The 72,089-nt window shown below is 34.5% G+C and overlaps 1 long non-coding RNA gene across 1 annotated transcript; it reads right to left on the bottom strand.

Moving 5' to 3' along the window:
• Nucleotides 1-32,795: 32,795 nt before the first annotated feature.
• Nucleotides 32,796-38,610, bottom strand: LOC147584671 (uncharacterized). The gene is made up of 3 exons (XR_015252322.1): nt 38,430-38,610; nt 38,009-38,123; nt 32,796-35,181 (listed from the first exon to the last, which is right to left on the bottom strand). It is a non-coding gene; the product is annotated as an uncharacterized LOC147584671 (long non-coding RNA).
• Between the last annotated feature and the right edge of the window lie 33,479 nt (nt 38,611-72,089).

Genomic DNA, 72,089 nt, shown 5'->3' with positions numbered 1-72,089 from the left:
ATGTTTCATTAACATTTGAAGGTAATTTTAATTAAAAAATATAAAAGAATAGTTTGCCAGAGTACATAATCATATACACCATAACTAAAGTGAAAACTGGCAAAATAATAACTCATTTACTTGAGACAATATTTCTAATTTTATTCAACCTAAGATAATGTATATTATATACTTGAAAACAAGGTCTAGTACTCATTTTCATATTTTTAACATTGAGATTTGCTTTTTTCGTTTTACTTTAAATATTGCATTGGTATCCATTTTGTTTCCTATTTTTACATATATGAATGTATTGCATTTTTATGTTTCGGGATTTATTTCCTTCAATACCTTTTAAACAAAATTCAACTATAAACAAATTACAGCTCACAAATAATCAGTACATATCAGGGTTTTGTTTTATTATTTTTAACATTTTTTTGGTCATGATTTTAACATGTTTTTGAAGGTCAAGTTTTTATTTTTGCCATTGGTTTCTGATTCATCTTTTTATATTATTTTGTTTTCAGGTACATTAAAATATTCTGCAGTAAATCAATATATTTTCACTTTTCCCTATCAACTGGTACTCTAAGGAGTGATTACAAAATAGTTTCTTAGATTCTTGAGACCTAATCTGTTCTTACATTTAACTCACCATATAAACATCTGAATGATGGTCTAGAACAGAAAACTGTTACATGCATTGACTAGGCCCTAAAAAGAGCGGTTTCTTCCTTTTTCTGTTTTTTTTTTTTTTTCAAAATGCTGGAAAATATTGGTGAGTTAATTATACACTGTTCTATCACATCATACTAAATACTCTGATGTCCATATAATACAAAGAGCTAACTACATGCATGCTCATGTATCTCTTTTCTTGGAAGAAAATATCTTATATTTACTGAACAGATTCACAAGTCACATGATAGTTTCAACAATAGAAACTTCCTCAGTAGTGCTAATTAATTAGTGACATGATAGCCCATGACATGGGGTACTCAGTTCAGAAAAGTAATAAGACTTGTACACTGTCTACATCGCATGCAATCTCAGTGAATTTTATTCTCTCCTTCTGATTTAAGTGCTTATAAGGAGTTCAAAGGCAGTGTAGTGCCATGGTTGGGAGATTGAGCACTAGAGTCTGGTTTTGTCCAGCTCTACTTTTTACAAGCTATTTCATTGTAGGGAAGTAAATTAATCATAACTGGACCTTATTTTTCTCATCTATGTAACAAAAGAAATTATCAACACCGTGGAGTTTGGTAGTGGGGGGTAAAATTAAAAAAAACAGCGCCTTTCAGGATGTGATCTTGCCTTTGTGACATGGGTGGACCTAGAGGGTATAAGTGAAATAAGTCAGACTAAGAAAGACAAATGCCATATAATTTTACTTATATATGGAATCTATAAAACAAAACAAATGAATAAACCAGAAAATAATAACCAGAAAAAGACCTATAAATACAGAGGACAAACTGATGGTTGCCAGAGGGGAGGATGATGTGGCAAGGTGGGCAAAATGGGTGAAGGGGAGTGGGAGATACAACCTTCAAGTTAGGGAAAGAGTAAGTCATGGGGATAAAAATACAACATTAGGAATACAGTCAATGATATCGTAATAGTGTATGGTGGCAAAGGGAAGCTGCACTTGTGGTGAGCATAGCATAGCATGTTGAGTTGTTGAATCACTATGTTGTACGCTTGAAACTAATGTAACATTGTGTGTCAGCTGCACTCAAACTTAAAAAAAGAAATAAGAAACCCTGTAAGAAATTCTTGGATTGTCTGAACTCCGGTTCCAAAGAGTTCAGAAGTCTTTACATACATTCTTACAAGAAAAAGCTGAATAAGCTGAAAATCAATGAATTTCTTAGACTTGTGATAGAATTGCGGTAACGAGGAAAACTACTGTCCCCAAATTTGTAGAAACAGCCATTTAGAAAGTCACAGATTAAAATTGTCTCACTGGAGAAGAATCCTTTGGAAGCACAGACTGGGAAGAAATGCACATGGTGATTTTGACAAAATGCTGTAAGGTAATTGTGGAATTAGTGGAGAGTGAAAATTTTGGAGGCTTTAGTCTTACAGGACCACTCCTAGACTTTTGTGGGTTTTACCTTCTGGTACCTTACCACATTCTCACAGTCAGTGAAAAGCCAATACAAATTTCGTCATGGCCCTAGTAGGGAAAGAGAAAGAGGAATCACTAGGAAACACTACCAGAGTATTCTCCATAAAATGACACACTCTCCAGGGAAAAGGACTTTACCAGGGTATTATATGATTTGAAAGGTGGATATTCTCCCACCCTAGTGCCCTCAGGCTTTTTATGTATCATGTGAGAAGGAAAAAAAAATATTAAAAAACACCGAAGGTCACAGAAGCTCAGTAAATATAGAAATTTTATCACAAGGGTATAGAATATTTTCCTTCCTTTCCCTCTTACAAACCTCACCAATAGAATTCTAGTATCAATGAATTACAGAGGTGAAAGAGCTGCCAAATGCAGATATAAGAATACTTAAGGAAATCCTAAGTCAATAGAGGAGACAAAATCAGAATGGAGAGGAGTTCAAGGCCCCTGGCATCTATATCCACAGCAAACATTAAACATAGGCCAACTGCTAGCCAAATAAACATAAAACCTTTGACTAAAAGTCTATTTATCTCAGTTCCTATGATCTAATAATATCATGTCTAGCTTGCAACAACAACAAAAAAATAAAGGAAATGTAAAAGAGAAGATAAAAATAAGTTGAAGAAACAAAGCAAATGTGAGACATGTTCTGATATGACATAGATGTTGAAACTGTGACGGAAAATTTTAAATAATTTAAAATGTAAAATGATTACTATGTTAAGAAACGTATTGGAAAACATATACAGCAAGTGCGTAATGGGAGCTAAAAGAGAAACCTGTGAGAAAGAATCAAAGGGAAATGCAAGAAACCAAAACCCATCATGACAGAAATACATAAAAACTACAATAAAATCCTCATGAGAAACCATGCAAACAAGAGGAGAGGGGAGTGAAATATATGAGCTGTATTATATATCCAGTGAAATGATCCTAAAGATTTAAGGAGAGGTGTGCCTGGGTGACTCAATTGGTTAACCATTACCCTTGATTTCAGCTCAGGTCATGATCTCAGGGTCATGTGATTGAGCCCCACACTGGGCACCATGCTGTGCATGGAGCCTGCTTAAGAGTCTGTCTCTCTTCCTATGTCTCCCTCTCTCTCTCTCTCTCTCTCTCTCTCTCAAAAAAAAAAAAAAAAAAAAAAAAAGTGAAGGAGGAACAAAAGTCCAGTGAAGAATTCATTATCGTCTAACCTGCCATGGTAGGAACAAAATGGTGGTACAGCCACCTTAGAAGACAGTTTGGCAGTTTCTTTTACTGATATATATATACTCTATATATTCTCTCATTATATGATGTATCTACTCTACTCCTGAATATTTAACCAAGTGATTTGAGAAGTTATGTTTACACAAAAACCTATCCACAAACCTAAGTGGTTTGTAGCCACTTTAGTCATAAGTGCCCAAAACTGGAAATAAACAAGATGTGCTTCAATAGGTAAATGGACTAACAAATTGTACATAAATACTATGGACTATTGTTCAACGATAAAGTTAATAATACATCAAACCACAAAAAGACATGGAGAAATCTTAAAAGCGCATTGTTAACTGAAAGAAGCAAGTCAGAAAAGAATTCAAGACTACATTCTGGAAAGGCAAAACTATAAAGATGTTAAGATCAAAGGTTGCCAGAGTTATGGGAGGAGTACAGAAGTTTGAACAGGTGAAGCACAGCAGAAGTGTTAATCCTGCCAGTAGTACTATTCTGTTATATATTCTGTAATGGTGGATAAATGACACTATGCATTTGTCAAAACCCATTGGACTTTTCAGCACAGAAAAATCTTAGTTTAAGGAAAATTAAAAAGCATAAAGAAGGTTGGGAGATCGCAGGGATGAATGAAACTAGGAGAAAAGAATTTATATTATAAATTCAAGAAAGCATCACTGCCGGGGTTGGGTAATGATTTGGTGACATTTAGAACTATGTTTGATTCAGTTGATTGAACATAAGGCTGGTATTCCTAAACATTTTAGATAGAAAATCCATTTAGATGTAAAATATATGTACTCTTAGTTTTTTTTAATTTTTAAAATTTTTATTTATTTATTTTGAAACAGAGCACGCAAGCAGAGGAGAGGCGGGGGGGTGGGCAGGGAGAGAGAGAGAGAGAGAGAGAGAATCCTAAACAGGTTCTGTGCTAATATAAGCACAGAGCCTGATGGAGGGCTTGATCTCACGAGCCATGAGATCATGACCTGGGCTGAAATCAAGAGTTGTACACTTAACCACCTGAGTTACCCAGGTGTCCCTACTCTTAGTTTTTTAAAAGCAAAATATGGAAAGTATGCTCATTCACATTTATCATCACTTACGTATATTTTAATATGCATTGAGTTTAAAAAATGTTTCATGAGTATTAATATATAGACATAAGTCAAAGATATCAGAACTACCAAGAGTACAGTTTTCTAAAGTTTAAAATTATATAGTTTAGAAGACTACTTCAACACTTATTCTCCATCAAGTTTAGTGACAAATTAAATGAAGAAAGTAGACTATGGCCATCTTATTATTCTGTAATTATGGATGTCTGTGCATAAATTTACTCTGTATTCAGGTAAGCATTCAGTCACTAACTCAACAAATTCTGTTTGAAAATTTTTCTGGTAATCACTGCATATAAAGTGGTATAAGAAAAGTTCAGGGAGCATAGCAGCCAAACAAGAAAAAAAGAGGAATATTAATAAAAAATTTTTTAGAGGATTTTAGTATCTTATTAGGCTGATTTGTTTTGTTTTCAAATTACCTGAAAATGAACTTGATTGAAAGTTGCTATTATTTTTTTTTTCTTTTCCACATTTACTGCTACAGTCTTCTACTCAGTTATTTCTTAGGTATCTACATTTTACCATTCTGTACAACAGACAATGCAGTGTGGAAGAGGAATAAAAGGACACACCTTATGAATTCATCACCTATTAAGGAGATAAAATCAATAATTTGGTTGGGAATTAACTGTGTGCAAGGATAGAGTTGTGAGAAAAAGGAGCATGAAGGTTGATTACTAAAACTTTTTGGTTTTTTTATTTGTTAAAATGGACAGGGATGCCAATTATCATCGGAGGACATTGGTGATGAGTGGGCCTCCGTAGGAAGAACAGAACTCATAGGAATGGCATAGATTAAAGGAAATAACTGGTGTTAGAAACTGCAGCACTGTACCCAAAAGTCTTTTCGAGCGCATTTCAGACATCAAAATCAGCTTGTGTTTTCCAATTACTGTTTGAGCTCCCACAGAGATAAACTGTGAACTTCTCTTACCAGGGATTCAAATACAAGGGGAGTGGGTGCACTTTTAAAAGTGGAGCAGGTGTTTGTCAACCAAAGTAACTTGCTGGACACCAGTGGAAGAGAGATGAGTTCAGCGCTTCAGAAAATGGGAGTGCTGATGGCTGGAGGGCCATAGTTACCCACAAAACAGAGTATTCTAAGGGTTTTGTGAGAATCAAAGAACACACAAAATGAAACCAATGAGTAAGTGTTGTTTCTTTCACTGTTCTTATTTTGCAGTGTTTGCATTTCTTTCTCATTTAACATACCTGAATTTTATTCTGTTGTTCTTTTCAACCATTGTCTACACCATCCTAGATTAATGAATTTTTATTTCTCTATTTCCCAAATTTTATCGTATTTGTTGAAGGACCACTGCCTTTCGCATTGTTTTCCTCCTAGTTGAACAGATATAGTTAAATTGGCATTTCTATATGGAAATTCTCATATTGTACAGGAAGTATGCCTCCCAAATCAAAACATTTCAAAATATCAGTACAATATTATAATCTACACCCTGCTCATAATTAAGATGATGTATGTTTTCTCCTGATGAACCCAATTCCCATCTACTTGCTTATCCCAGGGACAGGTAGAAACAATTTAAAATACTATTATGATTTCCCTTATGAGAACTGTTATGCTTGAGAAGTTTTTTTTTTTATAGCAGTTATATTACAGTGCACACTCTTATTGTCTTAATTTTTGTTTGTTTTTAGATTTAGGCCATAGTATTAGAAATACTAATCTTCTTTATGTATTTTGTCTTCAATTAACTTCTTTTTCTGATTTGATCTTCATTTGATTATAGTATATCAAATAATTATGTAGCTATCTCATATTTGCATGTATGGAAGTTTCTTACCTCTGTTCTGGCAGGTGAAAAATACTTTGGCTGGGTATATTTCTTGATAATGTATCAGTTTTTACATTTCATCCTTACCACTCTCCCTTTGTCTCTCCCTCCTTCCCTCCATCCCTTCCATTCATGCTGACTTCCTTGCTTCTCTTTTTCTATAAAGATTAGTGAGACAGTTACCAAAACTGGAATGGGGTGTGTAGATAAGAATATATACATGGATCAAATCCAATTTCATAATTTTTATTTATTCTGATTATGTAAAATTCTCTTTATTTGTTGAAAATGCATACTAAAGAGTTATGAAATGGCAGGGCTTAATGTCAGTGACTTATTTTTATATTGCTCAAGCAAAAAAGGTTCTCTGTACAAGTATTGTACTATAGGAATTCCTTTTTATACATGGAATTCAGAAATGCCATCCACATAGCTCTAGAACTTTGTCATTTTTAAGTAATTTTGCCTGGGTGTCTGTGCAGCATTGTTGAAAAGGAAAAGTAAAGCCTTTATTAAGTTTTTTGGTATTTTCTATTTTCTTATCTCCCATGGATATCACAATATGTGCCTATTAGAATCTGGTTATCTGTTTTCTCCATCTCTACTAATACTAACGTTGATGATTTTTCTTCAGTCTGTCACTCTACACATACTACTCCTCTATAATTTAAGCACTAAAACAATTCATTATATACAGCATCAAATGCACAGTAAAGCAGTATTTTTAAAAGAATGATGCATTCTGTTTGAGAGGATACTATTTTGCAGACATTTAGCTCTTTCTTGCTGTCATGTGTATGTATGTATTATAAAGGCCTCTGGTTAGGACATGAAACATGAATAAAATGAAAACTATAATTTTTCAGCACAAAAGATTTAAGAAATATAGCTGAAATTTTATTTTAATTATTACTCTCTTTTTTACATTTACAGAGCTTTGAAATATTCTCTCTTATTAACCTTCAATGATGACAGGAACCATGTACTGATTTATCTTTCAGAGGTTTGCACAGATTGTCAACAACACAATAATTCAAAATGCTATTATAATGAACTATGTATCATGAAAAGATTATGTAAACTATCAAAATATAATAACTATCTTATCTTCCACATAATCAGTTTAGTAATTTGACCTTTTATTGTATATATGTGGCTTTTATTCAGTGTAAAAATTTGATACAAATGCTTAAAAAATAAATTATTTAATCAGAGTTTTTAATGCAATTGCTCTTTTTCTTTAGTTTTTTCCCCCTTTTTTATGATTTTCTTTCTAAAACCTACTCCAAACAATTCTTGGTTTACTGTTATATATTAAAGGCAGTTGTAGAAATAAAACTGTTATTAAATGAGGAACAGATAACAGTGTTAATGCTAATAGTAAAGGTCCAGGAAACAACATAATGATTTTATATGCTTTCATTCATTTAACTGTCTAATAGTTATTTGTTACAGGCACTGTTGTAAATTATGATGATGTTGCAGACACATAACAAAACACACCTCTACTTTTCTTACCTTACATAATAATAATGAACAAAGCGTAACGTTAAAAATAAAGGCAGCTTTAACTTGATGCTGTTGATTCAGTAATAATAAGAAAAATATTGAAATAAAGTATGGAAGTTTTACATATAATTTAAATGCCAAACAAGACAATAATAAATTTCTTACATTTTCTGAATTAACTTAAAATATTATTTATAAAATTTCATGCACTATGTATTTAATTTTATATAAATAGTATTTCATATAACATAGTTATAATATTCCTTTTTTTTTAATATAACATCAAGGACTTATTTAGGTCAATACATGACCAAAAACACACTTACACTTTCCTTCATCCCAATTCTTTTCCTTTTTCCCTTTCCTTCAATCTCTTGCTTCTGAGAAGGCCCATAGACCTTCATGAAGTCAGGGAAGACCTTTGAAAATGTTTTTGTTGCATTATAAAATACATGGGCTAGAGAAGAAAATGTGTTCTTGCCGTAATCACCTTCTTCTTCCTGTCTTTAATAAGAATGAGATATTTAGAATACGGGAAGGTATCTTAAGACCAAAAGTTTTGTGAAAAAATGCAGTCAATATTCAAAGGATGAGAAAAAGGAAAAGGTCCCCAATGTTTTTTAATAAACAATAAATGTTCTTTAAAAAATCACTATAGAAACTCACTATCAGATTTTTCTAATATGTATTAGAAAATTGTATATAATTAAGATATAAATAATATAGCATATAATTAATTATATATAATTGATATATAATAGTTATATGACTAAATAATCATATATAAATGATACATTTATATCATATATATATAAAACTCATTTGCACCAAAGTTTAAATATACATGATCAAATGTATTCCCTGGAAAGAACAAATAAGAAATTAGATCAGATTTGTTATTTAAGGGGCACCTGGGTGCCTCAGTGGGTTAAGTACTGACTCTTAATTTCAGTACAGGTCATGATCTCTTGGTTCATGGGTGGAGCCCCACATCCGGCTCTGCACTGGCAGTGTGGAACCTGCTTGGGATTCTTTCTCTCTCTGACCCTCCCCTGCTTGTTTTTTCTCTCTTTCAAAATAAATACACATTAAAAAATTGTTTTGTGAGGTGAATTATGTTAATTTTAGAAACATTACGATTACTTACATATTGATGTTTTTGCAATAGTAAAACAAATCCCCAAAATATTTGAAATAAACATTGGAATATATCTAATTTATGTCTTTCTTCAGAGTTGTGTATCAACATATCTTCATTTCTCTGTTCAGTTATTTGATCACTAAATTTATTTTATCTCATAAAAATAGCATTATTTTAATTTTCAACTAATCAAAATGAAGAAACATGCAACAATAACATAAAATGGAAGTTACTAAATACTTGAGTAAAGTGATAAAGTTTGGCTACAAATCCTCTTATGAGAGTCCAGAAAAATATCAAAAAGGAGATATTTCTTCCACCAAAATTTGTAATATATAATCATGCTTTTTTTCTAGTTTCCATTATATAAATATAATTGTGGTTATTTTCCACTATGCAAATTAACACACACTATTTAAGGACTGGATATAATTCTGTTGTATCATATTTAATTAACTGTATTTTATTTTTAGATACAGAATTTGTGTTAAATTTTGATCTTACAAAAATTAAAACAATCATTGAATGATAGTTTCCCCAAAACTTCTACAATTATTATTAATTGAATATGATAATTCCTATGCATCTATGATAGCATAGAAATTTCTTCTATCTTTATTTAAATAATGTGTTTTCTCATCATTGCTTCCTTGTAGTTGAATTTTTTTATTTTTTTTTGGTTTTGCAATGTGGAGACTTTTAGAGCATACTAAGCAGATATCTCATGGCATGACATTTATGAATATTAATCTTTATGTGGGACAGTGAATATTAGCAGAAGAAAGTGTGTGTGTATTTGTGTAGGGGTGTGTTTATGAATACTTAACACAGTAGAATATGAATGATGTCATATATCTTCTAATTACACATTAGGCTTGAGAGTTCTAATGTCTCTTATGGAGGTGAGATAAAATGGGGTCTGTATGTAATAAAAATCAAGCAACTGATAGAAGAGGACAGAGGAACACAAAGACAAAAGAAACTTGCTGATGATGTTCATTAATTGGGGAAACTCTGTGACCTGGAAAATGAATCAATAGAAATGTTCAAGAAATGTTTTGCAACATATAGACTCTGTATCCGACTCTGATGGCCAGTGTCTCCCATCCACTTTCCATCATGTAGAAAGACCATCTGGGAAGGATATGGCTAGCTTTTTACTTGGCTGTAACCACCGAGGTTGTTAATACGAAATTCTTAACATGTAACTACTAGCCAGTTATCAATGAAATTGTATCACCTATCTCAGGAACAATATTCAGAGTTGCATTAGTAGTAGATAAGATATCCAAGATATGAGTAAAAGTAACAAATCAAAAATCACAGCAATAGTAGCACAACAGGCATTTCTGTTATACATGTGAGCTTTCTCCAAAGGTATATTAGTTTTTTCAAGAATGGCATAAAAAATCACAAATTAATGGGGTAACATATATGGTCTCATAGCGTTTAATAAGTTGATGTAATAGTTTTCCTCAGAAACATCTTTTCCAGGTTTTGAAAGTAGTTATAGGACATTCCAGGGCCAACTAAGTTCTTATAGGGATCCAAGATATCTGTGGATACTCAGGAAGAAAAAGTGACACAAACTCATTGCTCATTGCTCATTGATCTATTTCAAAATGATTCAGTGTAGCAAAACCTGGAATTAGTATACTTAATATGTTTTCAAAAGAAAGCAGAATGGACAAAATTCTACTAATACAAGTTATTTCATTTATTTCACCCAGGTAAGAGCCAGCTGATCAGAGAGTATCAAATATAGCATGGCTCATCAGAAAAGCTCATTTGTCATGTCTCTCATGCTAAGTTCCATTATAAAGAATAGAAAGATTTTGAAGGTCTTTTTTAAAGCAAAAATGTTTTAAGTTTCAGGAAGCAGAGTGTCTACAGATAACCCCTTCATTCCCAAAGGGATTTCCACCCTGAGAAAGATAAAAGAACTCCATTAAACATGCTGGTAACCTTCTGCTTGGAACAGAAAGACTGTGACACTCTATGTGACTTCCTGGCCCATGCATACAGATAAGTTTATTGAATGAACTGAATGAACTACATAGGGTGCCAGCATAAAGCGACTCTATTCTTTTTTTACATCTTCTTCCCATTTACTCTCCCAAGTTGTTTTTCTCACCCAGAATGGAATGTCTGTTTTGTCCATCAATAGAAGACAATAAATAGTCTATGGTTCAAATAATAAAATACAGTCCAGAAAACTTTGAAAACTACAAACTTGTTTAACTTAAGTGTAGGTCAAGGCTATCCTCAGCCAGAAAAATCACAGTGCAAGGGGGGACACGTTTGGTCTTTTTTCTTCACCTAGTTTCATTCTCTGTTCTAGCTGTTGTTGTGGGATTCATCACATTTGGAACAAGAAGCAGACAGAGGTAGGGGATATAATTGGCAGGGTTACTTGACTCTTCACTGGTGGTTTCTACTTATGGTATGTTTCAAATAATGATTTGTGTGTGTACGTGTGTGTGTCGTATTTTCTATATGTTGTTCAGAGAACGCTCACCAGTAAGACCTCTCTTTTATGGTCTCCTTGATGTTTGCAGTGACTCTCACAAATGGGATGACTCTTATTTAAGAGGCATGTACTCCATCTTTCTACCTCAGTTCCTCAAATGGTTCACAGGAAATATATCTTCATTCTGTTGCAATCTAGAAGCCAACCTTCTTTCTCAAGACAGTCCCCTGTCCTCTCTAGGCTGAGTAAGAGGGCAATGATCAACTTTTATTTTACTATCCTGCATTTCTTCTCCATAAATATGTTACACAAAACAAAACGAAACAAAAAAATTACAGAACAGGGGTGCCTGGATGGCTCAATCGGTTAAGTGTCCGACTCTTCATTTCAGCTCAGGTCATGATCTCTCGGTTCGTGAGTTCGAGCCCTGCATCGGGCTCCATGCTGATAGTGTGGAGTCTGCTTAAGATTCTCTCTTTATTTCTCTGCCTCTCCTCTGATCTCTATCTCTCTCTCAAAAATAAACATTAAAAAAATAACAGATGCTTTGATGTGCTTTTGCTAGTAATATCTATTCAACAAATGTATCATAGATAAAGTTAGAAAAAATGTGTTGAGGGATGATCATTGAAACTCATATAAACACAAAGCATAAGTATCCAGAATCGCTCTCTCTCTTATTCCGTCTTTCTCTCCGTCTCGATCTCTGTATCTATCTTTATCTTAATTTCTATAAATTGTGGGGTAACTCATTATAAAGAATGAAAGAATGAATGGAAGTTGTAAATTGACAATGTGTAGAAGATAAATAGCAATGAATGTAATCTACCTCACTTCATTTCAGATAAATGAAAATTCTACTAATATATAATTTCAAACACAAAACATTAAGGTAAATGGTAAAATTAAATGATGACACATATTGGATAAATTAGAATTGTCATACTTGCTGGTAAAGGTGTAAATAATAAAAAAATTGGAAAAACAATATGCCAAGATCTCATAAATTGTGAAGACATGCATATCACTCAGTACTCAGTTCTACTCCTTTATTTATACATATGTGCCAAAAGGGGGAAAACCAAGTGTGTGAATGTTCACTGAAGCATTGTTTACAATAGCCAAATGTATTGAGACAATAGAAATGTTTTATCAGTATAAGATGGTACAGCCATATTATTAACCATGGATTGACATAAATGGAAGCATATCTACTAATGTGTATGTTATCAGATGATATAGTGACAGGTAAAGAGAGAAGGTCTTGCTACATATGTAGTTAAATGTTAAAACATGCATGAGGATAGTAAATACCATATTTAAAATGTATGGCAAGGAATTATAGGAGTGAAATTAGTTTCAAGACTTCAAATATATCTGGAAAACCTTCCTACATAAATTATAGTATAGGAAATATTACCATATTTAAGATATATCAAAGCAAGGTGGTGGATATAAAACCATTCTTACTTTATTTGCTAATGTATAATATGCTTAAAAATATGTCAGGATAAAGTGAAAAAATGCCTACAAAATGCCTAATAAAAATTTTCATTTATATATCTTAAGTGTTTTTCTTATCTGACTTGTCTTTCTCCTTGAGAGCCTGTATTTTTTTAAAAATGAAATATTTTATTCAATATATCATTTAATATTAATAGTATTAGTATTAATATTTATATAGTTTATTAAATATATCAAAGATGTATTAAATATATCAAAGAATATTATTAGCATGTTTTCTTATTAAGCACCTTGTACAAATTACCATGTTTTATTTGGTCATGGGTATATGCATTAGTTGTTTATGGTTACCATAAATAATTACCTGAAAGAGTACCAGCATATTTTTTTATTAAACATCTTGTACAACTTACCACATTTGATTTTCTCTGTGGATTTTGTTAAAGTGAAGACTGAATGAGTAAAATAATGACTTAATTGTACTGTTTGGAATTCAGTTTCCTGTGTTTTTAAAGTAAAATACAGGGGTGCCTGGGTGGCACAGTTGGTTAAACATCCGACTCTTGATTGGCTCAGGTTAAGATCTCACTGTTCATGGGATTGAGCCCCTCATCGGGCTCTGGGCTGACAGCGTGGAGCCTGCTTGGGATTCTCTCTTGCCCTCTTCCTCTGCCGCTTTTCTATTTGCTTGCTCGGGCGTGTACACACACACTCTCTCCCTCTTTCAAAATAAATAAACATTAAAAAAATAAAGTAAAATACAAAATAGAAACCAATTTGAAAATTCCCTGAGCAGATAAAACCTTTTAAAATGCGTAAGCAAGGCTTAATCTGGCTTATGTTGCAAAACAAGTGAAATTTAGACTGCTTCTTATAAATGCCTCTGAAAATCATAATTGAAACTTAATCTGTTTCCCAAAATTAGCATGAGGTAACCACTTTTAACCAATCATCAATGACTATAAAAATTGTAATGCTATAACCAATCATTGCAAAGAAAGACTGAGCTCTGCATTCTCACTGTATAAACTGTGCTGTAACAATATACCTTTGAGCCTCAATCTGTTGTCAGTTTCAGAGCTGTTTGCCAACTTCTTATATGCACAACAAACCCTCTCTAAATACTGCTTTACATACCTGTCGGTTTTAATGTTGCTATTTCTGCACAGTGTTATTTTAGTCATAGTTTCTGTTTTAAATTTTCTTACGTTTCACTTTCAGGTCAAATCAAAGATAAGAAATTAAAGCTATCATACTTGTTATAACCACAATCACTTCTTAATTAGAAGAGGTTTTTAGTCAACTGGTGGTTATTTAGGCCAGCACAATTTCAGTGCACCACCACAAAATCATACACTTGATCTACACATAAGAAACACAAAATAAAATATTTTTAATTTTAATATAATAATATATGCTACTCATGTATTTGTATTTCCCATGAATGTGGCTAGTGTGTCTTCAGATTATTTTTCTATTTCTATGGTAAACTTATTTTTGAATATGTGAGTATTAATGTTTATGTTAATATTACGTATTATTGGTCAAGAAAATATATTTTCTTCTTTGTGTTCATAATCAAACCCCTAATGATTGCATTTGTGTTCAATCCACATCCTTCTATCCTTTAAGTCATGCATTTTCAATTCTATTGTCCCTGCTTCCACCTGCTTTTTTTAAATTCAAGTATAATTAATATACAGTGTTATAGTAGTTTCAGATGTACAATATAATGATTCAAGAATTATATACATTTTACAGTGCTCATGGAGATAAGTGTACTCTTATTCCCCTTTATTTCACCCTTCTCCCCACCCACGTCCCTTCTGGCAACCACCAGTTTGTTCTCTGTATTTAAGTCTTTTTTTTGTCTTTTGTTTTCTTTGTTTGATTTATTTTTAAATTCTACCTGCTTTTAAACCTGCTATTTTCAATTCCCTAGTGGCCACTATCCCCAGATCTGTTCTCAAATGTTACCATTCAGGAGTCTCTCTATTTGTATCTAAACCTTTGCTCTTTGCTCTTTTTATGCACAGTCTTCACCTGATCGCAAATCAGGCTTGTTCTCAGTAGTTTGGTCTTTTGGTTTCAGATATTTACTTTCCTAGTTATATCCAAAATAGTGTTTGTTGTATTACTTTCTCTATAAAGAAGGAAGGTAATACAACAAATACTGAATGATGACTTTTTTCTTCCTGTCTTATAAATATGTATGTTTAAAGTATTTGTGAAACTGTTCAAATTAGGCAGCCACTGCTATCCTGTGGAGTTGGCAGGTTAGCTAATAATGATAGTTCCACCAAGACTGTCCAAGGTGTGGAGTAGCTAATTCAACAAATGAAAGTCAATTTTTGTTGTCAAAAAACAGGAAAGAATAGGTTTTTTTTTCTGAAAATACATAATTAACCCCTACCTGTATTACTTTACCACCAGTGGTTTTTGACTAAAGTATTTTTTAAGTAGATGACTTACACTAGGGACTCTGCCATTTGACTGCCATTAGTACTTACTGTCTGACACACTTCACTGACTTCTTTGGAATGCAAGGTTCAATTTCATGAATACTCTCCACTGTTAGTAGGATACGGATTAAGAATAATGAATCACTGGTGAAACCAATGACCATCCTTATGATGTTGAAGCTGCTTTACTAGTCATTTGCTTTTTTGTCAGGTGATTTTGATTCTTCCCTCGGGCCTCTATGAAAGTGGTTTCAGTATATCACATGGATAAGCCATTAAAAATCATTCTTTTAGTGTCAAAAGTGTCTATTCTTTTAGATAATCATAATCATGAATCACTTATTACTTATACTATATAATACAAATAAATCTGGAAGTTGGAGTGAACTAATTCCCTAACTGCCACTCAGACTTTTAAAGGTGAGTGCTAATTCTCATTCATCTATTTTACTGACAATCCACAAAATTCACTTTAAGGGTATTTGTTAAATTTAGAGTCAAGTTAAGTGTGAAATGGCTTTTCTGCTCTTTATGCAGTATGAAACAGAAAGGAGCACCATTCAATTCTGTGTGCCTTGATTGAAGCATCTCAAGAGAGAAGATGATATAAACCAGTTCTTTCACTTTGGCATTTATTTTTGTTTAAACTCTCCTATTTTACCTATATCGAACATGATAATTATTTTTTGGAACCTCTGATCCAAGTGGACAATATGCCTCAACAATTAATAGGATAATTTTCTGCTACTTGCTGTTTTTCTTTTCTAAGGATTTCATGCTACTATCCACTTTATTCATGAAAATGAAAAGTATAAATTCAAAGAAGACTTACAGAATTAGCCTTTGAGAGAATGTAGGAAAGGGGAGATCCTGGAAAGGAGAAAAACCACAGGGTAAAAATAGTGAATATCAAAAGGATAGGCCATAAAAAAGAAAGGCATGTAGAAGACATCTCTGTGTCTGCTTTGAGAATAACACTAAGGAGAAGAACAACAGGCGCAGATCAGAGTTGACCAACCGTTGGGGGGAATTTATGTGTGTCAGAAGATAATTGAATAAAGGAAGAATACACAGGATCTATTAATTTTGAATACATATATGCTTCCTCAGTACCAGATTTTAGAAACAGTATAGGGTATCTCGATGGCTTTAAGGCATTTGTTTTTTATTTGTAGATAACAATGAATCAATGGATGGCAAATTGAAAGTAAGAGTTACAAGATTTAAAACTGTATGCACCAAAAATTAAAGCTTCTCTCTGTCTTTGTCTCTGTCCCTGTCTGTATAGTTTTTTCTGGTTTTAATTTGATTTTGATTTTATTTCCATCTATGAATCTGTTGTTTTCTCTTCTGGATGAAAGAAGGATGTACTTGAATTGCTGGTACAGGTTTTAAAATCATTCAAATCCTTAGAACATCAGTGATCCTCAAAGATGGAAAGATTAGAGTTAGGGAGGAAGGTAAAATTGTTGGTTTTGAAACTTTTAAAAGCTAAATCTGAAGCTGCAAAGTGTAGAATTATAAAGAAGCATCATAATAATCATAAAACAAAATGCAGTCTCAATTATTTGTGTTACAGCACTAATGAACTTGGGTAATTTATTTTATATTAATTTATCTTAGATGATTAACAACTAGGAAAATTCTTATTCACTCACTTTTCAACACACAGATTTTTTTTTTCCACATAGACCCTGCTCTCCCTAAATTCACAGCACAAAAAATAGTAACATCCAATCAACTTAATTTATGGGAATATTGTGAATTTTTAATGACATAATATATAGAAAAATGGTTTAAAACCAACAAAGGGTACAATACAATTTTAAAGATTCTTATATTTTAAGAATTATCTTTTCTTCACAATAACTGTACTAGCTGCTATATAGTGTGTACGACTCAGTGCAAAATGAAAGTATGGGCGACATTATATTTTTCTTTATTCTTCAGTCTCTCTTTTCACTTTTCATTCTGATTTTTTAACTTAGTATTTAATGTCATGCAGCCTTGCATACGAGGACACTCAGGGTGAATGTACACCCTTCACCACTGCACTTTGGCCCCAGCCTATAATTCCACAGGTGCCACACTAGGTGTGTTAGTCACTCTCCCTAACTCTTCCTGGATAGGTGACCCTACAGAGCTTGCAACCTCCCTGCTGTGCTGCATTCTACCTGAATCAGAGGAGGATGAGGGGCTTACCTCACCGAATTGTCTCCTGAAAGCCTTTGGCACTTCCAGTTGGGGTTAGAACAGCCCCTGGAATGCCCCACTGATGGCATCCCTGGCCTTCCCAACACTTCCTGGGCCTACCGGAATGCCCAACGGATGGCAGAACATGAGCTAACTCACTACCCTGTTCCTTCTTCAACCTCTTCCTTCTGTTCCTCTTCCTTCTCAACTCAGGGATCACTCAAGTGCAGGGCCGCAGAGGTGATGGAGCAGGAGGGAGGGTGGGATGAGGGTGGGGGAAGCTGGGAGGGTCCACTGGCACCAAGATACTGGGAACAGTCCCCAACCTTTTCAGGGAAACAGGGAGGTGTAGGAAGTAGGACTGTGCAGGACAAAGCCACCTGTGCATGCAGTATCTTCCCATCAGACTTCACTTAATTCATTTATTTTACTTTATTATGGTACATTGTTATTTCTTTTTAAAAGTTTTTAAATTGTTTTATTTATTTTTGAGAGAGAGAAACAGAGCATGAGTGGGGGTGGAGCAGAGAAAGAAGAAGACACAGAATCTGTAGCAGGCTCCAGGCTCTGAGCTGTCAGCACAGAGCTGGCTGCAGGGCTGGAACCCATACACTAGGAGATCACGATCTGAGCCAAAGTCCTACACTCAACTGACTGAGCCACCCAGGAGCCTTATTGTTATTTCTTATATGTTTTCAAAAATGGATAGCCAGTAAATGGCATAAAATAATTACAATAACTAGGATATATCAGATAATTGGAGCGCACTGGTGGTTCAGTCAGTTAAGCTTCCAACTTCAGCTCAGGTCATATTCTCCCAGTTTGAGTTCCATCCACCTGGGGCTCTGTGCTGACAGCTCAGAGCCTGGAGACTGCTTCTGATTCTGCTGTGTCTCCCTCTTTCTCTGCCCCTCTCCCACTCATGGTCTCTCTCACTCTTTCTCCCTCTCTCTCTCTTAAAAAATTAATAAACATTAAAAATATACTAGAATATATCAGATAAGTATTATTTGATATGTGCCTAATTTGAGGTGAATTTTGAAATACATTTAACAAATGAATTTAATATGAAGAAATTATGAAAACCTAATATGTGTCACAGTGACTAGAATGTAAAAGGCATTCCAGAAATATTTGATGAATAAAATAAACAGGAAAATGTTAATCTGCAGAGAAATTAAGTCCAAGCAAATAACAAAATGTATACGTGTAGGTCACTATGCATTAAAAAAAAGTGCATTTTCTTTGCAAAATATTTAGAAAAAAATTCAGAATAACATCAACTACAAGAATATTTTCTATTAAGAAATTTCAAATCTATCCGGGGGTGCCTGGCTGGCTCAGTCGGTTGATTGAGTGTCCGACTTCGGCTCAGATCATGATCTCGCGGTCTGTGAGTTCAAGCCCCTTGTCGGGCTCTGTGCTGACAGCTCAGAGCCTGGAGCCTGCTTCGGATTCTGTGTCTTCCTTTCTCTCTGCCCCTCCCCTGCTCATGTTCTGTCTGTCTGTCTCTCTCTCTCTCTCTCTCTCTCTCTCTCTCTCTCTGTCTGTCAAAAATAAATAAACATTAAAAAAAATTTAAAGAAATTTCAAATCCAAATCCCAAAAAAGAGCTTGGAAGTAATTAATATTGTTGTTGTTACTGTTTCTATTAACATTATTTTAATTATGAAATTTAAACGAGTAATGGAAAGAACATGAGATTCCAAACCTGAGAATTAGTTCTGAATCCTTATCCTGTCATGGACCTTTTTTATGATATTGAACAAGCTACATACTTCATCAGAGGTGCCTAGGTGGCTCAGTTGGTTAAGTGTCCAACTCTTGATTTTTGGCTCAGGACATGATCTCAGGTTCATGGGTTTGAGCCCTGCATGGGGGCTGTGCTGACAGTGCAGAGGCTGCTTGGGATTCTCTCTCTCCCTCTCCGTCTGCACCTCCCCTGCTCGTGTTCTGTCTCTCTCTCTCTCTCAAAATAAATAAAACTAAACATGAAAAAAATTTAAAGAAATACTTTAAATACATCATCAGTCAAAAAATATTAAATGACAATAACTTTCAAGTTTGTTATGAATATGCAATGATATGTTTTCAGGTTTTCCTACCTACATTATTTAATTTTCATGCAGTTTTCCCCAGTTAGAAGGAGTACCCATAAACATGGTACCCATAGGAATAAAAATCAGTAGTTTGATAAGCTTATATGAAAATAAAAACTTACTCTTTCACCTAAACTTTTTTTTCTCCCACAAAGCTATTTGACAGATATCTCAAAGATAAACATTTTATTATAAGTACACATTTTCATGGGACAGAAAAAGGATAGTCAACAAATGATTTAGTATATTTTCTTCACCTAGTATCATGGCCTATGCTACAAGGGAGACTTGGATAGAAACTATTAAATCACACCTTGACTTTGTCCTTGTCCATGCCTCATAACAAAAAGCATTCCATTTACTGTTTGACATGAATTCTCAAAATGGACATTCTAGAAGTTTTCAGAATTTCAGTGGTCAACCCCAGTAAACAAAGAAATTAATAGTTGATAAATTTAGAGTCAGCATGACCCTTACTATTTTCAGTTCATTGCTATAAGCAGGCTCTAAAATTTCTTAATTTATAAATGGAATAAACTAAGTAGTGATTTGGTCTATGCCAGTTAAGATATGTCTAAACTATTAAATACTTTTATATATGTTTAAATATTTCTTTCTAACTCAGTATTTACTACAGGGATGTTTTCCAAAATTGTCGATTTCCCTTACTTTTTTGATTCCTAGATCATTCTTCTACATGTCCAAAATAAAGCATTTCTTTTTCTCCAAATTTGTTTTAGTTTTGTTGTTCCAGAGCTAATAATAATAATAATAATAATAATAATAATAATAATAATAATAGAAAATCTCTATACTCTCTGTTAATTATGCCATGATATCAGAAGTCATTCCTGTTTTGTCCCTTACTTTCAAATGCCCCCAAATTAAGAATATAAATTGTGATTCAGAACATATTGCTTGAATTAGCCAACCCCCTCCCATCTAAGAAACTAGCAGGTCTTCTAAAGTACTGCAAAATAAACTTACTTTGCCATCCTACTTCCAGTTTTGCCTTGAAGCCAGTATAATATACTTTCCACAAGCAGTCGGTGTAACTTTGTGAAATGACCAATGTAAGTATGTAACCTTTCAGCTTAAAAGCCATCTGTGAATTTCCATTCTCCTTAGAATACTTTGCAAACATCTTGATCCTTAAAGTGAATAGCATCTGCACCCTGGCTACTGCCCTTGCAACTTCCCTCTTTCTTAGTTCTCACTTGATTGATAGCCTCCAGCATTGCTAGCATTCTTTTATTTCATTCAGTAACCACTTTCCCTGTGTTTGCTTCTGCTTCTGCCTCCTCCTTCTCCCCCTCCTCCTCCTCTCCTCCTACTTCCTCCTTCTTCTTCTTCCTCCTTCTCCTCCTTCTTCTCCACTCCCCCTCCTCCTCCTCCTTCTTCTCCTCCTCCCTCTCCCTCCCCTTCTCCTTCTCTCACTCTCTCTCCTCCTTCACAGGCCAACTACAGAGACTTTACCTAAGAGTCTTCCCAGGAAAGCTGCCTGCCTCACACCAGATTTGGCACACAGCTGTACACTTCATACAGTCTCTGAAGGGAACTAAAGTTGAGTGTTCAGACCTCTCTGGCAGGTCATGTATTTGTATTTCTAGCCCATTCCTAGGTGTCTTTATCTGAGGCCTGAGGCATAGGTCTTCTTCAGGCACCTCAACTGAAGTTTCCTAATGGAGGGATGGGGGAAACCTTGATGACATGTTGCCCTGCTCTGACTTAGCAGACAGTATTTTTTCCACTCCTGCCACATTCTCTCTACTGTTCCTGCAACCCCAAGGTCCATAAAACTGCTGTGCCCTTAAGTCCTAGGTTCCCCTGAAAGTGAAAAAGCTCCCAGGTTTTCACTGACCAACTGACCCTCAACCTGTGCACCACTCCATGAACAAAAATGGAACAAGGTGAATCAATGAGTCCTCTGGTTTTAGCTTCTTGCTTATACCATCAGAAAGAAACTTTCACTTTGGTCTTTACTTTAATCGACTCCTCTGACACCCAGCATCTCAGTGCTGTCTCTTTTGGAGAAATGTCTGCTCCTGACTTTCCTAATTTTTCTTTCTTTCTTTCTTTTTCTTTCTTTCTTTCTTTCTTTCTTTCTTTCTTTCTTTCTTTCTTTCTTTCTTTTTCTTTTCTTTCTTTCTTTCTTTCTCTTTCTTTCTTTCTCTTTCTTTCTTTCTTTCTTTCTTTCTTTCTTTCTTTCTTTCTTTCTTTTTCTTTCCTTCTTTCAATTTACATCCAGATTAGTTAGCATATAGTGCAACAATGATTTCAGGAGTAGATTCCTTAATGCCCCTTATCCATTCAGCCCATCCCCCTCCCACAACCCCTCCAGTAACCCTCTGTTTGTTCTCCATTTTATGAGTCTCTTCTGTTTTGTCCCCTTCCCTGTTTTTATATTATTTTTGCTTCCCTCCCCTTATGTTCTTCTGTTCTGACTTTCCTAATTTCTAATTGAATTGTTTTTTTTCTTTACTGATGAGTGTGGAGAACTTTTTATATCTTTATTGAAGTCTTTTTCAGATACATTGTAAGTATTTTTTCGCAGTCAGTAGCTTTTCTTTTTATCCTCATAAAAGGTTTCTTCACAGAACATTTTTTAAAAAATAAGGTCTAACTTCTCAAAATTTCCTTAAATGTACTATTGGTATCAATTTGAAGAATTATTTGCCTAGACTAAGATCCAGTTTTTTCTCTTAATTACAGAAACATTGTTTTAAGTTTTCATTATTGTGGGTAATGCATTTTAAACTATTTTATGTAACACGTGGGACTTAGATTGAGGTTCTTTTTTTTCCCCCTGTGAATGTCCTATTGCTTCAGAACCACTTGTTGGAAAATTTATCTTCCATCTATTGAATTGCTTGAAAAAAAATAGATATAAAGTTAGAGAGAGATAAATCTTTCTCTCCTAAATTTGGGGGAGAGTAGAAAGAAAGTGTCTCGGTGCCTCGCCTCTGGTCCATGCAGAATTGAACCTTCATTTGAACACTTGAGTGTCCATGAGACTATTCTGTGCAGTAAGGTGAAGGGCAGCCCCTCATACTAGTCTGTAGACAGACTGCTTGTTGGGGGTGATTATACACCTGGTAGTGAATAAGTGCATGGAGAGAAGCTCACTCTTGGTGTCAGATTAGAAAATAGAGAGCAAAAACTGCATAAAAAACAAGCACTCCAATCCCTCCTTCACCCAGAGTACTTAATTGTGCTACAACATAGATTATAATTTTAAGAATTATATTTTCAAAGCAAAGTTATAGCAGAAATGTGTACATGTGTAAGTGTGCATGAGCGTGTGTTTCTTCTTTAGGACAAATAAGTATACCCAAGAACTATAACAGCATACTTAAACCCCCTGTCCCTAAACTATATACATTATGAGGATAGGGACAGAGACTGGTTTTCATTGGGTCCCTAATACCTAGTTCAGTGGCATATATTCAATATTTAATGAAGATATCTCATCAAAAGAATGAACGTAAATTATACATTTAGGAAGAAAAGTAGTTCTTCTGCCCTTCTCTTTTTTTTTTAAATTTTTTTGAGTGTGGTTAACACTGATGTTACATTAGTTTCAGGTGTACAACACAGTGTTTCAACTTCTCTATACTATGCTCACCATAAGTGTAACTACCATCTATCACCACAGAACACTATTACAATGTCATTGCCTATATCCTCTATGATGTGCCTTTTATTCCCATGACTTATTTATTACATGACTGGAAGCCTGTATCTCCCACTTCCCTTCACCCATTTTGCCCACCCCCACCCCCTTCTTATAACATGCTTTGTAGCAATGTAAATAAAGCATTCTGTTTGACAGATGTTTGACACATAGATGCATTTTCTTAAAGATATTCCAGAGTCCTACTTTGAATTTTTCTGTTTCCTTATATTTTGGCATAGTCTATTTGCATAAACTCTCAAGAAGACTTATATAGTGCTTTTTTTTTTAATTTCAAGATTGAATGCATAGACTGTATCATCATAAAACTCTATTTTACATGACCATAATTAACCATAAGCAATATAAGAAAAGTGTATTTTTTCCTTAGATTTCAAAGCATCCTCAATTATGTTACCTAAAGCAGCACTTTCAAAATTATAATTTATTGAAAACTTGTAGCCTAGGTGTGGAGGAAATTTTGTCAGTTAATTTTTCCTTCTTTTTTCTTCCTTTTCTTTCTTGTTTTGGTTATAGAACAAGTGCAATACCTAACTCAGCACCCTCAATTACATTCCATTATTTTGGGACACATAATGTGTGCTTGTACTTTTCTTCATGATAGTCCAATAAATGATATGTTAATTTTTTCGCTGAATGTACATTTTTAATACGACAAGGTGAACATATTCCCCAATAGCAATGAGTGTAACTCCCAAGTATTTATGAGTGTGTATATATGCATGCTCACATGCATGTACATGTATGTATGTTATGTGCACAGAGAGAGTTAACCAGGCAAGCAGGGGCACAAGAAAGAATTAAGAAAAGTTTGGTCTTGTCAGTTGATATTACAGGGTAATTGAGTGAATCTTCTTGTCTTACATCTTCTATCAAAGGCCTCATTAGCTTTTAAGAGCTCTCCACAGATTTTAGAAGATAATTTGAAGATAGATGTGATTTAAGACATAGTGAACAGAATTTACAAAATAAGGTCATTGCTTCAAATTGTTTTCATAGTTGGTACAAAAGAAGTGCACTTTAATTTTAGTTATATTGAGTCTTAATAGAATAATGTTTTTAATATTTTTAATTTTTTAATATTTTAAAATATTTTAAATATTTTAACAGCTATTTGGTAGTTCTCAAGTGAAAGAATTTCAGGAAGGGTAAATTAATTGGGATTGAAACTTTCAATTCTCAAATACATGGGTAAGCTTTAATAGATAAAACATTGAGCAATTTTGAATGTGTTTACTAAGCAATGAAGTGGTAATCAAGGGAGTTATAAACTCCCTTAAATTTTTAATAACTTACAGTTTAAAATACCTAGGGCTACTAGAATGTTCATCAGTTACCCCAATATGCCTCAAGTATATATATTTGTGTATACACAAATACACAAATGGGATACAAACCCACACAGACAGGTAAATAGATCTACAATGTGGTGGCAAACAGTTAAATCTTGCTGATTAGGATAAAGGCTGTTGTTGTCCCTAGAGTCCTACTGATTTAACAGGATCCATGCTTTATCATCCCCTGGTTTTTAGTTTTCAGAGTTGTCCAAGCCTTCTCCATTGCTTCCCTGTGAAATGAGTGTGTGTTGCTGATGTGAGGCTGGGATCTCAAAACCATATGGAGTATCATGTAGCAATTTGCCTTTGCATTCTGAGCTCCTGCACACCCTAATCAAAGCCCCAACACCCAGCCTGCATTTGATTGATTTAAAATTCTTGTGACTATAGGAAATATTTTCTCATTACACGTTCTATCATATATTATTGGCATAAAAGAATAGTGGTTACTTCTGTTATGTTTATCATTTATCTTGCCAATTTCCCCATCATTTATAACTAGCTTAATTATTGTTTTAGTTGATCTCCCTAGATGTTTGAGATAGAAAAATGATCAACATTGTGAGATTGTGATATTTTATACTGGTATATTTACAATTTTTTGTGTGTGATTTTGTTGCAGTGAATAGGACCTCCAAAGGAAGCTGAATATTAGTTGTGATTATAAGCATTCTTGTCTTTTTTCTGACTGTAATGATACCATTAGTATTTAATCTCTGATGTATACTTGCAGTAGAAATCTAGTGTATACATTTTGAATAATTGTGGAATTCATTCATATTTAATTTTTACATATTGCATGGATGAAATGCTTGGTTTTTTTATTCTTTACCTGCTTAATTTAAGGAAATACAACATTATAATTTATACCACTAGTCCATCCTTGCATTTCTGGAATATAGCCTACTTGTGAATTTATTAATCAGAAATCTTAATAACAGTCAGCTCTATCAGTTAATTTGGACATTAGTGAACTTAATGTGCTGTATTATGCAGCTATTGAAATTTCAGTGAGAGCAAGAAAACCAAACTGTGTGTTTCTCATCCAGTAACAATGCAGCGGGAGGAAACACTTAATTAGCCCACTGTCCTCTTTAGGAGAAAGGCATTCCTACTGTTATTTCTTTCTTTCTGACATGATACTAGGGACTGGATAGTAGTCCCTTTACCCTAGGTGGCCAAAGATCACAAAACACTATTTTTGCAAGAAACAGTCTCCCCAGATGTGGCCGCCAATTCATATTGCTCAATTCTATCTTTTTAATCTTTCTCTTGTATTTCTGCTTGGCAAAACCGAGGTCATGTGAATTCAAGCTGCAAGGGATTTATTGAATAAAGTTAGTTGGAATCAATACTAAGTGAGCCAATATGCAGTAATCAGCAGTAAAGCCAAACATTTGCCTTTGAAACGTCTGTGGGTAGACAACTTCCTACTTACAGTTTCTCACTACAGATGTATAAGCAACAGTATGCTCCCACAGGTATAACAGCTCATTCCTTCAAGTAACTAGAAGCATATTAGCTCCTTAACAGTGAAAATCCAAGTGTTACCGGTCACTACATCCATCTTTAGGCAATATTCATACGTATCTATTAACATCACAAATTAACTTGCTGTAATCTATGAACTAAATTACAATCTTACCCAACAAGCCTTATATTAAAGAGTAAGTGAAATGGAGCAGGAGTTACAGAATTGAACATAGTTATGTTGCCAGCAAAGCTCAAAGACCATCAAGCTCTTTCTTACTTTTGAGGATACAAGTGGACTTAGTTGACTTTTATTCTTTCATGAGACATCCTGATATACTCTACACAACTAGACCTCCCACAGACGTGGGTCATGGTGGCAGCAAGACCCTACATTTAATGGGTCTATATCCCACCCAAGACAAAGATGTTGGACAGAGGCACCCTGGGTAGCTTATTCTTTCTGCCTAGCAGGTTCCGCAAACGTCATTTTACCACTTAGTGGACCAGCATGATTTCTCAAAATCCCTGTGAATAAATTACAACACATGCTGGAATTGTTGTGGCACTGAGACAAAACAATTAACGTATACTTCCTGCACTGTTAGGTAAAATTAACCTTATTTTACTTTTCACTGAAAAAGCATTTGGCACTCACAACTGTGAAGCAGAGTCCAGGGGACTGTTTTGATGTTCTCCAGCAAAGAGAACATAACTAATTATGGGAACTTCTACAGTTGGATATGCCATCTGATTAAGATTGTAATACTTATTGCCAGAATCTAAGGACCATCTGATAATCAGAACAGGCCAAGTTGGGGCAAAGTGGGGAAGAGATAGAAACTGCCATCTCTGAATCCTTCATGTTGTTAATAGTGAGGCTTACATTGGAGGTTTCTTCAGGGATGTTGTGATGTTGCTTCCATGGTAGCAAAGATTTGGACTTAATTTTGCTTAAGCTAATATCTTGAAAACAGAGTATAAGTTTACACATACTCATAAATTGAAGAATGGCCTAAATTTAGTTCCCGATCTAGTTTTCTTAAAACAAATTATACAGATATTGAAATTTTTTAGAACATAAGACTTTTAGTTCTGAGTTTGCTTGGCCACTTGTTGTCTGTTAGGCTGAGATTTATTTATCTGAGTGGGTCTGCAGGAATGAGGATGGTGAGGTTCTAAATGAGGAGTTAAGTTAAGTTAAGTTAAGTTAAGTTAAGTTAAGTTAAGCGTCTCCGGTGAGGTAGCTGATGATTCTTTAAGGAAGATAGCAAGAGCATTGTAAGAGAGAGAGAGAGAGAGAGAGAGAGAGTGAAAGAGAGAGAGAGAGAACACTCCATTAGTTCTCAATTGAATCTTATTAGTATAAAGGGAGGTCTGGCTAATCAAAGCCACCTGAATCTTAATAAATTTCTCCATTTCAGGGGCACCTAGGTAGCGCAGTGTTAACTGTCCAGTTTCGGCTTAGGTAATGATCTCATGGTTCCTGGGTTCGAGCCCTACGCCAGGCTCTGTGCTGAGAGATTGGAGCCTGGAGTCTGCTTCAGATTCTATTTCTCCCTCTCTCTCTGCCCCCACTTACACACCACACACTCTATCTCAAAAATAAATAAAAATCAAAAATAAATAAATAAGTAATTTTCTCCATTTCAAATTTTGGAATTCCAAATTCCCTCAAATACTGTTTCAGATGTCACTTACCAATTTTGTGACGCTTTGAATACAGCTAGTTTAATTCAGTACTTTTAAGAATAGACTCTCCAGAATCAGATTCTTAATTATGGAAACTCAGTGATTTTAAATAATATATTTTGAAGAAGCCATTGACATAGCCAAGTTCTCTGGCCAGGCCTTAAGCAGAAGTTATAAATATTGAACATATAGTTTTCTTTCTTTTTTTTAAAAGTGCTATCTTAAATATTATAAATTATAACATACCTAAGTAAATTGCATAAAATGTAATAAGTAAAACAAGAGTGTCCAAAGGAAAAATTTTGCCTCTTTCAGAACTTGTGTTTTTGGAAAGTGATTAATCCATACCCTCACTGAAGATAATAGTTTTTTCATCTTGTGCATATGTATTTTATTCCTAGGAAGCATAGAGCTTTTATTCTGGTGCTCAAGTGACAGGATAGTTTCACTATCCTTATAACAGAAATAATCGAAAGCTCTCAGAGAGAATGTCTAAGATATTCTGTGTGTGTGTACCTGAATAATACATATGTGAGTAATGTATATGTGTGAATAATAATATATGCATGTATGCACATAATACATATATCTAGTTTGTTAAATGCAAATACTCATTTGATAATTTATAGCAAATTGTTTTCAAAGAGTTAATTTTTTTCAATCTAAAATGATTGTCTTTCATAATGTCCTACTTTTTTTCACAAATTGTTACATGCATACAGGCTTTCATATTGATTGATTGTGAGATATAATTGACATATAAAGGTATATTAGTCTCAGGTTACAACACAATTATTCAATATTTGAATGTATTGCAGAATGATTACCATAAGTCTAACTAACAACATACATTACCACACTTAGTTATATATTTTTTTCTTGCGATGAGGACTTTTTTTTTTAGTTTTTATTTAAATTCCAGTTAGTTAACAGTATAATATTAGTTTCAGGTAAATAATATAGTGATTCAGCACTTACATGCAACACCTAGTAGTCATCACAAGTGCACTCCTTAGTCTCCATCACCTATTTAACTCATCCCCCCCGACCCACCTCCCTTTTGGTAACCATCATTTTGTTCTGTACAGTTAAGAATCAGTTTCTTGGTTTGCCTTTCTCTCTTTTTTTCTCTTTTGGTCATTTGTTTTGTTTCTTAAACTCCACATAAGAGTGAAAGCATATGGTATTTGTCTTTCTCTGAATTATTTCTCTTGGCATAATACACTCTAGCTCCATCCTTGTCCTTGTAAATGGCAAGATGTCATTCTTTTTATGGCTGAGTACTATTCCATTGTACATATATACCACATCTTCTTTATCTATTCATCAGTGGTGGACACGTGGGCTATCCCCATGAATTGGCTACTGTAGATAATGCTGTGATAAACATCAGGGTGCATTTATCCCCTTGAATTAGTATTTTTGTATTCTTTAGGGAAATATTTACTAGTGTGATTGCTGGATCATTGGATAATTCTACTTTTAACTTTTTGAGAATCTTCCATACTGTTTCCCAGAGTGGCTGCACCAGTTTGCATTCCCAAACTGGTAGAATTTGCTTGTGAAGCCATCTGGCCCTGGACTTTTTCTTTGTTGGAAGATTTTGGTTACTGATCCAGTGTCTTTGCTGATTATCAGTCTGTGCATACTCTATTTCAGGTTTTGTAATTTATATGCTTCTAGGAATTTGTCCATTTCTTCCAGGCATCTAATTTATTGGCATATAGTTTTTTGTGATGTTCTCATACTTATTTGTATTTCTCTGGTACTGGTTGTTATTTCTTCTCTCTCATTTGTGATTGTATTTATTTGGGTCCTTTCTCTTTAATTTTTGATATAAATGGGTAGAGGTTTATCAATTGTATTAATTTCTTTCAAAGAACCAGCTTCTGAAAGTTTTTTTTTTTTTTTTTTTTTTTTTAGTTTCTATGTCATTTATTTCTGCTGTAGTCTTTATTACTTCTTCTTCTGCTGACTTTAGTCTTCTTTTGTTGCTTCATTTTTAGGTCCATTAGGTGTAGGGTTAGATTTTTTATTTGAGATTTTTCTTGCTTCTTGAGGTAGGCCTGTCTTGCTATATATTTCCATCTTAGGACCACTTTTAATTGCTGCTCCCCCAAAAACTTCAGACCATCTTGTTTTCATTTTCATTAGTTCTCATGTATTTTTAAAATTTCTTCTTTGATTTCCTGGTTGATCCATTCACTGTTTCATAGTATGCTGTTTATGTGGTCTTTTTAGATTTTTTCTTGTAGTTGACTTCTAGTTTCATAATGTTGTGTTCAAAACAGGTGCATGGTATGACTTTAAACTCTTTGTATTTGTTGAAGCTTGTTTTGTGACCTAATATGTGTTCTGTTCTGGAAAATGTTCCATGTGCACTTGAAAAGAATTGTATTCTACTCTTCTCGGATGAGATGTTCTGAATATTTCACTTAAGTCCATGTGGTCCAGTGTGTCATTTACAGCAATTGTTTTCTTGTTTATTTTCTATTTAGATGATCTGTCCATGGATGTAAGTTGGGTGTTAAAGTATCCTACTATTTTTGTGTTATTATCAACTAGTTCCTTTATGTTTGTATTTAATTGTTTTATAAATTTGGGTGCTTCAAAGTTGGGTTCATGAATATTTACAGTTGTTATACCTTCTTGTTGGACCGTCCCCTTTGTTATTATATTATGACTTTCTTTGTCTTTTGCCTTTACAGTTTTTAAAGTATTGCTACTCAAGCTTTCTTTTAATATCTTGCATGATACGTGTTTCTCCATCCCTTCCTTCCAATCTTCAGGTATCTTTAGGTCTAAAGTGTGTCTCTTAAAGGCAGCATAAAGATGGGTCTTATTTTTTTATCCATTAGGACACCTGTGTCTTTTGATTGGAATGTTTAATTCGTTTATATTCAAAGTAATTATTGGTAGATATGTGTTTATTGCCATCTTATTACTTGTTTTGTGGTTAATTTCTGGAGATTTTTTTCTGATTCTTGTCTTTCTCTCTTTCACGGTTTGCTGATTTGCTGTAGTGATATATTTGAATTTCTTGCTCTTTATTCTTTGCATGTTTATTGGTGGTTTTTGATATATGATTACCATTAGGTTCGTATATAACTTCTGCAAATAGCAGTCTGTATGAAGTTGATGGTCATTCAAGTTAAATCCATTCTATTTTCCTCTCCTCCTGGTGTTTTAGGTATATATTATTATATTTCACATCCTCTTTTCTGTGTGAGTTCCTTATTTTTGCATAATTATTTATTTTTATTTCTTTTGTGTTTCCTGCATTTGTCTTGTCACTTTTGGTTTATCCTTTCCACTCAGAGTCCCTTTTAATATTTTTTGCAGGGATAGTTTAATAGTCATGAGCTCTTTTAGTTTTTGTTTGTTTTTGAAACTCTTTTTTAAAAATAATTAACATTTATTTATCTTTGAGAGAGAGAGACAGAGACACAGAGAGAGAGAGAGACAGAGAAGAAGTGGAGGAAGGGAAGAGACAGAGGAAGATACAGAATCTGAAGCAGGCTCCAGGCTCTGAGCTGTCATCACAGAGCCTGACATCAGGCTCCAACTCACAAACCATGAGATAGATCATGACCTGAGCCAAAGTCAAGCACTGACTGAGCCACCCAGGTGCCCCTGTTTGTGAAACTCCTTATATCTCCTATTCTTCCCGACAGCCTTGCTGGATACAGTATTCTTGGATTCAGATTTTTCCCATTCAGCACTTTGAATGTATCATTGGACTCCCTTCCATTGTTAAGTTTCTGTTGAAAAATTTCCTAGTAGCTTCATGGGTTTTCCCTTATAAGTTAATGACTTCTTTTTTCTTGCTGCTTTTAAGATTTTTTCTTTTATAACTATATTTTACAAAGTTAATTACTATGTCTTGATATTGGCCTGGTTTTGTTGATTTTGATGGGAGCTCTCTGTGCCTCCTTGATCTGGATGTCTGTTTCCTTCCCTAGATTCAGGAAATTTTCAGATATTTTTTCTTTAAATAAATTTTCTGCTCCTTTTCTCTTTTATTCTTCTTCAAAGACTCTTACAATGTGAATGTTATTACATTTGATTGAGTCACTGAGTTCCCTAAGTCTATTCTTGTTTTGCATAATTCTTTTTTTCTCAGCATATGGCTGTGTTGCATGTTATAAGCAAGTGAGGCAGCCAGTGTCAGTGCTGCTCTACTTTCTGCAGGTGGCTCTGTGTTTATGCTGAGGGATAGGGGCAGGAAACGGTGCTGGAGAAGTGTATCCATAAACATTGCCTCTCAAGGAAACATTCTGAGAAGAGCTAATAATCTCCCCACTGTGTGCCCCAGGCACTCCCTTCCAAACTCCAGACTTTAAGACCTGCTGGGTACAAGAAGCTACAAAATTCAGCCTCTCTCATTTTCCAAGCCAATGGCTTTGAAGAAACTTTCTTCTTGTTTTCCCCCTGTGTACTCCTCCCTCTTGCCCTTCTCCTTGACCACAGCTTCCTCCCCTCTCCAGTAGCCACAATCCATTTCTCCCTAAACCACATCTGCATACTTCCTAACTTCTTCAACGTAGCTTCTTCTCTCCCTTTTGTTGTGGAGTTTGTTCTGTCAGTCCTCAGGTCAACTTCTGGGGTATTTAGGGTGATTTTATAATTATCTAGTTATATTCATGGGAGGAGGCAAACCTAGCATCCTCCTACTCAGCTACCATCTTCCTGCTCCTGTAGCAAATTTAGTTGTAATCATTTTTTACTGATATAAAAAGAACTTTGATCCCTGGTAATACATTTTATATGAGTGCTCTAATAATTTTATTTAAAATGTATAAATGTATGTGTACCAAATAATAGTTATAAATAACGTTGTATAAGTTCACATCAAGGTTTCACATATTTCAGAATTAGTTTTTACTATTTATGTTAAAAGCATTCTGACCTTATTTTAATTTAATCATTTAAGTGATTTTTTTATTATTTAATAAGAATGATATGTGTAACTTATTTTTTCTAGGAGAAAGTCCGGTCCCTCTTGATCAGTTACATTCATTGAAGCAAACGCTGTACTATGAAAAGAAAGGAAAGTTCATATCTAAGAGATGCAGTCCTGTTATCTTTGGGGCAAAGGACTTAGATTCTTTCACACGAAACAGAGATACAATGCCTTTAATATTTCTTTGAGTTGATATATGCTGAGTGAGAAATGCACTTGTTTAATAAACCCCCTTATATTTATGTCAGCTACTGCTAAGTAAATTTAATGTTAACTACAATATTCTATTTATCCAAGATATACTGCTACTATATGTAATGTTTTCAGATATGTAGCTTGAAGTTTTGTTTCTGGGAATGTACAAAAATAAAGACAGAGTAAAGGACTTAGGTAGGCATCCCTGCTTTAAATCCCAGGTTCCCACTTAATAATAGCAGACTTTCAGGGGATGCTTGAATAAAATGAAAGACTGAATTGGGATGGGAAAGAAGGGAAGCAGGGGTTTTTCAAGAAATATTCAAGAAATCAATAGAATGAATAAGTCATGGGAATAAAACACACTATAGAGGGAATATAGTCAACGATGTTGTAATAGTGATGTATGGCACAGATGGTAGCTACATGTGTGGTGAATGTGGCCTATAGAGAAGTTGAAACAATTTGTTGTACATCAGAAAATAACGTAACATTGTGTGTCATATACTCAAATAAAAAAACATGAGAAAGAAATCAGTAGAAATGTCAAAGGTTGATGAGAATATATAAAATACAAATAGATTTATAAGTTACACAACAGATACACTTTTTATTTTGTTGTATTTTAATCTCTTTTGATTTGAGAGATTGAAGACTTGGAGATACTCTAGTTCCCATGTTATTGAAAGAAAAGTTTCTGTTCTAGTACAATTCACCCCCTGTCCTCCTTCCACCACACGCTGTAAACTCAATGTGCCTTACAATTCACACCCTTTACCATCTGGAAGGCTTTCTCCATTTTTCCAAAGTGTAAATAACAATTACATGACCACAGCTACTTCATTAAAAATTCCTCAATATTTACGCTTTGAATCATTGCCTTTTTTGTTGTTAAATAAAATGTTGGGATTGAAGAGATGTATCAGTGCTTAATGTATTCCTGCACTTTATCTGAAACTTGCCACTTCTGCCCTCTGGAATTTCCACTGAATGTCAAGAGTGCTATAACACTGACATTTTGTGGGAAAAGAATAACTTCTATTCAGACAAAGGCAAAACACTCCTGAATTCTAGTCCCCTGCATATAAGTTATTGATTCAGGCAATGCATAATTCTTGTCAGTCTATTAAACAATCTTCTTTTTGCAGCTACCTGGGGTTTATCTTATTGCCATTGTGCACACGTGTGTATGTTTGTGTGTGTGTGTGTGTGTGTACACGTGTGTGTGTGTGTGTGTGTAATCTCGCCAGGTGAGGCAATGGGATAAACAGCTCAACATCATAAGTATATAAGTAAATAATATTAAAAGGAAAACTGTGGCACCTGGGTGGCTCAGTCGGTTAAGTGCCCGGTGTCGGCTTGGGTCATGATCTTGCGGTTCGTGAATTTGAGTCCCACATCGGGTTCTGTGCTGACAGCTCGGAGCTTGGAGCCTACTTCGGATTCTGTGTCTCCCTCTCTGCACCTCCCACACTTGTGCTCTGTGTCTGTCTCTCTCAAAAATAAACATTAAAACAAAAAACAAAAAAAAAGAAGAGACCTTTATTAAAAAAAATAAAAAGAAAGGAAAGGAAAACTAGACTCTATCAAGAGAAATGGTATGTCTTGAGAACGCTGTTTCTGAAATCAAACTGACTGGTGTTAAATTCTGGCTATAGAAATTTATTGGATACCCAATTTGGGCAAATTACTCAAGGTTGTTTTTTTTTCCTTTGTCTAAAATGAAAGTAATAATAACAGTTTCTTTATTTGCATGTTATTAGGATTTAATGAGATAATCTGAATACAGCACTCATTAGCTGGCACAAGGTAAATGATAGAAACATGGTAAGACACGCACATACATGTGCTATTTTTATATTAGTTATTATAGATATTAGCTACTTTATCACTATATCACTATATGCGTGATCTTGTTTATAAAGCAACTGAAAACGACTGTGTCTGTGGCTGATGTCTGGGACACATCAACACTCAAAGTATCTGAAGGCCACCTTCTGCTTCCTGCCTTACTCAGCCCCAGGCTTTCATCCTGAGATCTGCTCCCCACTCAGAGTTCCCAGACTTGCTCAGAGAGCCCAGCTGGCCCTGAGGGGCCTGTCTCACTCACCTTAGCCTCTTAGATGCCTCTTTTGCAGCCCTTGATCTCTTCAGCTTCTCTCTGAAACCCATTTACTGCAGCTTCAGCTTCTCTTCATTCTCTCTTCTACATGTTTTACAATGTGACTTTCCTGACTTTTGGAGTAAAACATTTTCATGATATCTTTTATATAAATTTGGCAAAGTCTGTTTAAACATTTTCAGAGAATTTTCCATTACATAACCTCAGCATATGATCCGTTCTTATTTCCCCCTCCTTCTGGGGCTCCCTGGTTCATATTTGCATCTAACAGAGGATTCTGTAAATTCTTGTTAATAACTCTACTAAAGATCTTTACATTTTTATATTACCTTGTAGGGTGTGAAGTACTTTCACACAAAATCACCAATTTCTCATGAAAGTTTGTGAGATTATTGATACCCAGTTTTACCAATTAGGCCACATTAAGACTCAGATTTACCGGATGTTCTGAGTTCCCACTACAGAAATAAAAAGAATCCACATTTCTAATTCCTAATTGAATTCCTTTATAATGGGTAGACAAGAAAATTCATGCTAAGTAGTGACATGGTTTCTAACACATATAGCTCTTATGATGACTATGATTATATATGCATTACCATTTCTTTTACTATTTTCTCATTCTTGTCAAATGAAACATTTTTCTTGGATAATGATTATGTATGATAAAATATTACACTACCATTTCTCCTTTCCTGCCTCACAATATCAACTATTTATGCATAGGAAGTGTATCTTATTCATATGCGTATTTCTAATGTATTATTTTGTTGTATTTTATTATATCACAGCATAATCACATCATATGATCTGTATATCATGAGTAATAATAAATAATAACTGAGTCAAGTACTTAATATGTACTGGGGATTCTAATTACTATGGTTTTCTAACTAGACCTTAATGAGCATGTTAAGTTTCAAAAACAAGAAGATGTTATAACCAGGCAGAGAGTAGCAAATATATGCCTCTGTGCTTTCCTGGGGTACAATTGTATAATCAAAAGAAAAGTTGAACCTTATTTTTTTTTTCTTCCCCAGTACTTGAATGTTGTATATAGAAAGGCTGAAATAGTCTTAATAAACATCTCAGGCCAGAGAACAATAAGAATGGCCCCAAGGAAGGGCGCCTGGGTGGCTCAGTTGGTTAAGCGTCCAACTTAGACTCAGATCATGATCTCACGAAGGTTCGTTCAAGCCCCACATCAGATTCTCTGCTGTGACCCCGCTTCAGATACTCTGCACCCTCTATCTGTGACCCTCACCAGCTCATGCTCGCTCTTTCTCACAAATAAACATTAAGAAAAATTAAGAAGAATGGCTCCAAGGACATTTGGAGATTGTATTAAGATACCAATATAAATGATAATGATTAGAAAGACATATGGAAAATAATAAAAGATCCCTAAGAAAAAGAATAAAGAAATGATCACAGTCTTACATTTAACTCTGTGCTTGATTATTGGAAGTTTTAAAAATCATGCTACAAAGGTAATGTTTTTTTTCCCTTTAGACAGGTTACTAACCAGCTGGGACAGTAAAACTGTTGGGACAGTAACTGCTGAACAATTGAGTGCTTTGTTTTTAGAATAACAGGTCAGCAGTTTGGCCCCACAGTAGTAAAGCTAAGTGTTCATTCAAATAGGGGAACACAGTTTCACAGAAGTGAGTCGAGATTGGACTCATTGTGAGCCTCTGGCAAATCATGAAAAGATGTGAAATTTTCTTAGATCCTCAGATGAAAGGCAGTGTGAAGGGAAGATGGATGCTTTGAAAATGAATCTTAATTTGTATTATAATTTTATAGTTGAAAAACACTTCAGGGGAAACAAGTGAAAACTGGAATAAGTAGATATTTTTCAAGCAAATTTTCACTTGTTTGTTTTTACTAATTAAAATGAAAATGACATCAGATCATTTTTAGAAGTCCTTTAATATTAGTTCTCCCTTTTATATACATTTATATAAGACATTTTAGAAATGATTTACATAATTCCAGGGCATGGTTTAATTTTGTGGCGCTAAATGAGACAGCCACTGGTGAAGTGTGGCTGAATTTAAAGGGTGTTACGGGTAGTCTAGCTTATTTCTCACATTATAGATGAGGAAAGCAGTACTTAAAATGTTTCTCATATTCATTTAGTTATTAGTTTCATAACTGATCATCATTTAGTCAGCTCAGTACATTTCCCTATACCTTGGATATTTTCATGAATGAGTCAGCATGCAATGGTGATTTTAATGATTTGAAGCCATAATATTTGTCCTCACATATTCTGGCATATTTTTCTTATAGGGTATATTAACCCAAATGAGTAAGGACAGAGATCCCTTATAATCATGAATTGAGCAGATTTCTGCATTTTTTTAGAGTTTCACCTACATCTCATCTCCTTCGTTAACTCCACTTAACACAAGTTTAAGTGAAATGTTTTTGTTTTCCATCAAGGAAAACCAAAGAAATGTGGAATAGCCCCAAAGCATCTAATATGGATTTATGACCCTTTGTACATTTAATGCATGCCAATTTTAAATAAGATATTGAATTACTATTAGTTTAAACTATACAGTTCTTAAGCTATTTTGATTAAAGAGTTAGTCCTTTGTCTCTGTATTGAATCTGCATCAATCCAAATGTTCAAGTCAGTTGCTTAGGAATTATCCTTGATACTTCACTCTCTCACAACACTTTCTTTTAATTGTTGTTAGATAACAGGACTTGGGAAGACTATCTAAAATTCTCTTAATCATCCTAACACTGTATCTAAGTATGTAACAATTATATATACTTCTATTTCCACAGCTGTAGCAGAAATCATGAGTACTGGAGTACTTTATACGTGCAACTCAAATGATTCACATAATACATGCATATGAACACATACACACACATACACACACTACAGCTTAATTAAAATGCTTAAATGTAAGTTTTATTTACCATGATTTTGTAGACGTTGAGCTTCATAGATTGGATTTGAAGACTGTAGCCTGCATGTAGGAGCATATATTGGTTTCCTTTTGCTTCTGCAATGTATTACTGCAAAATTAGTGTCCTAAAACAACATGTGTATATTATTTTACAGTTGTGAAAAGTCAGACATCTAAAATAAACTTTACTGGGCTATAACCAAAATATTGGCAGGGTTTTGCTCCTTTCGGAAGGCTCTAGAGGTGGATCTGCCTTCTTCCCTTTCCCAGCTTTTTCCCAGCTGCCCACATCCGTGCCCTCTTCCATCTTCAAAGTCAGCAATGGCCAGTCAATCAAGTTTTTCCCCTTTGCATTTTTCGCCCACCCTCCTCCACATTTATGAACTCTTTTTATTCCATTGGATCAACAAGGATAATCCAGGATATTTTACCTGTTTTAAGGTCAGTTGACAGCAGGCTAAATTCCATCTGCTACTTTCATTCTCTTATGCCAGGGACTGTAACATATTCACAGGTTCCAGTGATTTGCAGTGATCTTTGGGAGGCCGTGATTCTACTTATTATACAGCACATATGATTAAAACCCACAAGCCACAAAATATGAAAATATGAAGTTCTTATTCTCACTGTTCCCTTCTAGCTACGTATGTGACTTCATTTCATACCTCTTTAAAGTTTTCCTATTTATTAAAATATTGAAAGAAATGAGGTAAAATCTTTACTTGGTGATAGCAATGTAAAGGTTAGCTGATAAGAACAGAGTGGCAATAATACATGAAGTTAATAAAAAAAAAACCACTTTTTATTCCTAAATTAAGACTCCTTTTTAATGTACCCTTTACCTAGAAAAATGGATAAGAGAACTGTCAAAAACAGTAAGTGTCTGAGACACATTGAGGTGTTGCAGCAACAACATTACATTCAATTAGCCAAAAGGAAACAATTCACAAGCCATATTAATCTCCCTTTTCAACTGTGAGCCCTGTTAGTTAAATTTGAGTGCTTTGGACATTAGACTGTAGGGTCACATGCTAAATTATGTTCTACCCAGAATACTATGTTGGAGATCTTGCCATGTAAATGCAAACTGATCTTCATCTCTGTTACCTGTGATGTGACAAAGATGTTGGCAGTGTCCAAAAAAACCAAGTACTTTCCATTGTTCTTAATGGTTTAGTTATAGTCACAGTGTCCAGAACAATCAGAATTATAATAGAAACAAATTAAGTCAGAAAGAGATAATCCACTCTAATCCTCCAGCTCCTATTAGGCTTTCTCACTACCTTAGGGGCCTGTGATATTAACATATGGCATCTCTTATACCCCTACATATTTTAAGTCCCAGCCAAGCCTGTGAGTTTCCTTTCTTCTTATGAGGTTCTATATTAATTTTGCTCGACCACCTGGGTAGGGACAGGGAGGAAGTTGGAAAGTAATTTGTGTCTCACTAGTATTTGTTTACATAGGACTCTTCCCAATCAGAATTCCCTCTGACAGTTATGGGACTGAAAATTCATACATTAACATAAATTCCAACTACACATTAAGATGTAGAAGAAACAAAAACAATACATGGAATTGGCCCAAGGCCCCCACAGTCAAGTTCTCCCAAATTTCCCCTCCTCACTGTGAATCCCACACAAACCCTATTAGCTAAATTCAGTTACCTCTTCCTCCCATAGTCCTGATTTTTGTGCTCATATGCAATGGAGTCATATGTTTGAGTCTCTCTCCCTCCTTGAAATTCCCCAACATACTCAGGTAAGTCTGTGTGATAATTTTCTTTTAATGTTTGTTTATTTTTGAGAGAGAGAGAAAGACAGCATGAGTAAGGGAGGGGCAGAGAGAGGGAGACACTGAATCTGAAGCAGGCTCCAGGCCCTGAGCTGCCAGCACAAAGCCTGACACAGGGATAAAAACCCACAAACTGCGAGACCTTGACCTGAGATGAAGTTGGATGCTTAACTGATGGAACTACCCAGGCACCCCAGTCTGTGTGATCTTTAATCTTCCTTGAGCACAGAGGGATCTCAGTCTCACTTCTAATTATCTTTGTCCTTAAGGTGACTAATGAAATCAGGAAAAAGAGCAAAGGAGGGATCAGAAGTGAAGAAAGAGCATAGCTCCATGCCCTTAAAGAAGGCTTTCAAATACACTTCTGGTTGCAAATATTGTGATGGAGCTTTGTAATAACCCAACAAACCTCCAAATACTTTTGACTCTCCATCCACTCTTCATCAGGTGTTCAGATACTCATGACTGTCACCATCTCTTTTAGTTTTGGGGGTATTTGTGAAATAGCAGCCATGGATACATTCCTTTCTGGCTGAAGCCCCATGTCTTATAACTTATATAACTTAACTTACATGAACTTGATTCACACTGCAGAAACTTTCTTAATGGCTACTAAATCCAGGTAATTTGCAGTCGCATTACCAAAGGGATCTCTCTTAAGTTCTTGCCTGATAACAAAATAATGACTGACATAATGTTTCAGGGCAGGGGGACTGACTGTAAGATTTTGTCTAGATGTCTTTGTGTCAGTTTCTCATTATTCAGTGGGTCAATTTAATCAGCATAGTAAACCTGATCTGGGGCAATAGGAACATAGTTACTAGTCAATGCTTCATCTGTATTTTCCCACAGAAGTTCATTTGCCTCAGGGAAATCTCCGGGAAGACAAGACCTCCCTTGTATTGACTAGGTCTCACTGAAAAATAAAGCAAACTAATAACAATAACAACAACAACAAAACATAGAAAAACTCCTAAAGAAAAAAAAGAAAAGAAAAATCCCAGTGAGATGTTCATTTTTGCCTTTCAGTTGGTAGACTGTTGGTGTGAAAAACTCCAGGAGAGATGAAGCAGTAAGACTCCCCACTTGTTACATTTTTCTTTAACACAAATTACATACTCTGGCTCCTCACTTCCCAAACATCAAAATACTGATAACTGGCCTGGTTTCTGCCCACAGCAATCACGGACTTCCTTCCTCTTGCATGCAGTATAGGTATATGTCTGTAATTTGATTTGAAAATGGGTCAGAAACTTCTTACTTAGGAGCAGTCTTTGCCTTGTTTGATAAAGTGGGGTGGACCTAAGAGTGACCACCAGACTATTAAGAAAGACCTCAGACCCCAAGGAGAGTGAACAGAGCCAGGGTAACATTTTGTAGTATTTTTTTAAAGTTTTTTAAAATTAAAAAAAAATCTTAATGTTTATTTATTTTAGAGAGAGAAAAAGAAAGAGAGCAGGGGAGGGGCAGAGAGAGGAGACCGGGAATCCAAGGCAGGCTCAAGTGCTGATAGCAGAGAGCCTGACGTGGGACTCGAACTCAGGAACTGTGAGATCATAACCGGAGCATAAATCAAGAGTCAGATGCTCAACCTACTGAACCAGTTTCCCCAATAGTTTGCAACATTTGTATTGAACCTTCTTCCAGTAATCTGCCACATCCACCTCCCCAGTTCCTGCTCATCAGAAAACAATAAATTCAAGGACAATGTGTTGCCTGGTTGAGTATACAGTTTGATCAACATGTTCACTGCCTGTTCCCATGACCTTCTCTCAGAGCCCAGCATTGGTCTATAAGGCCCTCAAACTTGCTTTTCTGGAAAGCCATATTTCTTCCAGCATCCCATCATTATCACCAAAACTGTCAAAAACTGAATGATTTGAGATGTTATCTACCTACAAGCTAAAAATTGAGCCTGCCAAAGTCTCATGAATACTGGTAGAAGAAATAAGTCTCCAGGATCAGAGATGAAGTTCAGGTTATTATTCACCACACTCACATAGTGGTAGGCAGAGTATCAGCATTTTAGCCTCATGTTTCCTGAGCCTAAATGCTCATGTGGCTGTAAGAGATAGGTCAGATGACACCTGCAGACACTTGTTTGTGTTACAGGAGAGGGAACCGGAATCTTTTATAATGGGCAGTATACATGACTGTCCTTTCCCCTGGTGGAACACATTATCTTTATTATACTGGACAGTAAACTGCCTGCCATTTACTCTGGAGAGAGGTACTCTTTCTTTGCCTCAAGGCTGTGTTTTGTTTTGTTTTGTTTTGTTTTGTTTTATAAATAGGCTTCATGCCCAATGTAGAACCCAATCAGGGCTTGAACTCATGACCCTGAGATCAAGATCTGAGCTGAGATCAAGAGTCACATGACACCCACTGAGAATAAACTGAGGGTTGATGGGGGGTGGGAGGGAGGGGAAAGTGGGTGATGGGCATTGAGGAGGGCACCTGTTGGATGAGCACTGGGTGTTGTACGGAAACCAATTTGACAATAAATTTCATATTAAAAAAGTCACATGACACTGAAATCAATATGCTTAACTAACTGAGCCAGCCAGGCACCCCCAAGACTGTTTGCTCTGAAAACTTCTTTGAGAATTTAATCTGGAACAAAGAACAGTCAATATCCCACTTGCATGATATGAAGAAATATGAGTCCCATGGAGAATTGCCTCACATGGACTCATAAAATCACAGAGCAGGAGGGAAGCCCCACTGGTGATGAATATTTGTATACTGTGAATTCAGTAGTGTTGACCTAAGTGTGCATATTTTTTAAAAATTATAAAATAGTGCTCTTAAAAAGGATGCATTTTACTATAGACAGATTATACCTTGGGAGTTAATAGTAAAAAATTGTAAGTAGGTGAGCTTAAGAATTTTTGTAATAAAGCTTTCAAGATGGAATCTCAGAACAACAGAGTTCAGTTATCATTATATCAAAGTTGCACTATATTGACTTAAGTGTTAATAAAACTGTAAATAGATTATGCCTAAAGTTAGAAGTCTCCAATATTCATTTATTTAATTTAAATCTAGGTGGTCTGGTACTTCCAGTAACTTCTGTGAATTTTTTTAGGCACTGCTTTATGACTTGCACAAAGGCACTCATCCCATCGCTTATCTCCACATACATAGCTTATATTCACATATGTAAAATGCAAGTTGCAATAGTACTTTATAATAGAAGAGTTTCTTTACAAACTTGTTGCATCTTCCCTAAGGCTATCTTAGGTAAGTTATCAGAGAACATTCCATTTCTCCTTTGGATCACTTATTTATTTATTTATTTGATCACTTATTCTAATGGTAACTAATTATTATTATTTTTTATTATTATTGGCTTTATAAAAAAATCTTCTGCACATAAAATCATTCCTGAATCATACTAAATTGGTGCTACAGTATATGCACACTCTTAAAGCTTTTTCTGATTGATACTTCTGTCGTTAAGATTATTTTCTCCTGGGAAAGTGTTGGCCTCTATGGCAGTGGTGTCTAGAGCCCCTACTTTGCAGGATTGCTTATGAATGACCTACTAAAAGTTCATGTTTTAGTAAGAAATGCCATTTATATCAGAACATAGAAACTGGAAGACATTTATGAGGTCATTTTCTAAAAAGGGAAACAAAAATTCTCTCAGTGATGACCTTATTCAATGTAGAATTCTAAATGACACATTTATGGTATGACATTTCCTTGTCAAAAGAACATTATAGTCATTATCATTGCCTGAATAATATCTGAGATTCTTCAGGGAATATTACCTTTACCTAATGCATGAGTACCTTACACTTGAAAGTGGATGTTAATGAAACTTAGTATGTATACAAATAAGATATCCTGAACATTTGACACTATAACTGAAATATAGAAAATGTAATATATAAACTACTTGAAGACAACAAATTAAGCAGCCATTATAAGCATAATAAAAAACTATATAGTAGATAAAAATTTAGGCTGACTTTTTCATTTTTTTCTAATAATTTAAAAAATATTTCTAAAAGTTACATTCTCTTGACACCTGCAACAACAGTTTACTTACCCCAGTATTTAAGGTATAAAAATAGTCATGTTCTTTAAAACAATTAGGTTAATTTTATGACTTTCCAATTCCACAATTCCCTTGGTGGTGAGTCACTAGAGATTAAAAATTAATTTCTACATTGAACAACAAAGAGGTTTATAGTAGTATGAACCACAAAGAAGTTTATATCCACTTGAACCAGCAGATTGATAACTTATTGTAATTTGATTCTGTATAATAATGTATTACACCAACAAATGACACAAATTATGTCAAATTTATTTCAGCCATTTTTATTAGCCTTAAAGTGTAAGCTTTTTACAATTTTAATTGGAAATGTTTCCAGTTTGCATATATTTTAATTAATTCAGAGATTTAATTAATATCAGAGAGTAGATATTTGGGGGAGTTGGGGGAAGCAAAGGTAAAGAAGAAGAAACATAATTACAACTTTTAAATTTACATTTGGCTTGCAGTTTGTATTTGTTTGTATTTGGGTTTTTTTTTTGTTTATTTATTTATTTTAAATATTGATTGAAAGCCTAGTTGCCTGGTGCTTGTTACATAGTGGTAAGGACAAAGGTATCACTTTTGCCCAGAACATGCTTATTACTTTGCAGAGATAAGTTATAAATAAGAGAATAGCTTAAAAAACAAAGCAGAGTGGAGAATAATTAAAATAATAGGTACATTTTCCTTATATCAATGCATACTTTTTAAAAATTTATCTTTTTATTGATTAACTCAACAAATATATTTTGAAAAGTGTATGGCAGGTAAGGTGTTAGGCACTGAGCATGTATTGCCAAGAAAATTGTGGAAACAGTGTTTCGACTCACTCAGCTTACTATGAAGTACACTGGACTTAAGGTTAATAAAGTTGTAATTACAATCCATGATATATATAAGGAAGGAGTCAAAGAATGAAGGTGATGATTTTAAAAATAAGCATTTTTTTCTATGTATTTGGCTCTCTAAGAAAGGAGACCTAGTGATGAGGTGACATCACTTATTTCAAATAAATGAAATCATGTTTATTATTGAGTGTTGCAGGTATGGAGAAAGCTGATGAAAAATAGAATATTTTTTAAAAGGATTGAGACAAGGCACTGAATACTTTTAAAGCATGAATTAAGATGGTTTAATTTATATTTATTTTTGCCATGAGGAGAGGGATTTGGAGAGTGAAATAACAAAAATAGAGAAACCCCTAAATATAATGTGCATGAACTATAGCATACATATTTTAGTTGTACAGATTGAGGAGTTGAAAGTATTGATTCACCCATAACACGAGAACCACAATCGAGATTTGGAATATTTTTACCATCTCAAAGTATTTCCTTACACCCATTTGCAGTCAAACTCACTCCCTTCCCCAACCCTGGCAACCTATGAATGACTTTTTATCAACCGCAGGTGTAAATTGTGCACATTCTAGAATTTCTTATAAATGGAATTACACAGTATGCACTTTTGTTTCAGCCTCTTTCACTCAAGCATAACACTGTTAAGATTAACTATTTCTGTTGTCTGCATCAGCAGATGGTTCCTTTTTATTGTTGAGTATTACTCTATTTGATGGCTATACTCCTATTAAGTATGTTTCCATTTATGTATTTTATTTCAATTTATTTTTATTTTAAGATTGATGTTATTCCTTAGACCTTGGAAGTTTAAAATAATACAGATTTACTTTTTTTTTTTTTTTTTATAGTTCTGTCGGTCAGAAGTCCAGTTTAGCCTGATTAATTTTTCTTTTTGATAATTCACAGCACCAAAAAAATCAAGGCATTATCTGGCTGAATTGGTGGGCTGAGGCTCTGGGAAAAATTTACTTCAAAGGTCAGTTAGGTTGTTGGCAGAATCTGATTCCTTGAAGCAGTAAAAATAAGCTCCCTGCTTCCTTGGTGTCTGTCAGCTGATGGCTTCCATTAACTCTAGAATCATTCTCTCTGGTCCTTACACATTGATCCCTATTTCAGATTCAGCAATGACGCATCAAATCCTTTCAACACAGGGAACCTTTCTGACTTCACTTTTTGCCATGTTCTATGCCTACGGGCTGAGAAAGTTTTCTGCATTTTTTTCAGTTTATTTATTTTGAGAGAGAGGGAGAGAGTGTGCACGTGTATGGGTGCTTGTGACTGGGGAGGGGCAGAGAGAGAGAGAGAGAGAGAGAGAATCCCAAGCAGCCTCCATTTTGTCAGAGCAGAACCTGATGTGGAGCTCAATCTCACGAACCTTGAGATCATGACCTGAGCAAAAACCAAGAGTCAGACACTTAACCACCCAGGCGCCCTGAAAGTTCTCTGCTTTGAAGAGCTCACCTGGATAGGCCCCCAGGTAGCTCAGCCAGTTAAGTGTTCCACTTTGGTTCAGGTCACGATCTCCCAGTTTGTGGGTTCGAGCCCCTGCATCAGGCTGTCTGCTGACAGCGCAGAGACTGGAGTTTGTTTTGGATTCTGTGTCCCCTTCTCTCTCTCTTCCCCTTTCCACCTCTCAAAAATAAATAAACATTTAAAAAATTTAGAAAAGAAAAAAGAAAAAAAAAAACAGCTCACCTGGATAATCCAGGATTGTCTCTATTATTAAAAGTCGATAATTTTATGGCTGTAAAATTCCTTTATCCAGGTAACAGACATCGGGGATCAGGGCATGGACATTTCTGTGGACCATTTATTGGGTCTACTATTCCTTCCTTCTTTATGCCATTTAGTGTATGGTGGAGCTTAAGAGGTTTCCCCTGGAACATACATCATTTTCTATCATAGATACAGTGTACAAGAAATTACAGTGAGTGCCTTGCAATGGTCAGAATGGCAAATAACTGCCATATATTTCCTTTCATGAAAGGCTAGGGGCTTCGAGCTGTGGCTGTTATTTTCAAGAATTAAAATGTCTTCTTTATGTGATTTCACATATTTACTTTAACTGAGTAGTATGATTTCTATACACTAGTAAATTTCTTGAAGCAAATTTTTATAACTTACTTATCTTTTACCACAGTACTTAGCTTAAAAAAGTAGATATCCACTAATAAATAATTTGACAGTTAATTATGTAATTAGGTGATGGATAATTAATGTTTATTTATTACTGAATAGAAAATAAAAATGTTTTATTTGGGATAATTGCTGATATTTGATCTGACTGTCTAAATATAGATAAGAGATATCTAAGGAATTAGATTATATGCTTTGCAAGAATAAGCCCTGCATCTCTATCCTTAATTTCATCTCATTCAATTAACTGTTCATTAAAATATATATATATATATATATATATATATATATATATTCAGTTTCTCCATTTCCACTACCTTTTTTTTCCTCAAATAGAAACATATTTAACATATTCGTTTTACCTATCTTAAATATTTGTACTAGGCAGTATAATGCTGCCACTTACTGCCCCCTCCACCCAAAGATGCCCATGTCCTACTCCCTAGAATTTATGAATATTTTATGCTACATGGAAAGGGAGAATTAATATTGCAGACATAGGGGCTCCTGGTGGCTCAGCCTGTTGAGCATCTGACTCTTGATTTCAGATCAGGTCATGGTCCCAGGGTCATGGGATCCACCCCTGAGTCCAGCTGAGCGTGGGGCCTGCTTCAAATTCTCTCTCTTTCTCTCTCTTTCTAAGAAAAAAGTACAAAAAAATTGCATATGGAATTAATAATGCTAATCCTGAAAATAATGCCATCATCCTGGATTATTATGGCAGACCTAATGTCATCACAGAGTTCTTACATGTAGAAGTAACTGGACACAAGTAAAGATCAGCTGTTCCAGTTTTTCAGTGCTTTCCCATTATAGTCCCTTCTTGTAAATGCATATGTATGCATATCTTGTTAGTTTGCACTTAAGTTTCATTGTTTTTTTAATTATTTTGCTTTATTATTTGCCTTATTGATTTATTTTTTTTTAATATTTACTTATTTTTATCTTTCCTCCTGAGGTCTCTGTTGAAGTACACATTATGTTTCATTACTTATTGGAAATGTATGGATTGTGTTTAATATTGTTCGATTTTGTCTTTAAAATAATCACTTAGTGTTTAACAAAATATGTGGCCTTAATTTCCATTCTTAGCAAAGATGTATTGACTTCTTGAAATGTTTTTTGTATGTGTCAATTACCCTCCCTTTTTAATTCTCCATATTTCCTGTTCCAAGCCTCTAATTTCTTGCTTAGTGAAATAGCCTCCTATTTTTCTCCCTACCAATCCAAACATCCTCCATATTTGGAGTAAAATTCTAGGAAGAGAAAGTCATTGTTATATGCTATTGTTCTTAAAATAAACTTAAAGTCTTTACATAACAAACCTTATCTCCAACCTCACTTTGCAGCAGCCTCATGTTAATTTCATATACTCTTTTCTTTCTTGCAGGCTTTAAACAAACTAAATCCCCAGCACAAATGATTTTGCATATTTTCTAAAATTTTATAAAACAGAAAACAGCAAACTTTTATATCCCATTAATTGCTTACAAAATAAACCATTATTTCTTAGAGTAGAATCTGACTTTTCAAAACATACCTACACTGGGAAAAAAAATTACCTATTACCTAATAACTTTTTTTTTTTAGTTAAAATCTCAGGATCTTTAAGATTACAGCTTTTACCTACCACCACAAATATTCATGTTTGAGTAAATATTTACTAAGTATGAAATATATTCCCCCTTGGGGGCTGGATTTACTGACCCTGGAAGATGGATGAACATTTATGAACTGCTTTGGTTGACCCGTGATTTTCCCAGATTGAAGTCAAATGACCTTGGCTTCTTCCTCTGATGCTGGCCATCAGTGTCGTTAGGAATGAGAATGATTGGGTAGTTTATGATGTCTACCAATATTTCTTCTCTTATGGCTCAACATTTTAAACTGTAATTTATTTTTTGAGTTTAAATTTCACCAAGCTTCTAGCTAAGTTTTATAATTCTGGGTTAGTTTCCCAGTAGTTATTCCTTGAGGAGTCTCTTTCTCTTCACTTGATTGCCACATAAGCACTCCACACTGAAAGACCTGTGTCTGCTTTTGAAAGGTTAAAAAAAAAATACCATTATATTGAATTTCTCCTGACAGTTCAGGGTCTCCTCGGATGATAACTAATCTGTCCTCTAGTACATGAAGATTATTATAGAACTCACTTATGCTTCAATGTACAATGGGACAATGAGTCACTTCATCTTCGTACTGTCTTCTGCATTGCAACTCACTTATTCAAAAATCATGTCACTCCACTCTAAGGTATTCTTCACACTTTGCTTCTTTCTGGCCCATATTTATTTTTGTCTTTTCCAACAGTAAATAAACTTTAATGATTATCCTTTCTGTGTTTCCTATACAAAAAATATAGTTATTTCCATTTTATGTCTATTTTTGTCTATCTAATAAAATGTTATATTTTTTATTGGTCTCAAACATTTCTGAACTTGCATATTTTTAAAAAATATCTTGCACCTTGAATTCAGAATACTATTAAAAATCACTTCAAAAATTATTTTATATGTCGGGACACCTCAGTCTATAGAGCATCGGACTTTAGCTCAGGTCATGGTCTTGCAGTTCATGAGTTCGAGCCCTGCGTTGGGCTCTGTGCTAATAAACAGCTCAGAGCCTGGAACCTGCTTCAGATTCTGTATCTCTTGCTCTCTCTCTCCCCCTCCCCTGCTCATGCTCTGCCTCTCTCTGTCTCTCAAAAATAAATAAATGTCAAAAAATTTTTTTAATTATTTTATATGTCAATATTTTATAATCATTAAAATTTGAATGAAATATGCTATGTGTACTAAGTTATACTTGTGAATATCCAATAACAATACATAATTATTGTGATTTTTCCTCCAATTTTGAAATCAAATCATTGAATATTTCAAAATTAAGTAATCTAAACAAATTTATAGGTCATAGCCAAATAAAAGATTTTTCTATAAACTATTGTGTTAGTTTTCCAGAAGAAAACAGAGAAAATTTAAAATATATAGACAGACATATTCATTTTCAAACTGTGTTTGCAAATCTCATATGGAGCATAGTTTACTGATAACTAGTTTCAGAGATGATATTTAAAATTTCTTTTTTGCTTTTATGTCTTTTTTATCTCCAGAGACTGAAGATTAGGGTAGATTTATAAGTGACAATATAATAGCATGGGGAATGCTTTACCCAAAACGTAAGGGTGCAGTGAATAACTAAACAAAAACTTAAACTAGTAATACAATATTAATAAATTCATGACTAATAATCATAATAAAATATAGAATTTGCAACTACTTACTCCGTTGGCGTTTACAGCCAGTCATCCTGTAGCCGATGATTTGATCCAGGAGAAATCTTTTTGAGCTCTTCTAGTTTTTATTTGAAAGACAAGTGACTACATTGTTAATAATAGTAATAATAATAGTGATAAATTTGTTAGCCCTTATAGTGTGGCATTTACCATGAATTAGCACATCTAGTCTCCATAATAACTCTATGAATTTGGAAACATTTCGTTTTAGAAACGAAAAACTGAGGTATAGAATTTACTTAAGTTGTCAGATCAGTGAGGAAGTATCACATCCTGATTCACATAAAGGCATTTTTCCTCTACTGGAGGTCTTCCATGTATCTTAAAAAACCTCTCTTAGTATTCACATGGAATATGTTTGTGAAGTACAGTTCCAGACGTACAGTCTTTTGACCTCTGCTTAGTCACATAAAAATAGGTCGTGGGCCTGGAATGCTTAAAGAGATAAAGAGCACTTAAAGAGCCTGTACCCAGCTTATTGCCTGGTGTGGGAATATCTTTCCCTGTTTAGAACTCACTGTATGCTCCTGTGTTCAATGTAAGGATACATGTCAGTGGTGCTCAGACATGCCCGCAGCTTTCAGTATCTCAGACCCCACAGGGGAGAGGGTCAGCTGTAGAAGATGTGTCCAGGCAAATTGGCAAATTGCCTTGTATCAGCTGCTAGGAGAGACCTGATGGACGTTGGAAACCAATGCCCAGTAGTTGGGCAGTAGATGGACGTTGGAAACCAATGCCTCAGCAGTGTTTGGAGTCCACCCCTCGGGTTAGTAAACAGTACAGACTTTTCTGCTCCCTGGGAAGCATGGTACTGTGTTAATGCATAGCTGGCCTTAAAAAGTGGGTTAAAAAGTGGGTTATTGTATAGCAATCTTGAAGACTCCTGGAAGAAAAGATATCTAATATTTGAATGTTTCCATTTGGGTGTTCAACATTAGTAATAGCACCTCTGCACTGAGCTTGTCTCAAGTCAGGTACACTGGAATTGAACAACGCTCCAAAGAAGTGCTTACTTGACAGATAAGGAAGTCTTCTTATCTGGCAATTCATCATGAATTCCAGGGCCTAAATACATTGGGCTAACTCTAATTCTTGAGAACTACAAGATGCATCTGGGACACCCTCTAGTGATTCAATGAGAGTTCAAAGTTTTTACTCTTAAGCAAATGGCTGAAATTGTGAATTTATTGTTGAGTTTTTAAGTGTGGAACATATTTTGTTGAGATTGATATTACTTGAGCAGTCTCCCCTTCTTAAGAACTATTGTTCTTGATTCTTATGCAGAAAAATATAATGACAATGGGACTGGGATAGAAGCCAATAAGTATGCAATCAATGATGGTAGGCCTTGTTTCTTCTGAAGCACCATGCACTGACAAAATAATCATAGTGCCTCTAAAACCATGCCTCTACAGAACTCACTGGAGCCTCTGATTCTCTTTCCATGAAACATTTGAATAAGGAATGGATCCCACTGGAATAAGTAAGCATCTGGAAATCAGAAAACACCTCTCTTCCACAATGAGTGTGTAATACAAATGAGCAATAAACCTTTGTCTTTTTGTTTAATTCACTGAGAATTTAGTTCACACTTAGAGCATCAAGCCTGAGTCAATTCACTTTGTATGAACCACAGACATTACAAACTCAGCATGTCCCAAACCAAACCTGCTTCTCTCCCATTTACCTTATTTCAGTGAATTATATCACCCTCCAGTTGGTTGACCAATTCAGAAACCAAGATGCCATTTTGACTCTCCTTTTACCTAGTCCTATACCTAACCACTCACTAAATTCTATGATACTCATATTTTCATTTCTATCTCCACTGACATTGTACTATTTTTGTTATTGTTTTGTTGTTGTTGACACACAACTCCACCATTTTCTACATTTTCTGTAGTACAGGTTCATTCAGGTCAATTTCCTGATTTCAAATTTTAATGATTCCATGTTATTCTCTTATTTTTTTTTTTACTTGACAGAAAGAGTGCACACACACATTGGGGGAGGGGGGAAGTGAGCAGGGGGAGAGAGAGAGAGAGAGAGAGAGATGTCTAAGCAGTCTCCATGCTAAGCACAGAGCCCCAAGCAGAACTCAGTCCCACAACTCTTAGATCATGACCCCACCAAAATCAAGAGTTGGATGCTCAACCAATTGAACCACCCAGGTACCCTCTTTTATTTTCTTTTACACAGCATACAAGGCTTTTCGTGGTGGCCTCTTATTTTCAACATCTCCTTTCCAGTTTTCCCATTCCTAACAGACACCCTATGCTTTAGCCATGCAGAGCAGCTTTTGTCTCTCTGGACTCATCATTCTGTCCTTCTCAATCCTAAACTGTTCAGACAAACACAGACCAGACCTTCACCCCAGGGCCTTTGAAGCTGATGGTAGTATTTTCTGCATACTGTTGTTATTTTGCTGTATTATAGCTGTTTCATGAGGTTTAAGTCTCTGAGCAGCAGCTTTTCTGTTTGTCTGGCTTGTTATTGTGGCCTTAATACCAAAACAGAGGCAGGCTTTGGATAACCACATGTAATGTGGTACAAAAATAGCTAACTCTAATTACTGAGTCAAATCTAATGATTTCAACTCAAAATTTCAGTGCTCTACTTTGCATTTTTCAAAATGGTGGCTTTTATTCATTTTACCTGCAGGAACCATCGGTATCATTCTAGTTCTCTAGTGTGATTCTAGCTCATGCTTTTTGTTTGGTGCCTGGATTTGCTAAGCAGCATCAGCATTCTTTCAGTTGTTATGGGAATGAGAGGGGAATGTTAAGTACCCTCTGAAAGAACTTGCTACTTTCTGATCAGTGTACATGTCAGAATTATGTTCCCTGGTTTTGTACTGCCGTGGTATTGCAATTTACCCTTCCTAGGAATAATAGCTCATGGCCATTACTTGTTTAAAAACTCAATGCTGTGTACCATATGAGTTCTGCTGGAATTTAACTAGGACGTATGCTGTCTTTATTATTATGAAAAGACATAGCATATCTTGATTTCCCAAATAGGGAACATTTTATTGCAATGTTCAGAAAGTTTGTGTAAATCAATATTGTGAATCTTACTACTTTGCTTTATTTGCTGTATTCTGAAAAATATATTGTGCATGAGAGAAAGAGAAACCGTGATTGCTGTATTAAAGACACATGACTTCTGTGTGTAAATATAGGACAAACATTTGGCTACTTTTCTGACATTTAAATCAAGTTTACAGAGATTATGAGAAATAAGAAATAGAAATAGTGTCCTTTGGTGCTCACAAGTTTTTAATTTTGATGAGGCCTAACTTACTATTTCTTCAGTTACTCAAGCTTACAGAGATTATGAGAAGTAGGAATGCAAAATAAATAAGTTATCTTACTGAAATTATGCCCATTATAGAGGACCCATAAAATTCAAATTTGAACTCCACTGCTTTCAGGAATTATTTTCACAATATTTTTTTAGAAGTCTTCCTGAAGTCAAAGGACCCAGAGGATTTGATCCCTCTGACTTGCTGAGCTCATCTCTTTCTCGTTTTAAATCCACAGTTGGCACTCTTTGAATGCCATGGTTTCCACTAAGCCTGTGCTCACTTTCAGCTAGCCCTGCTTCCACAGTGGGCAGAGAGTGCTTGATCCATGCTGCCCTCCTATTAGTGGGATCATCTTGCAGGGAAAATTCACTAAGCCTCACTTCGAATCATGTTTTAAGATGCTTGTCATGTAACCCCAGCCCACCATCTAATAAACATCCCAGTGCTTCAAGCTTAGCTTATGTGCACAGACATTTCTTGTAGGCTCTGTTTTGTTCTACTGTAAAGAGATTGTAAAAATCACAGCTATTTTTTTTATTCTGTTAGAAAAAAGAAACTATCAGTAAGGTCACTTCTATTAAATTAAAAGAAGAGGAAAATAAATACTTCAGTCTTATGTTTGTCTTGCTTTCACTCTTTCTCTGAGTTGTCTTATGGCATTGTGTTATATACCCCAAGAAGCAATAGATATGAGAAACACAGGTGTTGTGGCTGGAGAAAATCATGTGAAATTAAAACCAAAGTTTAAAACAAGCAGTATATATATTATTAATTTGATGCTGCCTTTGGGAATAAAAATAAGATATGAAGCCTGGGAATATAGGGAGGGGAATAAGAATAGTGATTTATACATAATAGAAAAATCAAGAAGAGAGCAGTGACTTTTATACGGAATTTTTTTTTTTATCATTTCTATGTAAACACAGGGATCTTTAACCTCTGCTCTTTGTAGCTGCATAAATTTCTGGGAAACAAAAATGACTATTATGTGCCAGTGGAATCATTGTCTTATTTCCAGTGACTGAAAAGAGTAACTGGCAACAATAAGCTATTTGCTATTTTAAAAAATAATTCACTAAATTCCTATTTTTATGTCATTTCAATAAGTGATACAGATAATATGATATAGATAGATTGCCAGATAAAATGCAGGATATTCAATCAAATTTGAATTTCAAATAAATCGCATATAGTTTTTCATTTCTTATTGGGGTGAAATCCATAGAACATAAAATTAACCATTTTATTTTTTTTATTTTTTTTTAATTTTTTTTTTCAACGTTTATTTATTTTTGGGACAGAGAGAGACAGAGCATGAACGGGGGAGGGGCAGAGAGAGAGGGAGACACAGAATCGGAAACAGGCTCCAGGCTCTGAGCCATCAGCCCAGAGCCTGACGCGGGGCTCAAACTCCTGGACCGCGAGATCGTGACCTGGCTGAAGTCGGACGCTTAACCGACTGCGCCACCCAGGCGCCCCAAAATTAACCATTTTAAACTGTACATTTCTATAACATTTATATATCAGGAGTGTTCTGCAACTACCACCTAAATCAAGTTCTAAAACATTTTCATCATCTTACAAGGTAATCTCATGCCTATTAAGCCGTCACTCCTTACTCCTCCCTCCTCCCAGCCCCTGGCAACTACCAATTTGCTTTCTATCTCTATGGATTTATCTATTCTTGGTATGTCATATATATGGAATTACATAACCTGAGACACTTTGTGTTTGGATCTTTTCACGTAGCATAATGTTTTCAAGATTCACCTATTATGTATCATCCTTTCGTAGCTGAGAAATATTCCATCGTATACATATACCATCATTTACTTATTTATTTACCCATTGATGGACATTTGGATTGTTTATGCCTTTTGGCTATTGTGAATAGTGTACCTATGAACATGCATGTACATGTACTTATCCGAGTCCTTATTTTCAGTTCTTTTCAATATACGCCTAAGAGTAGAATTATAGGCTTCTACTATCATTCTGTGATTAACTCTTTGAATAGGCACAAAACTGTTTTCCACAAGTGTTGTGACATTTTACATTTCTTCCAACAATATCGAAGTGTTCCAATTTCTCCACATCTTTGCCAACACTTATTTTCCTTTGTTGTTGTTGTTTTAAATCTGTCTTAATAGGTGTGAAGTTGTATTTCATTGTGGTTGTGATTTGCATTGATGATGTTGAGCATCTTTATAAGCCCTTATTCTGTATTTTTATTTGTATGTCTTCTTTGGAGAAATGTCTATTCTTGTCTTTGCCCTTTTTAAAATTGGATTTTTGTTGTTGTTGTTGTTCTTAAATTGTAGCTCTTCTTTATAGACTCTGGATACTAGACCCTTATCAGACATGTGACCTGCAAATAAGTTCTGTTCTGTAAATTGTTTTGTATTTTCTTAAAAATGTGCTTTGGTGCTCACAAGTTTTTAATTTTGATGAGGCCTAACTTACTATTTCTTCAGTTACTCATGGTTTTACTGTTTGTATCTAAGAACCCATTTCAAAATTCAATGTTATGAAGATTTATTTCTATGGTTTCTTCTTTTATACTTCAGCTCTTATGTTTAGGTGGCTGATACATTTTGAGTTAATTTCTTTATATTGTATGAACCAGGGAAGGATTCAGCTTCATTCTTTTGCATGTGGCTATTCAGTTGGTCAATCACCAATTGTTGAAAAGACTACTGTTTGTCACATTGAAATGTCTTGATACCCTTGTGGAAAATCAGTTGACTAGATATTTTAGAATACTTCTCGATTCCCAATTTTATCTACTGGTTTATAGGTTTATCAGATGTCATTACCACCACACTGATGCACCCTGCTTCCTGCCCCTAGCGTACACACAGCTTGGCCTACAGGAGCAACAGTCAACCTTCTGGAACTGAGTAGGTGACTCTACCCTCTAGAGCCATGAAGGTGTTGACTTCACCTACTGGGTCAACACCTTCTGGGACATTGGTGGATGTGGCAGTTCTACTGACCTTTGAGCCAACCTAGGGTCATTAGTCTCTTTTCCTGAGGGATATAACATATGTTTCAAGCCAAGCAAACGTGGCTAAGAGTCCAGATAAGCATGAGAGCTTTTCTTAAAGGTAGTGTTAAGACATCTTGGAGAAATAATTTGGAGGAAGGGATTTAGGCACTAACACAAAAATCTAGGCCAGAGTTGGCAGGGTATGGTCTAAGAAATAGCAATTGGAATGCTTAGATTTTAGAAACATAGCACCTGGAAATTGTAAAACTCTTAAGAAATGACTAGAAATTTTAGAATTATTTTTAAAAAGTTCTTCTTTTATTATATATCAAATGGTTTGTGCCCAAATACCTTCTGCTCACATGAAACTTACATGAAACTGCTTACATGAAACTGCTCAAGAGATGCTAATTTTATAATTGCCCAAAGCCATGCTAGATTTTTTAAAAATCTGCATATTCACGTAGAACTCAAACCATGGGTAATATGGATAATTATTATCATTTGGTATCAATTTTTCCATTAAGTCATCAATTTATTTTGGCAAATTGCCTTTTGTATCTACCTATATAGTTACCTTTACCAATATTACTATATTTTGCTTTAACTTCTCTTTTTTCCCCCAATATGAATAAATGAATAAAACACTATTGTAACTTCAGATTAATGGGCACATAAGATATAAAACTATGATTTTAGATAACAACATAAAGATAGAGAGATGGTGATTTATAAGAGAACAGTTTTTTGTTTTTTTGTTTTTGTTTTTGTTTTTGTTTTTGTTTTTGTTTTTGTTTTCCAGCGGGGGAAAAAAAAAGCTTTACTTCTAATGCAGCAGGTTTGGTTTGGAATTATCATAGAGATCTACCAAAAACATTTAACATTTACCAACAGTATTTGCCATATGCCCATTGCAGATCTCAAATAAGAGCGGAGTTTTTTAATACTTGAATCTAATGTAGTATTAATTAAAATAGATTGTTATAAGTTTATGGCATTAATTGTAACCACTAGGTAAATTACCTCACTTCATTTTTCTAACAAAAACCAATGTGAGACAGTTAAAATGTTCTACCAGAGAAGTCTAAAATAAGAAAAATTAAAAAAAAAAAAACAGAGAATTCAGAATGTACAAAGAAGTCATAGGCCAGTTAAAAATTAAACTAGCACTGAGTATAGTTATAGTTTTTAAAAATAATATGTTTTTATTTATAAGATCATTCTTCTCTGTGACATAGTACTCTTGGAAGGAAATAGTACTGTATAAAAGAATTTAAAATCTTAAATCATCTCATAGTTTCAGGGGAGCTTTTGGTTTTTCAAAACACACTCAAACACGATAGAAGCTCATTGACTGCTGAAAGCAAAAAGCTAAATTATGTGATAATTTCACTAAATTGTCGTGTTCAGAGAATACTATATTATTATTAAGACATTAGATTTTCATTAAAGGTTAAGAAATTGAATGTTTCAGAAAGTGGCTTGCATTAAGTAAATTATGTATATTAATAACTAAATTAGCCTACATTGAAGAAGTATGCTAATTTTTAACCTGCTGACTCACACTTAGAAAATTGCTAAATGCTAAAAATGTCTAAACATTTCAATTTGAGTATATCATTAAAAATGTAATGATAGATTTCTTCACTCAATTTGTAGCTCACAACTGAAAGGGTTATTTTATGTAAGTGTAATTAGCTTCCTAAAGCTTTATTTGATAAGCAGTTCCTCTGTAGTTACTACCTTATTAAAGCCAAATAGCAAATTACATGATACTTGAAGCACTTTCATATGTAAATATTTCTATTTATTATCCACGGATTTTGTAACTCTCCATTCACTCTCCCTACTTTTTTCTTGTTTTGATTGCTTATTACATCTAGGAATCATATTTCTTCACAAAATTAGTTATATTTTAACTTATCAAATGTTATTATCGCCATTAAATTGTTACATTTTCACTTCATCACAGGCTAGAAACTCACAGGAATTGAATTACAAGGGGTTACATCTAATCCTAGAAGCATGTTGCCAAGTGTGTTAATATGGGACTGCCTTCTCAATTGTTAATTATACCAAGTTGATACTACTTTTCAAAGCAAGTGACATATTATTTTGATTCTTAAATATGGTATTTATTTATAAATAAGCTAAGTTTTTTAAAAATACTCTGTCAAAACTACTAAACCATAATAAACTTATTTTATATCTTGTATAGCATAATTTGTCAAAACATTTATATTCCTGACATAAACATTAAGAACTTTTATGATTTTTAAAATAAAAGATCAAAGTGCATATTTGCATAAATTAACTTCAGAGCAGAGTTGTTATGTATTTCCCAAACAGGAAAAATAATGATATATAACTAATCAAAGAGAAGCACATTAAAGGATTCAAACTTGCATGGCACCCTAGATTTAAAAAATGTGTTAAAATTAATTGAATATTACCATCTTATAATTATTCCATACCAATTCATTTGTAGATACATTTGATCATCATGGAGCCATTACAGAATACAATGGAAAAGTTCTTTTATAATTTTCTTTCTGCTATTTATATTCAGTTCATGGTATGGATGTTAATTCCTTTAAGGCAAAACTGTAATTCCCTGAGTTAATGGTTTATTAAAGTAATTCAATCCTTCCATTTCAAAATGGTAGACTTTTCTCAGTCTGAGACTATTTTAAAATAAAAATTATGAGTGTATGAAATAGTATACATTAATAATAAAAAAGGGTAAAGGGAAAAAGAAAATTGTCTAATAATTCATTTTTGAATAGAAAATTAAAAGTAAAAAAATACATGATATGAAAAGGAAGAACAAAGAAAAACTTTACAGTGGACGAATGCAAACAAAACCTCAGCCAGGTGATCATATTCAGCATCAGCAGTGCCTAGCCATGCTGATGGTATGAGGTGATGAAAATGGCACTTTATCTTTATAGTCTTCCTCTAAAAATTCATAACCCCAGCCCAATCATACCAAGAGCATCACACAAATCCCAGTTGAGGGATATTGTGTAAATACCTGATCTGTACTCCTCAAAACTCTTCATGTTATCAAAAACAAGGAAAGCTCTAGAAACTTTCACAGCCAAGAGACACCTAAGGAGATATAACAATTAAGTGTAATGTGTTATCCTGTATTAGATCCTGGAACAGGAAAAGAACATTAGGCATAGTTAAGGAAATTAATAATCATATATCAATACTGGTTCATTAATTATACAAAAATAATAAGATAAGATGTTAATAAATGGGAAACTACGTTTGTGCTGAGAACTCTATACTTTGCTGTATTTTTTCATAAACCTACAACTATTATAAGAAATAAGCTTCATTTAAATATATTAATTGTAAGGCACGTGAATCACAAAGACAATATCATTAATTTGACAGTAGTTTACATCAATCACACTTTTAGAGAAAATTTAAGAAGAAATTATTTTCTTTTTTTTTTTTACATTTATTTATTTTTGAGAGACAGAGCACAAGTGGGGAGGGGCAGAGAGAGGAGACAGAATCCGAAGCAGGCTCCAGGCTCAGCCATCAGCACAGAGTTGACGTGGGGCTCGAACTCACAAACTGCGAGATCATGACTTGAGTCAAAGTCAGATGACTAACCGACTGAACCACCCAGGCGCTCCAAAGGAAATTATTTTCAACATATAAATGAATACACCAATAAATCATCCCTATCTTATGTTTTGTACCTCCCATTCACCGTTAAGATTAATGTAAAAAAGAATATATTCAAGCCACATAATGGAGGAAAATAGAGACAAAATCACTCTTAAAAAATACAGAATATATAGAAATGTACTCTAACTAAGAATTGCCATGAACAGAAGTCCCAGAATGATACTTTTACAGCAGACCATAACTAATCCTTGACTGGTTGAAGAAGAAGATAGGAGTACTCTCTAAATAAGAGATTCATGTGCAATAGACAGTATCACTCAATGAAAGATAAATCCAAAGACCTGGTGACTACATATTTTTCAATAATATAAAAGTAAATTTTGTAGGGGTGCCTGGATGGCTCAGTTGGTTAAATTCTGGCTTTGGCTCAGATCATGATCTCATGATTCGTGGGTTCAAGCCCCGCATTGGGCTCTGTGCTGACAACTCAGAGCCTTGAGCCTGCTTGGGATTCTGTGTCTCCCTTTCTCTCTGCCCCTCCCCTGCTCATGCTCTCTCTCTTTCAAAAGTAAGTAAACATTAAAAAAATTTTTTTAAGTAAAATTATAAAATTAAATACTAGGAAATAAAAAAAAAATAGTGCCCAAGTTATGGTTGCATTATGACCAAATATTTTCAGTATTAAAGAGTTACTGCTATAAACCTTTTCCTTCTGCAAGTGTTATGACATTGGGCCTTGGAAGAAGGAATTATATTACTAATATTCTACTTTCTATAGTAAAATATGTTTAAGAAATAGCACATCATGTTTATTTTTGTAAATCGGCCTCAATCATGTAAAACAGGGAAGAGTACTTTGAAAATACTATAAAAATCATAATAAAAAGTTACAAAATCCTAAACCATACAGTGTTTCACATATAGAGAATATTGTCTTTTTATAGCTGTAAGTTTGATTAACCACATAGTACACACTGTTGAGAATTCCAAAAATAATCATTCTTTTTTAAATTTAGAGGGGAAGATACACATGCACAGATCTGTAGGGGAAAGCTTAAAATTCATTATATATCACCAGTTCGTTAGAAAGAAATCTATATCCCAATTCCTATGAAATTTTCTTTTCTATATTGCATTTCCAAAATACATTTATAGTAGGCTTAACTTTATTGTATGTAAAGGTAAAGGTTCCCTATTACTTTATTTTATGTCTCCGGTTTTAAAATTGATGCCATCAATACATAGGGAATAAAACCCCAAACAAATCTTCTTATGTATTAGCAATCTTTTCTAGATAAATAAGTTTCGGCAGCATCAAAAGTCAGCAATGAGTTTATGAGAAGAATCAGCAATGGATGAAAACTAGTAATGAGACTGAGGACATATCCTTTTTCCTGACTGTGCCAATGTGTAGGATTGAATTCAAAGCACATATTTGTGAGTGACCACTTGTGCCACATGCTGTAATCGTTAAAAAGATGCTCAGACCCTTTCTTCAAAATCAGATCATTCATTACACAGTGGAGACAGACATGGAAAACATTTGTACAGTCCATTATGGTGGATGTAAGCATTCTCCAGACTTTAGCCAGGACCCCTGACAATTGAGATATAGATATGATTTAAATTAACCCTATTCACGTTCTGTGTAAGGTTTCTCCAAATGCCTGAATGCTTCCTTAGTTTCTCATGGTGATCACTACCTTATGCCTGCTCCCTTGTCTGAGTGTATATCCTCCAAAGCTACAACTTGTCTTTTTTTTTTTTTTTTCTGATTTGGCATAGAGTAAAATTTGGATCTCAGCCCTTTTATATAGTTCATATAGACAAGTCTCCCCCAAATTAACATGCAACAAAGACAAAATCAACTACCAGTCCCTGCATGTGCCACACATTCTTAAGTTTATTTTTGGGGTGGGACAGGGGATTTAGACAACTATAAGCCAAATTGTTTAAATTTGAGTTTCAGACATCTCAGTTCTCAAAAGAACTGCAGCCAGTTTGCCAAGAGGCTCTGCCAATCCACTGCTCTGTTTTGTTTTGTTTTGTTTTTTTCCACAACCCAAGGCCACTTCTAAATCCCTTCTCCTTTTTAATGCAAAAGGAATTATATATCTCTTTATTGACTATTTCCTTGGAGTATTGCTTCATATCCATGATACTTTTTATTTCAATTGATTTATAAAAGTGTTTTTCTGAGTAGCAATTATTCCCTCCTTGTAAGAATTTCTCTTAAAAGCATTATTGGAACTTTCTCATACAGTTGCAAGTTAATATAAATAAATACATGAACATACACATTAACAATGACACAATAATATTAACCTACATTGCACTGTTAAAAATTTGCTAGGCAATTGTACAAGCACATAATATGAATTATGTATGATCCATGATGTAACTATTCCTATGATACTTCCATTTAATACATGATTTTCTTAATGCATTGAAATTAGAGAAGCTTATAAAATCTACTCCAGCTCAGCAAAGTTATATGGAATTTGGGGGCATGGTGTCCTTATAAATGTGGCACATCTGCCTTTAATTTTAAACACAATGGGATTGGGCAAAGGATGCAGAACGGAGGTGGAAATTTGTGAAGACGGAAAAAGTAATTTTTACTAAGATACTAAAACATGAAATAGCATGGCTAGTAAGGAGAGGGATAAAGACCTAAAAATTGCTACAGTATTACTTGCAGTGGTAAATGAGGACCAGGTGGTGAGGGGTAGAGATTAGAGAAGCAGCCAGAGGTACATCATATACTTAGAAGGTACATCAAGGGTATTGAAATCTATCTTGTAAAAACTCTTCAAAGACTGAGAAACAGATTTATGCCACATACAAAAAACTTACAGAATATTTTCATGAAACACATCTACTACTTAAGTGTGGGAAGAACTTGCAGCAAAGCAGGATGGCATTCAAAAATACCATCCAAGAAGGTGACATCAGACAAGCATATGTGAGACTATTATAGTTTAAGTGAGTGATGGTAAAGGCCAGAATATAGATAATGATGATGTGGGAAACTGATAGATTTAAGAGATTTAATTTGCTCTTTGCCTGCTAACAATTGATTATCTGATGCTTAAAGCAATATCCTCACTGCCGTAAGGAAAACAAAACAAAACAACAACAAAAAATGAAAACAAAAGCAAAACAAAACCAATCCCCAGAACTATTGCTCAGGGGCTGCTGACAAGGAAAAATATAGGAAAGTGAATAGTAGAGTACAGTAACCAACTTGGAAGCTGTTACTTTAGTGCATGAAAGAAATGTGAACGCAGCGCCAGCTGAGGAAGCAGTGGGAACAGTACAGTGTCTGAATATATTTAATAGGTAGAGCCAGAAGGAAGGTAGATTGCATGTGGGTGTCAGAAAACAAGACTTGAGGCTGCCAAGCTTTTGAGACCAAGGAACTGAGTGATATACGTTGATGGGAAAAACAGGCTGGGGGAGCAGCAGTCTTTATGAGCTTGGGTTGGAAACAAGTTCAATGAAGGAGTTGCTGGATTGATAAATCTTTGTTATATAATTTAATTAAAACCATATGCCTCTAATTTAATATAAAATAAAGCCGTATGACTATAAGATTATTGAAGGGATCAGAATAGAGAGGCGAAAAGAGATTAGAAAAGTTGAGTTACATATTTGAGATTGGGAAATTGAAGTTAAGTAGCAAAGGTGACCAAGAAATAGTGGCCTGTATGATGTCTCAGAAGCCAAGTAAAGAAAATGCTTCAACATGGAAGTGGAAATATTTTTATACAGAATCAATGCAAATCTTGCAATGGGTATATCTGATAATTTGGAAAAATATTTTATGATTTTGTCGTAGTGTTATGGTGAGAATACCTAATTGGAATGCATTCAATAGGTCAGGGACATGAAGAAATGGAGACAGTTAAGTGTAGAAATCATTCTAAGAGTTGGTTGTGAAGGTGAGCAAAGAAATGAAGTAATAGCTGGAGATAAAGGTGGGGTAGGTGAGAGTTTCTGCCTGTGCACGTTTGCATACATGCACACTATTGGTAATTATTCAAATATAATACATAAGTATATATTCAAATATTACATATAAAATATACCCAAGTATGTATTTTCTACATAACTAAAGTCCTTCTGATCATTCACTAGCAATATACAAAAGCCAACATATGTATTTAACATCGGTTATGCTGTTAAAGTGCTATTGCAGTGCATAAATATTTACATTATTTTCTAACTTAAAGGAATTCCACATTCCAAAATAGGTCCAGGATTTACAAAGGCATTTACACCTTTTTCCATATTGGATATTGCAAGTAGTAATAATTTGGATTTTGAAATATAGAGTATTCATTAAGTAAAAATTTCCTGTTTTATTTCTATGAGCTTCTATGAAACTCTGTAGGAAATATTACTCCCACTTTGCAAGTAGTACAATGAAAATGTTAGTGTTTCATTTAAAGTGTGAAAATGTTAAGACACTTGTTTGTAGTTTGTAGGGAATATTAAATTATTGACAAATTGAGAGCATGAATTTCATAGCCACAACATTTTTGTGCAAAGTTCTAAGTTGTGGCGCTTAGTTTTAGTCATCCTTAATTGTTGCTTCTTAGATAAGAATTTAAATCAGACATACATAATCAGCGTATCATTTTTTATTGATTCAAATTTTCAATAAAATCTGAGTCCATATACCATGTAGTTTCTTGAACAGTTTTAAAACTATTTGAATAGTGTTATTTTTTCATAGGAGTTTTTGGTAATGTGTTATAAACAAACTTTTATGTTTCAAATAATATAAAAATATATTTAATAAAATTGAAATGGCATTAGAAATCTATATCCATATTCATATAGAAATACTTTCAGAATTTGTGTGGTTGACAGTTGGAACACTAATGTTCTGAATTGTCATGTAATTGTTGTTTTTCTAAAGCAGTGATCCATATCTAGGGTCTTATTCCTCCCCAGGGAAGTACAGCTGCCATTCCGCGTGTCATAAACTTGAGTAGGATCAAAGTAGAATTAGAAATCATGTAAATAGTGACTACAATCTAGACATATTAACAGAGGAGACTTTCAAATTTAATTTGGGCATAAAACAAATTGCACACGATATTATCCATGGCACTAGCTCAACACGCAGACTCCATTAGTGATGCTATATACATTTTAAGAGATTAACATATCTATATTGTTTTAAGGAATAGTGAATTTGACAAATTATTGACAAATGTGTAGACTGACTCTTTTGTATAACAATTTCCTTAGTCTGGTAGCTGTTTTTTAGCTACAATCTGACTCTTTTATTAATAATTTTTTTTAAGTTCAAAGAACCAGTAAATATTGATGAAAGGTGGGACTACAGCAGGGCAGAGATTTGGAAAAAATGTTTCAGAAACTGATATGATATGAACAGATTGTCCAGCCTGGGCTCAAACAGAGAGCACATCTGAATGTCATAGTTTCTCATGGTGAATTTTGATTAATTAATCTTAATTTGGGGTTTAGAGTCTTTGAATACTTAATGCTGGACCTGATTCAGGAGTGTTGAAACCCAATAAGCTATCATTGACTAGAGTGTAATTTGATAGGTATATTGTAGCTTGTCATTCATTTTCAATTTGTACTCACATATATGCAACAGAGATATGTGATCTGCTACCATTTACTCCAAAATAGAGAATTGAGAAAAAATGCATTACAATTCAGAAGCGAATTAGTACTTGGCTGTTGAAAGAGTTAATGAAAAACAATTTTAAATGATACAAATTAAACACACTACTGGATTGTTTATTTTTATTGATTATTAATTAATCCTTGTTTTTTTTTCTACCAAGCCTAATTTATAAAATTACTTGCACATTACTGAATAATTACTTCCCAAGGTTAATGTGCTATTCAAAGTGTGTTATATTTTCTCACTTCGACTGTGTAATAGGTATCATTACTACCCTCGGTTTATGCATGAAAAAAGTGCAAAACATGTTATATAAATTGTCATATGGCACACAAATAAGAAGTGGTGAGGCTGAAGTTCAAATTCAAGCAGTCGATTACTAGAATGATGTGAATGGGGTTGAACACACACACACACACACACACACACACACACACACACACACACACAAAACATAACAACATAGCATATAGCAACAATTTGGGTTAATTTTTTCCCTTTTCCCAACATGTCAGAGCTTAGTTTAGTACTAATTAATTTCTTCCACAGAAATAGCTTTCAATACTGGTCACCATTTAAAATATTCTGAACCACCAAACATATGCATGCTCTCTTGTATTTTCATGATTTATTCAGATAAAGTATGTATAAATATACACAATAGGGTTTCAGCTAGTATTTTATACCTACAGAAGAATGGAACTATACAAATCTTTTCTGTCTAGAGAATTTTAAATAAACTTTGTAAAACCAATGCCTGAATTGTATTATGTTTTCATATAAAAGAATTTCAATATTTTATATAGAGCTATAGAAATTTCATTTTAGAATTTTATCAGTTTCATTCAGTGAATTGCTTGTATTTTTGCATACATCATCAAAATAAAAATTTTTTTAAGGCCAAGTTTCTAAGACTTAACTATATTATGACCTTGGAAAAATTATAATACTTTGAATGGTATGAATTGCAATTATAAACTAAATGTGTAATTGGATTTAAATAAATAACAAGAATTTGTCAGATAAATTTACTTATTATAAGAATTGGTAAATGTATTTACAATATGTACACTTTTAATTTTGTGCTAGAGAAGAACATTACAACAAAATTGTTTTAACTTACAACAGTTACCAAATCATCACATTAAAGCTGAGCACTTTAATATTTTTATTATAAAATATGATATACACAAGCCACCATTTTTCATAAAAACAGTTTTTGTTCTTTATCACTGATCTACTTAATATTATGAAGGATGAGAAGATGCAGGATCATCATATCAGTTGCAGCATCAGTTATTTTCCAAAGCTTGGCTTTCATCCCAGCATGAAACGAAAAGCCAATTTTGAACATGCACCTTGAAGCCAGTTTTTCTTCTGTATGAATTGTGTACTTTTAATTTTTGTGTTGCAAGAAACTTAATCCTGAGCAGTTATCTCTCATATTGTTTTTGAATAAAAGGTGCATATTTTAATGTACAAGTTAACACATTTTTATGTATGAATAAAGAATTAATAGTTTTCTTGAATTCATACATATTTCATCTGCCGATCCATGGGGAACAATTACAAAATAAATGTTTTGACATGAAGGGCAAATTACAGTCTTTTATTAGAATGGATATATATATATGTGTATACATATATAATTACATATATAATTACATATATATAATTACATACATGTATAAAACTTAGGTATATATAATTACATGTATATAACTTATAAATATATAAATAAAAATATAAACATGCATTTATATACATATCTATCTCCCTAATTTAAAAGTAAGGGTGGAATTATGAACTCCTAATTTGGGGGAATTTGGGGGAATAACCAGAAAATAATGTAATACATAGGTAGGGTTGTGGTATATATTATATTTATTTGTGCATTATATTGAGATAATCCAAAGCAATTGCCTTATTAGGGAAGACTGGAAGTCACATCCACAGCATTCCTGGTTGCCGTAGCAATGGTGATCTGTCCTATGTTATTGACATTATAATGAACACAAAATTGACATAAATCATAATTAAAATGGAGATTAATTAGTTATCTTGACCTTGGGGAACAGTTTGCGAATGCTCTTGAAAAGGTTTTTGATGAAGAGCAAGAATGAGGTCATGGTGTAAGTAATGCAGGTACTTTTTACAGGTTTAATCTGTGATTGCTTGCCTAACAGAGATTGAGATTCTATTGTAGCACATGGATTTCTTTCTATTTCTAGCTCTGTTAAAAGACATTGTACATAATAAAGTACATCGTTACTTAACCTGTCCTTCTGTCACTCATTTCTCCCAGAAGGATGGAAAGACCAGTGGTCTAGAAAATAATTGATTTTGAACCTATGAATATTGTCCTAGGATTGGACTAGTTATAACAGCCATCATTGTGAATTGTACATTTTATACTAAAAGTATGGTTTGGGTCTGACCACATAAGATATTTATCACTTCATTAATTTGATTCATGTTTAATGATGAAAATTAAAATTTTTGTTACATGTATGGCTTATAAAAAAGACTTTTAACAGCTCATGAGTATCAGTAGTGCAAAACAAGGATTTAAAAACAATAACAAAAAAATGACTCAAATAATCAAGTAATGTATCAACCAGTGAATGTATGTGATAAGAATGTGTATTAGTTGAAAGGAGCAATGCATATAAATAGTATTAGCATTGTAATTACAGAGTTTAATTGTTTTAATGCCAAGTATATTCCAATAACATATTATTGTTTACGTCACTACAAATTTTAATAGCCTGAAGGAGCCATTGTATTTTGCTCTTGATTTTGTGGATCAATATTTTTTAAAAGGTGCAACTAGGGCATTCATCTACACATATTCTCAGCTGGAGACTGCTCTGGAATGGGGGAGTCAGGATGGCTCATAGCTATGCTGTAATGGCTAGGACACCTGGAAACTGGACAGAATTAGTGTCTCTCCATAGTACTTTGTGTGTCTACCTGGAGCTTTCTGACAGATTAGATCTCTTCAGGATATTTGTACTTCTTACATGGCAGTTTAAAAGTTTCCAAGAATTCAACAACATTAGGAGGTGTGGGTAACTGGAGACCATTGGAATGTAGCTATCTCGGTTTTCTTTCTGGCTTCTAATAATTTGCATCCCTCCCAGATGCTGGATATACTTACCCCCTACAGAAGTCCCCGAAAGTCTCATGCCATTATGAAATCAGCTCAAGTGTTGCTGAGCTCAGGGTCTTATTAGTGTGCAAATGACTTTCTTTGGATATATTTTCTAAAAGAGAGTTTCTGTTACGCTACAGTCCTGTGAACTAAAAAAAGACAGGTTATTTTTAACCCAAAGATCCAATATATAAGCTTTAGATAGAGATGAGATAACACAAGAGACAGTCTCAATCAAAAAGTGGGGATGATGGGTAGTGAATGGAGGTACATAGAAGTCAAGTGATACTTGGCTATTGGATCTGTTTTTTGTTTTCTTGTATCTTTTCACTAAAGTATCCTTACATTTTCATTTAAAATGACCATATTTTCTGCGGTGCTGGGTGGCTCAGTTAAGCAGCCAACTCTTGATTTCAGCTCAGGTCATGATCTCATGGTTCCTGAGTTCAAGGCACATCAGGCTCTGTGCTCACAGCACAGAGACTGCTTTGGATCCTCTGTCTCCCTCTCTCTGCTTCTCTCTCTCTCTCTCTGTCAAAAATAAATAAATGTTTAAACAGTGACCATATTTTCAAATGAGTAGCTTTCAACTTACCTCTTGGTTGCAGAATTTGAATGTCTAAAGGCCTCTTTTCATTTTGTATTTTCAGTTGAACAAGTATAATTACTTTACAAATAGTTTGTGCTTCCTGTGTACCTAATTATAATCCATTTTATTATTATTTTTTTGACATGTTTAAAGACCAGCTCATCTTTACCTTGGGCTGAGAGTCAGGGTTCTGTTTTAAAATACCCTTAAGAATATTAAGAACCTATTAGATAAGGATTAAGGAGTGAACTTGTTGTAATTAAAAAAAAAGTCTTGGGGTGCCTGGGTGGCTCAGTCGGTTAAGTCCCAGACTTTGGCTCAGGTCATGATCTCGTGATTTGTGAGTTAAAGCCCTGTGACAGCTCAGAGCCTGGAGCCTGCTTCAGATTCTGTGTCTCCCTGTCTCTTTGCCCCTCCTCTGCTCACACTGGGTCTCTCTCTCTCTCTCTGTCTCTCTCTCAAAAATAAATTCATGTTAAAAACCATCTTAAAAGCCTATTAGATACGCCCATGTATTTTACAGGCACTCACCTGACATCTTAGCTCTCAGGTCATGTTTTGTCAGCATCTTGGACTTACTCTTTATCTTGATACCATTCCTTAGTTTGAAAATCTTTTACTACAAGGAATTGGGGATCATAACATGTCATATCTTGGGGGACACCTGGGTGGCTCAGTCGGTTAAGCATCCAAATTCGGCTCAGGTCATGATCTCATGGTTCATGAGTTCAACCCTGTATCAGGCTCTGTGCTGACAGCTCAGAGCCTGGAGCCTGCTTTGGATTCTGTATCTCCTTCTCTCTCTCCCCGCCTCCCCACTCACACTCTGTTTCTCTCTCTCAAAAATAAATAAATGCTAAAAAAACAAAAAAGAACCTGTTATATTTTCAAAACCCGAAAGTCATGCTTTCATAAATCCTCTAGTATTTTTCTTAGGAACTAAACCAGTACCTACTCATTGTTTTCCTTCTCATATTTTATTATTGTCAGAAGTCAATTGTCATTTTCTTATCCTGCACGAAATCTCCTGTCATGTACAGGAGTTCATGAGATTTGCTTTCCATTTCCCATGTTACTATAGCAAACAGTGTTGCCAAATTTCCACTACTACATGAAAAATATTCCTGTTTTTTCCACACTGCAAAGGCATTCACCTTCACTCTTCTTCAAGCTCTCAGCGGCCTTACTGAGGCTTCCACTTTTCATGAACAGTCTTCCAGGCACTGTTGGTTTCTGCCTACCACCATTACAAATAATGCTACATAGTTTACATGTTTTTACAATACCATTCTGCTATTGAATTATCGAAATCTGAGCCACTTACCTATTGTGGAATAGCAAAGTAATGCCAAATATAATGGTTTTAAAAAGTAATTACTTTTGACACTTGATTTTGTATGTTAGGAGCTTGGGAAAAACTCAGGTAGGCAATTATTTTGATTCATAGTTTAGCAACGCAGTCACTTGGCAATATTCATTCAATGGCTGTACTGATATAGAGGGTCTGAGGTAGCTTAAATTCTATGTCTGGTACCTGAGTTGGAATGGCTGGAAAAGCCAGGACTTGGCTAGAATTGGTATATCTCAATGTAGCCTTTTTATGTAGTAAGCTTGGGCTTCCAAGGAGGAGGGGTATGTGGGGTATAGTCAGAAGGATCACAAGTACTGCAGATGGTATAGCAAAACAGCACAGAGGGAGAAACATGGAAATACCTGGTTTCACCCTCCTTCTCATTTTTATTTTTTTCTGATGTATGTCTTTGGTCCAATACAAAATGAAGCCAAACAGTAAGCATGCCCATTAAAACAGCCTACATGGGTCTGAAGAGTAAAGAGTCCATGTAAAGGGTTAAACAGAGGAAACCAGAAAAGCCCACCGTTTTTGCTGCTCAGCAACTATTCATTCCCTTTCTTCAGTTGAAAGAAACCTTACCACAGAGAGAAAATTATCACTAGGCACCATAACATTGGGCTGATGTTGATTCAATTGGCACCTCTAATTCACAGTTTGTGGTGCTGGCAAAAAGTGTTGTGAGGAGGCACATGTTTATTCGGATTATGTAAATACCCCTTTGAGGACAGATTACAGCCTCTTGCATTAAAAAAAAATAATAATCAACCCCCACGTAGGCAGGGGTTTCACATTGGCTTCTGCTGTGGACAGGCTGGATTCAAAGCAGAGGCAGCAAGCTTTTCCTTGATCAGCACAAACCCATATTGTTTCCGAATTTTTGCTTCCATTACCATAATTTTTGAAACTGGGTGTATAGAATGTTTTCCCAAAAAATAACAGCCCAGTGAGCAAAGCTAGGGTTCCCTTAAATTGACTGAGCCCCACAAAAAATGGTTATTCAAGTTGTTCGAGTCAATCTGAAAGCTTACAAATGAGGTTATTACTAGCTGGGGTGAGTGATTCTGATAAACAAGATAAATATGCAGTTGCTTACTGTGCTGCAGTGGCAGATAAGACTATGTTGATTGCATTTTGTTGAGTTCATCCAAGCTTTCCAGTTGTGCCACTGTGGCCATGTTGAACTAGTGCCTGTTGAACAACATGGGTAACTAAATAAAGATGACACTCACAGGACGGTATGTCTTAT

This window comes from Puma concolor, chromosome A1, assembly GCF_028749965.1.
Source record: "Puma concolor isolate L17-30 chromosome A1, mPumCon1.1.hap2, whole genome shotgun sequence".
NCBI classification, from domain to species: Eukaryota; Metazoa; Chordata; class Mammalia; order Carnivora; family Felidae; genus Puma; species Puma concolor.
This window is presented reverse-complemented; position numbering and strand designations above follow the sequence as displayed.